At 38.3% G+C, this 72,089-nt stretch overlaps 1 protein-coding gene across 26 annotated transcripts; it reads right to left on the bottom strand.

The window, feature by feature from the left end:
* Positions 1-31,982: 31,982 nt before the first annotated feature.
* On the bottom strand, positions 31,983-42,559 carry LOC114268386 (leucine-rich repeat receptor protein kinase HPCA1). Of its 26 annotated transcripts, XM_082867665.1 has the most exons (14): positions 42,397-42,454; positions 41,425-41,466; positions 39,730-39,784; positions 37,067-37,138; positions 36,689-36,763; positions 36,530-36,601; positions 36,267-36,440; positions 35,801-35,842; positions 35,593-35,664; positions 35,439-35,507; positions 35,271-35,345; positions 34,557-34,637; positions 34,346-34,447; positions 31,983-32,235 (listed from the first exon to the last, which is right to left on the bottom strand). In XM_082867665.1, the coding sequence occupies exons 4-13, from the start codon at positions 37,123-37,125 to the stop codon at positions 34,441-34,443; spliced, it is 726 nt and encodes a 241-aa protein (XP_082723791.1). In that variant the 5' UTR covers positions 37,126-37,138; positions 39,730-39,784; positions 41,425-41,466; positions 42,397-42,454; the 3' UTR covers positions 31,983-32,235; positions 34,346-34,440. The 26 variants fall into 26 exon arrangements, with proteins under 26 accessions (XP_082723791.1, XP_082723786.1, XP_082723779.1 ...); XM_082867660.1 differs by having other exon boundaries at positions 39,730-41,466; positions 42,397-42,506; XM_082867653.1 differs by lacking the exon at positions 41,425-41,466 and having other exon boundaries at positions 42,397-42,484.
* Between the last annotated feature and the right edge of the window lie 29,530 nt (positions 42,560-72,089).

The raw sequence follows: 72,089 nt of genomic DNA, 5'->3' as shown, positions 1-72,089 counted from the left end.
TGTCTTAAGTTGTAAAACATTGGTAATGTTTTGGTTTAATGGAAGTATGTTGTAGAACTTACCCTGATATGGGAGTTGATTATGATATTGCATATGTTGGCTATATTGTAGAATTGGAGCTGTATCATGTATATTGATTATGATATGAACTGTGAACCATGTATGTTGAAAATGGTTGGAAATGGGAGAAAATTGCATGTTGATAATGCACTTGTAATATGGGTTGTGAAATGCCTCTTGAAAAGGGGTGGAATTGACCGGTAGTGGGTCGGAATGCTTAAATTTTGTGTCGTAATGTTGTTGGAAATGGAGAAAACCTTTTTTTTTTTGAAACTGTGTTTAATTTCGGGGACAAAATTCTTTAAGGGGGGGAGGTTATAGCGGTCCTGGTTTCCCCTTTTCTTTAACTGTTGTACCCGGACTTAGGTTCCGTGGAGTTGGTTGTTGTATATGTCTTGTTTACATCATTTATTCCTTGCATTCGAGTCTTGAGTTGTGTTGGGCGAGTTTAAAACAGGTTGGTTAAACTTAGAAACCAAGAGTAGTTGCCCAGATTTTGGCCCTCACGCTCGAGCGGGGATTTTGACGCTCGAGCGGGCCCTTCGTTGTTGTCTGTCCGCTCGAGCAGGGTTTTCGATGCTCGAGCATAGTTTTCCATCTTCCAGTATCTCCTCTGCAGAGTTGTACGCTCGAGCGGGAGTTTTGACGCTCGAGCGGGTTGTTGTGTGTGACGCTCGAGCGGGAGGGTTGACGCTCGAGCGGAGACCTGGTTCTGTAAAAGTTTTGGAAGTGTGTATTCGCCGCTCGAGCGGGATTGTTGACGCTCGAGCGGGAGTCTGTGAGTAACGCTCTAGCGGGGCGTTGGACGCTCGAGCGGGGCGACTGGGTTAAAGCTCCGTGTTTTGACTTTTCAAATCACTTTTTCCATTTCTCTTTTCTCTCTTACTTTTTCAAAAACCCTATTGTTGAGCTTCTCACTCTAGGACTCTACCTTCTCTCTAGGTATTGATCTAGTAGGAGTGATTTGCTCACCTTTGGCCTTTACAAAAGAGTTGTTGATCGTCGAGAGCTACCTTTTGATCCGAAAAGTTTGTGGTTTGGAGCACTTCCGTTTTCTTCGTCTTCTCGGTTGGGAGTTATCTTTGGAGGTAGGGATAACCTACTCCTTACTATGGGTTTTGCCTTTAAATTTTAGTAGTTTGAGATGTTGGAGTTAGTTTGGTAATTTTGTGAAAGTTTGAGACTTTTGTGCAAATTTACAAAGTTGGGGTTTTAACTATATAAAAGCCTAGATGCATGTTTGGCATGAAAAAGTGGAATTAATGTTAAAACATTAATGAAAATGGAACCTAAGGGTTGAAATGTTAATTATGGAAAATGCCCTAATTACATTGGTTAATTAATTTGTAAAATTAATTGTGAGAAATAAGGAATTGAATTGGAAATGTTGAGATTGGGAATACATGGGATCAAAGGGTGTAGTTGGATTTTATGTCACTCACCTAGTTGGAAATGCCGATTTTATATCCATTTGTTGCATTTATTTTCTGTATAGAAATAACTGCTTTGGGCTATCGGTGGAGGATAGTCTTGGTTGTTGTAGACAATGCATGATGATTAGGCAAACTAAAACTAATCATCGGAATGTGTCATTGAGTATGACGGTTGAATGAATACATTAAATGTTATGTATTGGTTGATGATGTGTATAATTATTGTTTATATGCATTGTGTTGTGTTGGAGGAGATAGGGGATGTACTCCGCGGTTTAGGGGAAGAAAAAGGATGGACCTCTAAACCGGATGTTGTTGAGAGGAGATAGGGGATGGACTCCGTAGATAGAGCTCATATGCTTATCTAGTAATGTGTTGACAGAGCTCATATGCTTGTCATTGGAAGTGTGATAGTGCTCATATGCATATCTGTGGAAGTGATGATATAGCTTGTATGCTTATCTGTTAGTATGTGTGTAGACGTGCCCGCGTGGGGGACCCCGCTACAGTTCGGACTCGATTCGTGTCACGGTTCTTAATCTTGAACCAAAGAGTCCAAATCTGGCAAATCGTTTTGAGAAAACAGATTTTAGGAAAGAAGTGCCAAACATGGACTGCTTTGCCAGATACAGAGTTGCCACCTAAATATTTTTTATGGGGGAATTTAGGAAACCCTGACTCGGTGCCGAAGGCCACATGTCCGTCATCACCGGAGTTGTCTCGGCTCGGGAGCTAGGGTACGATCGGGGAAGGTCCGCTATGAGCACCCCCTCTCGCCCGATCCTAAAATCAGCCTCTGCTAACCGTGATATCCGTTTTTGAAAACTTTATATGTTCTTATTCCATTTATTAGCCTAGAATTACTACGTTATGCGCACAGCAAAAAAAAGTATAGACTAGATTGCCTAATTTGGAAACAAGCATTGCATATCCATTTGTTTTGAAAAGCGCTTTGGAATTTGCTACTCGCAAGTAGGCTAAAACACGGATTTCAACGAGTTATTCCAACTCAGGCAACCCAACCTTCACCCACAGGCATTCAAACAGTTTATCACATAAGCATCTAGCCGCATGGCAAAGATACTGTCATGGCAACACTCACACGCATGCGGTATGCTAAAGCATAAATACTTACATCGTACTCCGTGCCAAAACAATAAACTAGTTAGCAAACATGCGTGATCCTAGTTCATGTCAAGTTGACTAATGCAACACATGCAAGATGCAATTAGAGTAGGCTCGGCTAACCTAATCATGGCATGCGAAAATGCGATCAATTTGATGCACGTATTCAATTTGGAATTGGGGTACAAATGCAGTTAGCATGATGTACCGAGCCTAATGCATGCAATACAAATGCATGAATGCACGCATGCATAGCATAAGGTATGCTAATTTCAAAAATGCCCTAATCTACCATCATAAGCAGGTAAATAAAAGGGAAGAAAGACGTGAGGTTGGAAGACATACACACACTCACGCACACTTATTACATAATTGTCCTCACTCGGAGGGGCCAAATGAATATTACAGTCCGAATAATAAACAAATAAATTATTACAGAACTTCTAATTTACTTAATAGGATGAATGCAAAAGGAAGAAAGGTGGCCACAGCCCCCTGCCTCGGGATGCGCGTATGATGCATGCTCGAGACCTGGCTCGCCTGGAAAACCCGTCCCATACCCCTGCCACCTCTGTTTATACTGCCCTGTCTCTCTAAAAATTGCCAATGCCCTAGGAAAGGTTCCTTGCATGCTGCAGAGTACCACCGGCTAAGGGAAATTCCCACCGGCAGTACAGAATTTCCATCGGCTGTTTTTGGGTTTATCGGCCATTCATCAGTGGCCGATCGGCACTGAATTATGCCGGTCAGCATAAGCTTCCTGCAGAAGACAGATTTGACAGCAACAGAGAACAGACAGTATATGGCATGGGATTTCAGGCACATGTGAGCATGGTCATGCTTCCCATCATGCTTTGAACTCAGGGAAGCATGGCCCTTGATCCTCGAGCCATCAATGGTGCATGATAGCCCAAGGGATCAAGTTTGCCACTTGATGTAAAGATGCATGCAACCACACAAATGAGGACCAAGACCCTATCATGCCGAAGTCAAGGGTCCCGGTGACCGAGAATCAAGGCATATTACATCACTCATAGTATGAATGTTCCTTGACTCTCACACTTGGTTTGACACCCCAAACCAAGTAATGCAATGCATGTTATACTCGCATGGCTCAAAATGCAACATGGTACTAATTATACAAGGCATACTAAATGTCATGTAACCAATATGGCAAGAATGTAATGTTAGGCATGCAAGATGCAAATGCAATGCAAACATGGACCATTTAAGGAATATGATCAACATATTACAACACTTAATGAAGCAATCATGCAATGGACATGAGACAAGCATGCAAAAGGGCCTTAAACCGTAAAGGGGCAGACCTTGATCCACCCCAAAACAGTGGCCAAAAGTGTCCAAAAGGTGGACCAAAACTCATGCCAACAAGCAAGCCAATGGCCCTAAGGTTAAGGCACAAAAAGGAGGCACTTCACTCCCACCAACAAGACCACTCATGGCATGACTTGGACAAGCCAAAACAGAATTTTAACATGCAAGAATGGACTCCAAAAACCATTAATATGGCAGCTAAAGTGACTCCAAAGAGGTGTGTGCATCAAGGCTCATATCTAGGCATAAAAGGGGACACCCTCAAGGCATAAAAGAGGTCACACATGCACACATATAAACATGATTTATGGACTGAAATGTGGTCTTAAATGATGCCAAATCATGAGGATGATCATGGTTATGCATGCTAGAGGTCAATATGCTCAAAGCTTACAAGCCAAAACATAAAGAGATGACACCAAACAAGGCAAGTATGACTGAAATGAATGGTCAACAGACCTTAAACATGGTGAAATAATGCCAACATCTTCATGGAATCAAGCCAACACATGCAAGAATCATGGCCTAAACACAAGATACAATCCTAGGCCAAATGGAGGAATGTAAAGCAAGTATATTAAGCATGCAAATGGGTACAAATCCGGCCAAAAACAGAGATCACATATGACCTAAAACACCCAAAAAACTTCTGAAATGAGGCCAAAAATGATTAAGCATGCATGTTACCCTTTTAAGCCAAAATACAAGGAAACAAGACAATGAAGGGAGAGGGGTGTCCCTCCCCTATGCAAGACTTCAAACCACCTTCCTCACCACTGAAAATCCACTGGTTTTAGTGGTGAGAAGACCAAAACATTTAAGCAAACAAAGCCTTACCAAAGAGGCAACAAAAAGGCCAAATAAGGCCTAAGAGGGTGAGTTTGAACTCAAACCATGAAAGACTCTAATGAAAGTTCTTAAGCATGAAAATACAAGCCTTTTTTATGTTATGCACAAAAACTAAATCAGCAAGTAAGATAGGTAAAAAGCTAGTGCAAGTTTGGGGAAACTAAAGTAAAATGCTCACCCTTGAAGCACACTTCAAGAACAGCCAAGGTAGCCTCCTTCTTTTGATCAAAAACAGCCCAAAAATTGAAGAATCAACCCTCAAAGTCCTCAATCTCGGAGCAAGGTGTAATAGTGTGTGTATTGGTGCAAAAGTAAGGTAAAATCACACTTTTAGGCCAAGAAACACACTTTTAGGCCAAGAAACACACACAAAGGAGGAGAGAGAGGGAGATATAGAGATAGGGTGTATCTATATGTAGAAGCTCTGGTTTTGCCTTCAAAATCTCTAATCTAGAGCAAAGAGGAGGCTTCTCCTCTTATAGAACTCCCTCTTGCAAAGCTTATACAACAAGCTTGGTTAGAGGGCAATCCCTCCATACACGTGTATGGAGGGAAGCAAAGTTGGTGCCAGCTATCACAGCTGGCACAAAATATCTACATAAAGTAGATGAACAGTGGTCGGCTGCCCAAAAATGTCATTTTGACAAAAAAGAGTGCCGACCGGCAACAAATAGTGCCGACAGGCAACAAAAAGTGCCGATGGTAGCAAAAATCAGCCGGTGGCCTCTAGCCACTGCCGGTGGTGTGTGGGGATGCCTCACAAGGCATTCCCTGCCCCTCCAAGGAAAAACACAAGTGTTTGGTGCAAGACCAGACACAAAACGGTCAAGTTCGGAGATCCTGAGACAGGGCGCGTAGCCGAGACCTCCGGGAACTCCAAACGAACACAAACATGGATGATCACCGAGTGTTCAAGCGGTGACGTCCAAGTCTTGAGGACGTTCAAAAATGGGGTGTCTACAGTTGCCCCTCTTTGACAGAACTCGAAAGTCATAACAATAACGGGAGTGAATGTCAAAGCCCAGAGACGACCCATTTTTGACAAGGCCGAAGACTCAGACAAACATGCAAGACAAACAAGATATGCGCCCGAAGGCGGGGGCAAAATGCAAGACAATGCACGAAGCCGAGCATAACTTCAGATCATGCAAAGAAAGCTGTAATGAAGCACACATGCGACAATTTTAAGCTAGCATACACCGAACTACACTACAATGCAGCAGGGATGTAAGAGAATCATGTAATTCTCAATACGTCTCACTCGGAGGATATAATACCTGTGCGGCTTGTCTGGTTGCGCGAGCCCCAAATGAACCGTACATACAATATCGTGCCTGCAAAGAAAACAAACTTAACAGGTACAATATCGTTAGCAACATGCATAATAGTGTACTCGAAATGCATGACAGCGCAAAGCGAGTGGGGAGTATAAGAATGCCGCGAAGGTACAGACGTGTAAGTGGAACATGCGGTCTATGCCGGCAATGAATTTGATCATAAGCATGCGGTCTACGCAAGCAATGAAATTGGACATAAGAATGCGGTCTACGCAAGTAGAATATGCGGTCTACGCAAGTAACGAAATTTAACAATCATGCGGTCTACGCAAGTAATGTAATTAACATGCGGTCTACGCAAGCAAAACATGCGGTCTACGCAGGTAATGAATTTGAACAAACATGTGGTCTACGCAAGTAATGAAATTAACATGCGGTCTACGCAAGCAAAACATGCGGTCTACACAGGTAATGAATTGGAACAAACATGCGGTCTACGCAAGTAATGAAATTAACATGCGGTCTACGCAAGCAAGACATGCGGTCTACGCAGGTAATGGAATTGATTAATCATGCGGTCTACGCAAGCAAAACATACGGTCTACGCAGGTAAAGAAATTGATTAATCATGCGGTCTACGCAAGCAAAACATGTGGTCTACGCATGTAATGGGATTGATTGATCATGCGGTCTACGCAAGCAAAACATGCGGTCTACGCAGGTAATGGAATTGATTAATGATGCAGTCTACGCAAGCAAAACATGCGGTCTACGCAGGTAATGGAATTGATTAATCATGCGGTCTACGCAAGCAAAACATGCGGTCTACGCAGGTAATGGAATTGATTAATCATGCGGTCTACGCAAGCAAAACATGCGGTCTACGCAGGTAATGGGAGTGATTACAAACATGCGGTCTACGCAGGTAATGTAATTAGCATGCGGTCTACACAACTAATGGGAGTGATTACAAACATGCGGTCTACGCAGGTAATGTAATTAACATGCGGTCTACGCAAGTAAAGAAAGTGATTACAAACATGCGGTCTACGCAGGTGATGTAATTAACATGCGGTCTACGCAAGTAAAGAAAGTGATTACAAACATGCGGTCTACGCAGGTGATGCAATTAACATGCAGTCTACGCAAGTAAAGAAAGTGATTACAAACATGCGGTCTACGCAGGTGATGTAATTAACATGCGGTCTACGCAAGTAAAGGAAGTGATTACAAACATGCGGTCTACGCAGGTGATGTAATTAACATGCTTGAACATATGTGAGTGAGGACATATCATCCATAATGCAGGGATGTAACACAGCGTAATTGAAGCGATTTGTGGGAACCCTCAAGAAATGAAAAGGATACGGGAAGGAACGTTCTTCCTACATATCGAGCATCATTCGTAGAAATTGTGGCCTGAGGTCAACTCGAAGGTCCACATTTCAAAAGTGCGCTTCCCCGCATGGTCTCAAGTAACGAAGGTGCGAAACCATGTCGTTGACCCGAACAAAGGCATGGAAGGTGCGTTGACCGCAGGGGGAGTTTTGCTGGTATCCATTCCGACACTTGGCTACCCTGTCATTCTATGTTTTACTTTCCTTTTTACTGGTAGTTTAAGCACATTGCACTGCCTCGGGCAGGTTTTATTCTTTCTCAAAATTACGCATTTTGCAAAGCACGTGACGGGAATGAAACAACCATTTTGTTCAAAAGATGTTGTATTTGTAAACTTTCCATGCATCGCATCGCAAGGTATCACACCACAATGTGAACGAAATTGAACTCATTTTGAACACCGAGTATTCGCATCGTAATAATCAGGCAGTGAACCGACTTACAACTCGATAAGCAAATGTACAAAGGCATGATAGGACCAAACAAGCGTGAGTACAACTCGATAAATAAATCAAAAACTCAAAGAGAGTGAAATACAACTCGATAAGCAAATGTTCAAAAACTCGACAAGCAGATAGGCGTGACTTCGCAAGAATCGATCATCGGGAGAGGGATCGGAGGTGGTGGAGTTCCCCAATCCCTAGCATAAACAGCTCAGGGAACCAGGAGGAAGCCCATCGGCCAGGAGGAGAGGCCGCCGGCCACAAGGAATGGCCATCGGCCAAAAATTTGTTCGGTCGGCAAAATATGATGGCCGGTCGGCAGAATGTTTGGCCGGCCGGCTATGAATGAGGGAATCACCAGAATGCTGACACCTGTCCTCCACCCAACCTTATCTCCTACAAAAGACCCCAACTTCTTAGTTTTTCTCAATTCCACACTGATTTGCTCTGATGGAAGAGTTTCTTGCTCAAAATCTCACAGCTTGGATTGCTAGCTTGGATGGCTCGGAAAAGTTGAATTTCCGGGGTTTCGGCATAAATGCACTATTCACTCTGGGTCGTACCCCGTTGCACCTCTCGTTTCTTCAAGCTGCGGCAAGGTTTTGGAATCCGATGACACATGTCTTTAGCTTCACCGGGCAAGAGATATGTCCTACCTTTGAAGATTTTCGAGCCTTAATGGAGTCCGAGCGCGACGAGGAGCCCCTGCCCCAACTTAATTTTGGCCATGCCCAATCCTTGGGGCGAATGTGTGGACTCAGTATGCGTGACGCTCGGTCTCTGATTTGTGACGGGATGCTGGGCATTCCGAGTTTGACCGATCGGTTTTCTGATGCTGGTGATCGCAACAACCATCACTGGCAAGGTTTTCCGGTGACACGCCCTCTGTTTGTGCATGCTATCCCATTTTCTATTCCTCTCCGGCTCTGGGGGGGCTAGTGTCCGGCTGATTGAGGTTGCCCAAGGCTTGAAGGAGGGAAAGAGCTGCATTGCCATGACTTTGGCCGAGACGTTAATGGGCTTAGACGCTTTTTATCGTCATGAGACGACCAGATTAGCAGGGAGCCCACTACTACTACAGGTAATATTTCCCACCCAATCTCGCATTATGCATTGCTCACATCACTCGGCCCTCAAGCTCGGTCTTTTCTCACAAAACCTTATTCTCACTTTTCTCTCCTCGTACATCTCTCTATTCTTTACTCTCTCATTTTTCATCCCTCCCCAGGTATGGTTGATGGACAAACTGCAGGTTGTGGACTCTTGCCCAGCATATTCAGCCCGCGGCTACTTCTTTCGGCACCGTCTAGTCAATGCCTTGGATGAGGGATGGTGGTTCGCTTGGATGTGCTGCTTGTCCGCAGACCGTATTGCTTGGCGGTGCCCTTGGCTGAGCCTTCCGGCAATGAGTTACAATATGCCCCGGCAGACTGGGATTCAATTGGTTGGTCTCACTCACTGTGTATTCTACTTCCCATTTCGGATTCGACGCCAATTTGGCCATGATCAGACCTGCCCGCCGAAGGGGACAGAGTATCCTGCTGCATTCCCAGCCCGAGGCGCACAGCTTGCTTGGCAGGCCACCGCGTGGAGGATGAGAGAACTCCTGGCCCCCGCTTCTACTTTCAGTTGCACTTTGTCTGATGAGTGCGTGGATTGGCTCAACAAAGAAGCACAGATTGGGCCCAGCTTGGCATCAGAGGCTTCGACCAGCTCTGGGAGGGGGCGCAGGAGCACCTGACTTGACTATGCCCTAGATTTATCGCTTTATTAGTACTTTCAAGTTTTTTTTATGAATGTAATAAAAAGCAACTTCGATTGTATGCAAGAGCAGGAGAACTCTGTTTTTTGAAATCAATGAAATTGAAGATTGTGGTACTGAAAATTTTCCGCTTTTAGTCCAAAAATGGTCAAAGTTGTAAAAAGATTATTTGAACAAAGTCGGCTTTTATTAAAACCTCTCAAAAATCATTTTCGATGTGGATCAGAACTGGACACGCCTGAGATCTGTCACTGAGATGTACAACCCCAGATCCCTGCAACTGGAAAGTTGCCCCTAGTCTGAAAAGCACTGCACTGCACAGCAACGGAAAGTTGCCCCTAGTCTGAAAAGCACTGCGTTGGAGATTCCAATGGATGCTGATAGACAAAGATGACTGAGAGGATCAAATGGACGAAGTTTATCGGGGAAGTGTTATGGCTGAACTTCAGGATGAAGCTGCCTACGTATCCCAAAGATGGGAATCAAGCCTTACGTAGTTCAGGCTTAGGTTCACTCGGGTATTTTCACTCTCCTTTTGCGCTCTAACTTTTGCCAAAGCCGCCCTTTTGCGGGTTTTCAGCCTTGCGAGCTCAGTTTTTATATTTTCTAATTTTTTGTGCTCTAACTTTTGCCTAGGTCGCCCTTTCGGGTTTTTGGCCTAGCGAGCCTCTCAAGGGTAATATTTTGTTCAACTTGTCCATGTTGATCGGTTGGGAGAACTCCAGGCCATCTAGGTCCATCAGAACCACAGCTCCACCTGACCAGATAGCTTTGATGATGTAGGGACCGGTCCAGTTGGGTCTGAACTTGCCCCTTGGGTCGTGGATGGGAGCTTGGTTGTCCTTGAGCACCAAATCCCCTTCCTTTAGATTTCTGGACTTAACCTTCTTGTTGAAAGCCCGGGCAATTCTCCGCTGATAACTTTGAACGTGGTACAGTGCTTTCAGTCTTCTCTCGTCAAAAAGCATGAGTTCCTCAAACCTGCTCTGCTGCCAATCTGCCTCAACTATCTGACACTCAGCCAATACCCGTAAGGACGGAACCTCAATTTCGATAGGGAGAACGGCCTCCATTCCATAAACTAATGAATACGGAGTCACTCCGGTGGAAGTTCTAATTGAAGTCCTGTAGCCCCATAGAGCAAACGACAACTTATTTGGCCAATCCCGGTAGGTTTCCACCATCTTCCGTAGTATATGCTTGATGTTCTTGTTGGCGGCCTCAACTGCTCCGTTGGTTTGCGGCCGGTACGTGGATGACTTATGAAAAGCCACGTTATATTTCTCTAACAAGTCAATCACTTCCCTCTTGAAGTGGGAACCATTATCCGAAATAATCTCGTTTGGCACCCCGTAGCGACAGATGATGTTGTTTCTGATGAACTTTGTGACGTGCGACGCCTTCAACACCGCATATGATTGGGCCTCGACCCACTTCGTGAAATAATCTATCGCTACTAGGATAAACTCATGCCCATTCGATCCCTTCGGGGTAACAGCCCCGATCACATCAATTCCCCAAACGGAAAATGACCATGGGGACGTCATGTTGTACAGCTTTGACGGTGGGATGTTCATACGGTTCGCATGGATCTGGCATTTGTGGCATCGCCGAACAAAACTGATACAATCTTCTTCCATAGTGGACCAGTAGTAGCCCTATTTGAGGATCTTTCTGGCTAGTATTACTCCATTCATGTGTGCACCGCACTCTCCTCCATGGATGGCCTCCATCAGGCGCTTCGACTCTTCAGCTTCTGCACAGAGCTTATGCATTCCCAGATGACCTCTCTTATACAGTTTACCCCCGCAGATGATGAACTGAACAACCATTCTTCTGATTGCCCTTTTATCCTTGGCATTTGCCCCTAGTGGATACGCCTCCTTTTCCAAGAAGTTCCAAATGTCGTAATACCAGGGGTTGTCGTCCTCAGCCTCATCTATGGTGGAAATTGACTCGTATGCTGGCGCAAACTTCTGATCAATAATGACTGGATGCATCCGGACTCCGGACGGGATGTCTATCATGGAAGATAGAGTTGCTAGTGAATCTGCGAACCTGTTGTTCTCTCTTACTAGGTGGGTGAAATTTAGCTTCTCAAACCGAGGAATTAACAAATCCAAGGTTTGGTGGTAAATTATCATCCTTTCCTCTTTAACTTTCCAGTCTCCTTTTGCTTGGGATACAACAAGGTTCGAGTCCCCAATGACGTCCAACCGTCTTGCCCCTAGTTCTAGGGCTGCTTCTAAGCCAGCAATACATGCCTCATATTCTGCTTCATTGTTCGAGACTTTGAACCGGAGCTTGAATGCTAAAGGGATACGGGAATCGTCTGGCGCTATCAGCAACACTCCTATCCCATACCCGTATTGGTTTGACGCTCCGTCAAAGTACATCGTCCAAGTTTCATCTTCGATGTGCAGAATGGCTTCATCTGGGAACAGGTACTCAACCGCTTCATCCCCTTCAACCGGGTGGCCGGCAAGGAACTCCGCTACTGCCCTTCCTTTTACTGACTTGCGTGTTACATACTTCAAATCAAATTCAGAAAGCAATAGCAGCCAACGAGCTAGCCTACCCGTAAGTGCTGGTTTCTCGAAAAGATATTTGATGGGATCCAAACGTGAAACCAACATTACAGAGTGAGCTAACAGGTAGTGCCGCAGCTTCCTGGTAGCCCATACTAAGGCCAAGCAAGCCTTCTCCAGCGGAGTGTAGCAGGTCTCGTAATCCAGCATCTTCTTGCTCAGATAGTAGATGGCCCTTTCCACTTTGTCTTCTGACTCTTGTGCTAGCATGCAGCCCATGGTAGTCTCAGTTACTGAAAGGTACAATATCAACGGTCTCCCCGGCTCTGGTGGTGACAACACGGGCGGGTTCTGTAGATATTCTTTGATCTGTTCAAAAGCTGCTTGACATCGGCTGTCCCATTAGAACCTTTTTTCCTTTCTTCAGGAGACCAAAAAGTGGTTCACAAGTCAAGGTTAATTTTGAGATAAACCGTCTTATGAATTGCACTTTACCTAGAAAGCCTCGCACCTCCTTTTCAGTCCTTGGTGGTGGCATTTCTAAGATGGCCTTGATCTTTGAAGGGTCGACCTCGATGCCCCTTTGTGTAATCAGAAACCCAAGCATTTTTCCCGCTGTAACACCGAAAGTACACTTCTGGGGATTCAACTGCAGCCGAAACTCTCTGATCCTTTGAAAAAACTTTTGTAAGGCGGTGTAGTGACCCTCTCTTTCTTTGGACTTGACAATCATGTCGTCCACGTACACCTCGACCTCTTTATGGATCATATCATGCAATATTGTAGTTGCTGCCCGTTGATAAGTAGCTCCAGCGTTCTTCAACCCAAATGGCATCACTCTGTAGCAATATGTACCCCACGGGGTAGTGAATGCAGTCTTCTCCCGGTTTTCGGGTGCCATTACTATCTGATTATAGCCTGAGAAGCCATCCATAAATGAAAGCAAGGCGTGTCTTGCCGTGAAATCCACCAATTCATCAATGTGCGGCAAGGGAAAGTCGTCCTTCGGACTGGCCCTGTTCAAATCTCTGAAGTCTACACATACCCGAATTTTGCCATCCTTCTTCGGCACCGGAACAATGTTGGCCAACCAAGTTGGGTATTCAGATACTAACAGGAAGCCTGCATCGATTTGCTTGGTGACCTCTTCCTTGATCTTAATGGCCCAATCAGGGCGGATCCTTCTGAGCTTCTGCTTGACAGGTCGGGCCTCGGGATCAAGAGGGATCCGGTGCTGTACAATCTCAGGATCGATTCCAGGCATGTCTTCGTAGGACCACGCGAAAACATCTTTGAAATCTTTTAATAAAGCGACTAAGCGCTCGCGTTCCTCCAAAGATAACGTGGACCCGATCTGGACCAGCCGCGGGTCCTTCTCAGTACCAACATTCACGGTAGTGATTTCATCCATTAAAGGTTTAACAAATCTTTCCTGCTCTTGATTAATTAACCGTTGCAAAATCGGAGGAATTTCTTCCTCGTCGTTTTCATCAAAATTTTGAAAATCCTGATTTAAGTAATAAATCAAAGGCACAGAAAAATACTCAGAAACCACATCCACGTCGTTCTCATTAAATACTTCCAAGCCGTCCGATTCTTCTGTTACAACAGACTCAAAAGAGAAAGAAAATGACGACCTAGACAGGACTGTGGCATCTGGGTTATCACCCCCAGGAATACCGGACTCAGACTCAGTCGAGCTGGAACCTGATTCCGACTCACAGGACTCGGTGGAATCAGATTCTGGCTCACTACCTGACCCGGTGCTGCTGGACAAAAATCCTTCTTCGTACTGCCAAATGAGAGAGGGTGCGATGGATGCATCCATAATAGTTGATGGTAGGCCCGCAGCCGCCTCATTCCCGATCACACATACCGAGGAGCTATCCCCCAAGCACTTCTGTTCGATCGGAAGATCTGAAAGTAGACATGCAAGTGCTACCCCCATTTCATTCTCAGCATCCTCAGACTGCTCTTCCTTACTCTGTTCAGTCTCGACCGACAGATCTGCCCGCTCTTCGGCGATGTCATTCTCAGGTAGCTGCAGGTCAAAGAAAATCTCAAAACCCGGCACGCGCTTCTTCTCCGCGTTCAGCCATGGTTCTAGGAAGCCGCAAAACGGAAAGTCCTCCCCCTCCCGGACGAAGCGTCCATTTAGGGTGCCCTGAATGGGCCTATGCATCAACTCGAAAGGCTTCCCAGCCTTCTTTGCTCTGGCTCTTCCAGCCATTTCCTTCCCTTTCCTTATCCAGTCTTCTTTGGTGGGTAGATAACCCAATCCAAAGGTATGAGGGTTGTGTGGCACTTCGGCCAATGCTGCGACGCCTTTCCGGCCGCTCTTGCCCAATCCTATCCCGGGGATGTGTTGGAGCTTGTTCATGAGATAGACTGCCTGAGCACTGACATATACCCCTTCACTAGTAGCCATAATGTTCTGTACAACCCGAGCCTCAGCCAAGGTAAAACCCGATATGAACACATCTTCCATACCGTGCTCAATTTCTAGAACAGGCGTAGATACTTCCGGCGGCGGATGAATCGACGAATTTCCGAAAACGATGGCTACTCCCTTCCCATAGGGGTATTTCACCACTTGATGTAGGGTGGAGGAGACTGCCTTTGCCTGATGCAGCCACGGCCGCCCTAAAAGCAGGTTGAAAGTTGCAGGAACCTCCAGGACATGGAAATCTATCTCATGCTGTCCCGGCCCAACCTTTGTTTGAATCTTAACTGTTCCCATTACTTCCCGGCTTGTGTTGTCATACGCCTGAATCACCTGGGCCGTTGGCACAAAGTCCGCGACTTTCAAACCGATCGCATATGATGTCCTTGCTGGGCAGACGTTGATGGCAGATCCCGTGTCAACAAGCACCACGGGTATCCATTTATCTCTGCATTCCACAGAGATGTAGAGCGGCTTGTTATGGTTCACACCCTCAGGTGGCAGTTCTTTGTCAGAGAAGGTCAATGCCGGGGAACTTCCTCCCGAAAAAACCAGGCCCACCAGCTGTTCGGGCGTGGTGTCTATTGAAAGTTTGGCTTTGTCCATGGCTGTAAGGACAGCTTGTCTATGTACTCGAGAAGCCATAAGCAGCCCCCAGATGGAGATGTCTACTTGTATCTTTTTCAATTGTCTCAATACGGCCTCATCTTCGAGTTGCTTTTCCTTTTGCTTTTCTGCCTCCTTATCTTTTCCAGATGCCTCCGGTTGATCTAAGTGTGGAGGCTTGAAGTACCGTCCACTCCTAGTCATGTGATCGACTTCGCCGATATACCAGGTATCATCTGGTTGGTTACCTTCCCAATCCTCGTCCGTGTGGGCAAGACATAGATCATCGTCTTCCCACCACATGCCATCTGTAGCTGACAGGCACCTGTCCGGTTCTGGCGTGACTGTTCCGATACTTGCAGTACCTTCTATCCCTATGCTCGCAGCATTCTTCATTTCTGTACTTGTGGTAGTCTCAACTCCCACGTGGGCTTTTGCCTTCCTGATCCTCTCAGAATCTTCGAATCTTTCCCGTTCTGACTGTGTCAATGTAGTAGATTGTTCAATGATCCCTGTACTCAAAATGCTCCATTCCCGAGCGAAACTCTCGACACCGGCGCTCTCCGGCGATGTATTCTATTCTTCGACCCTCCCGGCCGTTATTGACATTCCTGCCCCTACCGGGACTTGTTCTGACTGAAACTCTCCTACCACATCTGGCTGATCGTCCAACCATCCCGTGGCCTCTGCCGATTCTTCATAATCGAACCAGTTGATGAATGAGTCTTCTAGATCTTGGTTATCGTAAAACTGGAACTTGGCAAGATCCCTTTCCACAGCTGTCAAATCATCCGTTCCCTGTCCTGAACTGTCTCCTTGGATTGCACACAGCTCTCCTTCTGCTGGAAATTCCACATCTGGTCTATTCTGGCCCATCGGTGAAATGTAGTCACTCGGACTATAAGCATTCCCAACATCACTCCCAGATTCCGCAGACTCTGGCTCGACAACCCCCTTTTCCTTTGGAGTCTTCTCTTTCCTGTTCTCGATGGTCACCACCACTGGCTTGGGTTGGGTTATGAAGACGTCCATCATGCACAAATTGGTGCAATCAGGAAGGAAAACCTCCGGCTTAGGCAGGTAGGAGGGTGTGATGTAGATACTGGGATCGTAGGACACGGCCCCAGTGTGGATGAAATTGATTCTTTTGGGTGGTGGAACTTGGTTATGTGTGGGGAGAGGATTTGTAGTAACATTGGGTTTCTCAGGGGGTAAAATCACCCCGTTATCAATGAGATCTTGAATCTCATGACGCAATCGAAAGCACAGGTCGGTGTCGTAACCGTGCTGCTGGTGGAACGCACAATACTTGGCTGGATTGTGGGCAGCGGGGAGTCTTTCCGGTAAGGGCCGCGGCTCTAGGGTCTTCAGATGCCCTTTTCTGATCAAAACCCCCAAAGCTTTGGACAGAGGCATATAAAGTGGAGCGAAGGTTCTGGTATTTTTGGGAGGGTATTTGGCTGTTTGTGGGTTGCTTCCGGACGCACCGGAGAATGGTGTGGCTGCCATAGTTCTCGGGGAAGGGTTGGTGGTGACCATACTCACTTCGGAAGTCCTGGTAGTTGTAGCACCACTCGGGCCTGCATTCGTATTACGATTGAAATTTTTGCGGGATTGCTCCCGGTCGTTATCAATCAGGCCTTGTTTTAAGGCATCCTCGATCTGCACCCCCATTTCATACAGATCAGCAAAGGTAGGGAAAGGGATTACAATAATCTTTTGCATTAGCTTCGGCTGAAGATTGCGCACAATCATCCGAATCTGGTCTTTGTCCGTGGGTCTTAAGGTCATCATTGAAGCCTTAGCCCGCCATCTGGTTACAAATTCTGAGAAGCTCTCCTTGGTTTCTTGTCTCGTTGTCTCGAGATCCCGGGTCGTGATCTCGATTTGTGTGTTATACGAGTACTGCAGGATGAAGGCCTCAGCCATCTCGTCCCAACTTCTCTTGACGTTATCCTCCAATTTGGCATACCATGCGGCCGCTACACCCGACAGGGTCCGGCCAAATAAAGACAGCTTCTGCAGTCTAGTGAGGCCCATTGGCCTTAGGACGTCTGAAAATAGTCGTAGGTGTACCATGGGATCCTCAGATCCGTCAAAACGATCAATTTGCGGCATCTTAAACCGGTCTGGCAGCGTCACAGCTGCGTCAGTGTATCCGTCTCCAATGTCCGGAATGGACTTCACACCTTGAGATTTCTTGAACAACTTTTCAAGCTTGCGCATTTTTAATGTCACGGGATCTACCTTGGACTCGAAGAGAGAATCCGATTGATTGATAGGAGTGGGTGCCTTGGATTGTTGAGGCAGAATCGGGGGTGGAGCCGGCCCCGTTGGGATGTCTGTATCTTCTTGGACATTCCGGGCATTTGGTGTCTCTTCGGGTATCGGAACCCTTAGTGGGGGAGGGACTTGCTGTGAAGCTGATGCCCCAGTTTGCTGTTGCTATCTCACAATTAACTCCGCTTGCTCATTCATAACTGTGGCTTGTTGTTTGGCGAATTCTGCCTGTCGGATAGCATCTTGCTGCATCACTTTCATGCTTTCTTGGAGTTGGTGCACCATCTCTTCTAAACTAGCCATGCTGCTCTGTTCTGACTGAATTGTCGGTATATGTTCCCTTTCTGCGGGTGAAACAGGATCCTGATCCCTACTGTACACAGGTGGGTGTAACAAGTCCGCGGGGGACCTCGCTACAGCTCGGACTCGACTTTCGTTAGTCACGGTTCTAAGTCTGAACCAAAGAGTCCAAATCCGGCAAATCGTTTTGAGAAAACTGTTTTTTGAAAGAAGTGCCAAACATGGACTGCTTTGCCAGATACAGAGTCGCCACCTAAATATTTTATTTTGGGAAATTTAGGAAACCTTGACTCGGTGCCAAAAGGCCACGTGTCCATCATCACCAAAGTTGCCTCGGCTCGGGAACTTGGGTACGATTGGGGAAGGTCACTTCGTGAGCACCCCCGCTCGCCCGGTCATAGACCGGCCTCTACTAACCATGATATCAATTTTTGAAAACATTGTGAGTTCTTATTCCGGTTTATTAGCCTAGGTTACTATGTGATGCGCACAGTATACAAATATAGACCGGGTCGCCTGAATTGGAACGAAACATTTCATGTTTGTTTTTGGAAATGGTTTGCTACCCGCAAGTAGGCTAAGACGTGGATTTGCCACCCTCGGGTGGGCTTAGAAAACATGATTTTGCCACTATCTAGTGGGCTTAAAACACACATTTAATGAATTATTCCAATTCAAACAACCCGAACTTTACCCACAGGCATTCAGGTAGTTATATCACATAAGCACATAGCCTCATGGTAAGCATGCTATTCATGGCAGTCACTCACACGCATGCAAGGATGCTAAAGCATAAAACTCACCGAGTACTCCAAGCTAAAAAAAAGAAGTTTATTAGAAATCATGCATGATCCTAAATATACAGAAATGCCTAATGCAACACATGCAAAAATGAAACTATAGCAGGCTCGGCTATTCTAAACATGGCATATGAAATGCTACAACTAACATGTATTCAATTTGGAATTGAAAATACGATGCAGTTAGTATGGTGCGCCGAGCCCGGTGCATGCAAAACAGATGAATGAATGCAAACATGCTATCATACTGTATGCTAATTGAAACATGCCCTAATCTAACCATCGTAAGCGGATAAATAAAAGGGAGAAAGACGTGGGGTTGGAAGACATACAACACACACACGCACACTTATTACAGTTGTGCCCTCGCGCAGAGGGTCCGAATAAATAATACAGTCCCAAATAAAAGAATATTACAGTCCGAATATTACAGTCCGAAAAATATACAAATTCCTAATTAATTAATGAATTAACTAAGAAAGCAAATAAAACTGGCATGCAAGCCAGGGACTGCCTTGCTTCTGATGGATGATGCATGTCCGGGTTGTCTTGCGCGGAAATCCACCGGAATGCCCCAATTAGCCTCTGTTTACACCTGTTCTTGAAATGCGTGCCAAGCCCCAAAAAGTTGTTGATTCTTCGTTTTGCAGCAACAGAGAGCAGGAAAGGGGCATAGCAATGTATTTTCACAGATATATGCATGCCTCGATCCTCGTGCCACCAATCACGCATATCGAGGCATGATGGCCGAGGAGTCGAAATGCACAACTCAATATAGGATGAATGCACATGAAACTACAGCTAAAACCTAACTCCATCATGGGTAATCCAGAGTGTCGGTGACTGGGGAATTGAGACACATTCCGTCACTCGGAGTACGAAATGTACCTCGCTTCCCGTGCCCGGGCTAACTCCTATCCCGAACACGATGCAATATGCATGATATGCATGAAATGCAACTAAGATACAACCTAGTATGCACAATGCTATGAAAATGAGATGCCTCGAAGTGCGTGCACACGGGCACGCAAACTGAGGAAATGCATGAATGCGATCTAAGATACAGCCTAGCATGCACAATGCTATGAAAATGAGATGCCTCGAAATGCGTGCACACAGGCACGCAAACTGAGGCGATGATAGAATGCGATGCAATGACATAGAAAACATGATATGGGCTTATACCGACATGAGTGAGCCTCAGCCACACTCACATAGGATGCCGGCAGATAAAAATGAAGTGCCTCGAAATGCGTGCACACGGGCACGCAAACTGAGGCAATGGCAGAATGCGATGAAATGACATGAAAACATGATATGGGCTTATACCAACATGAGTGAGCCTCAGCCACACTCATATAGGATGCCGGCGGATAAAAATGAAGTGCCTCGAAATGCATGCACACGGGCACGCAAACCGAGGCAATGGCAGAATGCGATGAAATGACATGAAAACATGATATGGGCTTATACCAACATGAGTGAGCCTCAGCCACACTCATATAGGATGTCGGCGGATAAAAATGAAGTGCCTCGAAATGCGTGCACACGGGCACGCAAACCGAGGCAATGGCAGAATGCGATGAAATGACATGAAAACATGATATGGGCTTATACCAACATGAGTGAGCCTCAGCCACACTCACATAGGATGCCGATGAATGAAAAATGAAGTGCCTCGAAATGCGTGCACACGGGCACGCAAACCGAGGCGATGGCATACACAATGCGAATGACATGAAAACATGATATGGGCTTATACCAACATGAGTGAGCCTCAGCCACACTCACATAGGATGCCGGTGAATAAAAATGAAGTACCTCGAAATGCGTGCACACGGGCACGCAAATCGAGGCGATGGCAAAATGCGATGCAATGACATGAAAATGTGAAAGCAATCATTCTAATAGAATTTCAGCACTAAAATATGAGGGAAAACAGTCCCGAAATGAGGCGAAATGACACCAAAAGCATCGAATTGTCCCGAAATGCGAATTTAGGCACCCGAAATGGCCTATAGCTATGCCAAACATGCACAATATGGACATGTAATGCAAAGACAGAAGCTAGGCAGTCCCAAAAAAGGCACTTTCACAGTTATAAACATGGCCAAACAGCAAGCATAGGTATGGCAAAAATGGCATGCAAGAATAGGGGCCAAGAGAGGGGTAATGAAGCAAGTGATATAAGAAAAATCCAAACTGAAAAATTTCCTTCTACAACATTGAAGAGGGACAAAAAATATGAATGTTTACAGTATATGGAAAGCCTCGAATCAATATACAAACATGCTAAAAAAAGGCACAAGATTGAGGCTCAAAAGGTGCTATAACATGAAGTATACAAAATAATCACCAAACAGAAAAAAAAATGTTAATGAAACATGGAGTATAGGCCAAAATAAGACTATTTTCAGAACTGTAAAATGGCCAAAAACAAAAGCAAAGGGGGCTACCAATTTTTGCAAAAATGGGGCCAAATAAGGGATATAAAGGGAAGTATAACATGGAGGCATCAAATGGTGAGGGTCCCTTCAACAATGTTGAAGAAGGGCCCAAAATAAGCATATTCACAGATTACATCATGCTCAAAAACAGATTACTCATGGGCCAAAAATAGCATGCAAGATTATGACATATAAGAGGATCAATGAAGCAAGTGCATCATGGAGGGCTCAAACGGGGTTGAGCCCTTAACGAAAAGTGAAAATGAGCTCAAAAGAGGGCCACTTTCAGTTAGGGCCGGAGCTTGAATGTATAAGAAGGAGAGGCTAAGAAATATTGCAAAGAAAAGCTCAAAAAAGAGAAAATGGTAACTCACCCTTGGAGACAAGTCTTTTGTTGCTTCTTGGACCAATTTGTAGCTCCTTTAGCCTTTGAGAAGCCCTCCTTGTTGCTGGAAATGAAGTGGTGGTGGTAGAGCTTGGTGGTGATGAAGAAAATAAGATGTAGGACTTAAGGTTTTTTAGGAAAATGAGAAGGATGGAGGGAGATATGGATCTTGAGGCTTGAAGAATAAATTTTCCAACCCCCAAATGTGATGCCACCAGCTGGTTATATGGACAAAAAGAGGGTGTAAAGGTGGGGCAAAAAGGAGGTAAGCTTTCCCCCACAAAATATCCCCCGGATTGGGATATTTTCTGGGGGAAACAGCTGCACAGCTGTAAAGTGCAAGTTGAGAGGAAGCAGGCCGGCCCCTTACTTTTGCTGCAGGTGGCCGGCCAGCCACCCCCCCTAGTCGGCCAGCTAGGGGTCAAAAGGGTCAAGTGGAATTAATGGCCGGCCATAAACTTTTAGGGTCCTCCCATGTGTGTACATCACAAATATGTGGTTCAAAGTTCAAGAAAATGGCCCCAAGGTGTTCAACATTAGCCCGGAAGGAGGGGTTCAAAAGGGTCAAATTGAATTAATGGCCGGCCACCACATATTGGTGGCCTCCCAAGTGTGTACATCACAAATATGTGGTTTGGGTTTGAAGAAAATGGCTCCAAGGTGTTCAACATTGGCCCGGAAGTGCGAAAAACGGGCGTCGGAGGGCGCCGGAGGAGTAAAAAGCTGGTTGTTGAAACAATTGCTGGCCTCCCACCCTTCCATGACCTTCCTAGTGATGAAACAGAGGTACCTGCCAAAAACGAACGAAAACCGATGCAAAACGAATGTTCGGGGGCCAAAACACGCAGTTCGGGGCCCCGGAAACTGCCTGTTAAGCACCGAAAGTGGCGTTCGGCCACGAAGTAGGTTTCTCGGACCCCAGTGTCCCTCAAAAGGGAGAAAATAAGATGTATGCCAAAAATCAGAGCAAATGGAGATGTTTAAGCGGTCCCGAACCGAGGCACACGGCCAACGGTCCCCAAAAACCGGAAACCGGACTCCGAAATGGGCAAAATGGCGTGCGGCCACAAAATGTAGCCCACGGCCACTGAGAGATGGTCTACGGGACCTCTCCCTCCCCTCGGAAAAAGAAACAGAGAAAATCGAGTCTGGTTCGCAAACCGAGACAAGGCACATAAGAGGGTTCGGAAATCCGGAGGCGGGGCTCGCAGCCAAGACTCTGAAACTTCTGAACGAGCACATATGCAACATCACTAAGCACTCAATCAATGACATCTGAGTCTTAAGGTCGGTCAAAAATGGGGTGTCTACAGTGGGGTAGACAAAGCTCTCTGTACTGACTGTTGAGCTGATGCCCTCTGCCTAGTTGTTCTTCGTTTAGTAACCGGGGGTAGAGAGTGGTACACTGGTTGTCCGTCTATCAGATCCTCAGATCGATAGAGCCGACGACCCCTAATCCAGAGTGCTTGGGGAATATCTACCGGGTTGGAAGCAATGATGCTAAACTACCTAGAAAAAAGATAAATAAAGCAGTAAATAAACTAACAACCGGACAGCACAGCGGTATAAAATAAACATATAATACACAGTTGGGTATCCATAATACACAGTTGGTAAGCCGAGCACACTGTTCCTCGATACTGATCACTGTTCCCCAAAATCTTTGTTCCCAAAACTGAACCTGATACCCGCAGATAACTGATTCTCATAAACTGATACTGATGCCCTCAGGCCTAATACTCAATCTTGCAAACTGATATGCACGTTCCTGTAGAGCAACACTCTAAAAGCACATAGCAAGTAAAGAGAGCCAAAACACCCCTATGTTGGGGTAGGGTTTCCCTGTCCTATTTTGTCAGGAGCTAGGGTTTCACTATGCACGCAGCAGTTTTCAAACAACCTATCATCGGGTAAGCAACCTGTCCTAACTTGGGATGGTCACTATGGATTCGAATTTGCACTAGGTCGAATGGTCGAAAAGGGTGCCCCGGTAAAACCGGGGTTTATGTTCCCATGCTGTCAGAGCCCATAACCGGTCAGCCTTATGGTCATGCCTTGACAAGAAAAGCCTCCGGCAAACCGTTCAGGAATGGCAGATGGCAAACACTGTGTTCCTAGGCGCACCAATGCACATGCAATGCAAAGAAACACATAAGTGTAATCAAAAATAGGATATCACGAGTTCGAGTCAAGCTCTCTAAACTCCCCAGCAGAGTCGCCAGAAACTGTAGACGTGCCCGCGTGAGGGACCCCGCTACAGTTCGGACTCGATTCGTGTCATGGTTCTTAATCTTGAACCAAAGAGTCCAAATCTGGAAAATCGTTTTGAGAAAACAGATTTTAGGAAAGAAGTGCCAAACATGGACTGCTTTGCCAGATACAGAGTTGCCACCTAAATATTTTTTATGGGGGAATTTAGGAAACCCTGACTCGGTGCCGAAGGCCACATGTCCGTCATCACCGGAGTTGTCTCGGCTCGGGAGCTAGGGTACGATCGGGGAAGGTCAGCTATGAGCACCCCCTCTCGCCCGATCCTAAGATCGGCCTCTACTAACCGTGATATCCGTTTTTGAAAACTTTATATGTTCTTATTCCATTTATTAGCCTAGAATTACTACGTTATGCGCACAACAAAAAAAAGTATAGACTAGATTGCCTAATTTGGAAACAAGCATTGCATATCCGTTTGTTTTGAAAAGCGCTTTGGAATTTGCTACTCGCAAGTAGGCTAAAACACGGATTTCAACGAGTTATTCCAACTCAGGCAACCCAACCATCACCCACAGGCATTCAAACAGTTTATCACATAAGCATCTAGCCGCATGGCAAACATACTGTCATGGCAACACTCACACGCATGCGGTATGCTAAAGCATAAATACTTACATCGTACTCCGTGCCAAAACAATAAACTAGTTAGCAAACATGCGTGATCCTAGTCCATGTCAAGTTGACTAATGCAACACATGCAAGATGCAATTAGAGTAGACTCGGCTAACCTAATCATGGCATGCGAAAATGCGATCAATTTGATGCACGTATTCAATTTGGAATTGGGGTACAAATGCAGTTAGCATGATGTACCGGGCCTAATGCATGCAATACAAATGCATGAATGCACGCATGCATAGCATAAGGTATGCTAATTTCAAAAATGCCCTAATCTACCATCATAAGCAGGTAAATAAAAGGGAAGAAAGACGTGAGGTTGGAAGACATACACACACTCACGCACACTTATTACATAATTGTCCTCACTCGGAGGGGCCAAATGAATATTACAGTCCGAATAATAAACAAATAAATTATTACAGAACTTCTAATTTACTTAATAGGATGAATGCAAAAGGAAGAAAGGTGGCCACAGCCCCTGCCTCGGGATGCGCGTATGATGCATGCTCGAGACCCGGCTCGCCTGGAAAACCCGTACCATACCCCTGCCACCTCTGTTTATACTGCCCTGTCTCTCTAAAAATTGCCAAAGCCCTAGGAAAGGTTCCTTGCATGCTGCAGAGTACCACCGGCTAGGGGAAATTCCCACCGGCAGTACAGAATTTCCATCGGCTGTTTTTGGGTTTATCGGCCATTCATCAGTGGCCGGTCGGCACTGAATTATGCCGGTCGGCATAAGCTTCCTGCAGAAGACAGATTTGACAGCAACAGAGAACAGACAGTATATGGCATGGGATTTCAGGCACATGTGACCATGGTCATGCTTCCCATCATGCTTTGAACTCAGGGAAGCATGGCCCTCGATCCTCGAGCCATCAATGGTGCATGATAGCCCAAGGGATCAAGTTTGCCACTTGATGTAAAGATGCATGCAACCACACAAATGAGGACCAAGACCCTATCATGCCAAAGTCAAGGGTCCCGGTGACCGAGAATCAAGGCACATTACATCACTCATAGTATGAATGTTCCTTGACTCTCACACTTGGTTTGACACCCCAAACCAAGTAATGCAATGCATGTTATACTCACATGGCTCAAAATGCAACATGGTACTAATTATACAAGGCATACTAAATGTCATGCAACCAATATGGCAAGAATGTAATGTTAGGCATGCAAGATGCAAATGCAATGCAAACATGGACCATTTAAGGAATGGGATCAACATATTACAACACTTAATGAAGCAATCATGCAATGGACATGAGACAAGCATGCAAGAGGGCCTTAAACCGTAAAGGGGCAGACCTTGATCCACCCCAAAACAGTGGCCAAAAGTGTCCAAAAGGTGGACCAAAACTCATGCCAACAAGCAAGCCAATGGCCCTAAGGTTAAGGCACAAAAAGGAGGCACTACATTGACTCCAACCAACAAGACCACTCATGGCATGACTTGGACAAGCCAAAACAGAATTTTAACATGCAAGAATGGACTCCAAAAACCATTAATATGGCAGCTAAAGTGACTCCAAAGAGGTGTGTGCATCAAGGCTCATATCTAGGCATAAAAGGGGACACCCTCAAGGCATAAAAGAGGTCACACATGCACACATATAAACATGATTTATGGACTGAAATGTGGTCCTAAATGATGCCAAATCATGAGGATGATCATGGTTATGCATGCTAGAGGTCAATATGCTCAAAGCTTACAAGCCAAAACATAAAGAGATGACACCAAACAAGGCAAGTATGACTGAAATGAATGGCCAACAGACCTTAAACATGGTGAAATAATGCCAACATCTTCATGGAATCAAGCCAACACATGCAAGAATCATGGCCTAAACACAAGATACAATCCTAGGCCAAATGGAGGAATGTAAAGCAAGTATATTAAGCATGCAAATGGGTACAAATCCGGCCAAAAACAGAGATCACATATGACCTAAAACACCCAAAAAACTTCTGAAATGTGGCCAAAAATGATCAAGCATGCATGTTACCCTTTTAAGCCAAAATACAAGGAAACAAGACAATGAAGGGAGAGGGGTGTCCCTCCCCTATGCAAGACTTCAAACCACCTTCCTCACCACTGAAAATCCACTGGTTTTTAGTGGTGAGAAGACCAAAACACTTAAGCAAACAAAGCCTTACCAAAGAGGCAACAAAAAGGCCAAATAAGGCCTAAGAGGGTGAGTTTGAACTCAAACCATGAAAGACTCTTAATGAAAGTTCTTAAGCATGAAAATACAAGCCTTTTTTATGTTATGCACAAAAACTAAATCAGCAAGTAAGATAGGTAAAAAGCTAGTGCAAGTTTGGGGAAACTAAAGTAAAATGCTCACCCTTGAAGCACACTTCAAGAACAGCCAAGGTAGCCTCCTTCTTTTGATCAAAAACAGCCCAAAAACTGAAGAATCAACCCTCAAAGTCCTCAATCTCGGAGCAAGGTGTAATAGTGTGTGTATTGGTGCAAAAGTAAGGTAAAATCACACTTTTAGGCCAAGAAACACACACAAAGGGGGAGAGAGTGAGAGATATAGAGATAGGGTGTATCTATATGTAGAAGCTCTGGTTTTGCCTTCAAAATCTCTAACCTAGAGCAAAGAGGAGGTTTCTCCTCTTATAGAACTCCCTCTTGCAAAGCTTATACAACAAGCTTGGTTAGAGGGCAATCCCTCCATACACGTGTATGGAGGGAAGCAGAGTTGGTGCTAGCTATCACAGCTGGCACAAAATATCTACATAAAGTAGATGAACAGTGGTCGGTTGCCCAAAAATGTCATTTTGACAAAAAAGAGTGCCGACCGGCAACAAAAAGTGCCGATGGTAGCAAAAACTAGCCGGTGGCCTCTATCCACTGCCGGTGGTATGTGGGGATGCCTCACAAGGCATTCCCTGCCCCTCCAAGGCAAAACACAAGTGTTTGGTGCAAGACCAGACACAAAACGGTCAAGTTCGGAGATCCTGAGGCAGGGCGCGTAGCCGAGACCTCCGGGAACTCCAAACGAACACAAACATGGATGATCACCGAGTGTTCAAGCGGTGACGTCCAAGTCTTGAGGACGGTCAAAAATGGGGTGTCTACAATTATAGTTAGTATGCTTATCTGTTACGTAATGGGAGGTGCTTAATTTGAGTTACTGTCTCATATGAGTTGTTTGGCCAGGTTCTGAGCCATGGTTATAAATTGAGAATTTGAAAGGAATTGGAAAATGAATGGTAATATGGACTTGTATGTCATAAAAATGTAAAGTGTGATAAAGGAAAGTATCAGTGTTGGCCATCTATCAACTGCTAATCTTTTAGTCATTGTTCATATTTGGTTTAGTATATTTCTACTGGCTGTGGCTCACCCTATATGGGAATATCATTTTCAGGTACAGGTAGCATGCCACCTCCAAGGACGTAGCTTGGAGGCTAAAGGCAGGCGGACTTTTGTTGTTTTATTTCTTGATGTATTACATGTATTCAAGCCAAGGGCTTAATGTGTAAATGAGTTAGCACTCTTTTGTTGTAACCAAGTGTTAACTTGGAAAGCTGTAAGCCCGTAGGGCATTTGCTTTTGTTGATTAACATGTAATAATTTTGTAAAGAACTACTCTGATGAATAGAAGAATGTTTATCTTTATTACCAATGCATGTCTATATTGATAGGTTTAAATGTGTTTTTTTTTAGGGCGTTACATCTCAAGTATCTTATCAACATAATGAGACTGAGAAAGTACAATTCTGCCAGAGATTCTGGTAATCTTAATTCCCAGAATAACATCTGCAATGCCCATATCCTTCATGTCAAATTTAGAGTTTAACAACTTCTTGGTAGTTTTGATCATTTCATCGTTACTACCTATAATGAGCATATCATCAACATATAGACACAAAATGACATAACCTCTGTCAGTGTCTTTGACATAAATACACTTGTCACATTCGTTGATTCGAAACCTATTTGACAACATTACATTGTCAAACTTCTCATGCCATTGTTTAGACGCTTGCTTCAAACCATACAAAGATTTGACAAGTTTACAGACTTTCTTGCTTTGTCCTGGAGCTGAAAACCCTTCGTGTTGCTCCATGTAAATTTCTTCATTCAAATCCCCATTTAAGAAAGCTGTCTTTACATCCATCTGGTGTATCTCAATATTGCGCAAAGCTGCTATCGCAATCACTATGCGAATGGATGTTATCCTAGTTACAGGTGAGTACGTATCAAAGTAATCCAAGCCTTCTCGTTGCTTGTACCCTTTGATAACGAGCCTCGCCTTATACTTGTCAATAGACCCATCGACCTTCATCTTTCGTTTAAAAATCCATTTGCAGCCTAAAGGCTTACAACCTGGAGGTAAATCTACCAACTCCCAGGTGTGGTTCTGTAAGATGGAGTCAATCTCACTTTTGATCGCTTCTTTCCATCAAGGACTCTCAGGAGAAGTCACAGCTTCGTGGAAAGTTTGAGATTCGTTCTCAACCATATAAGTCAAGAAGCCTGGACCAAAAGATTAGGATGTCCTAGCCCTTTTACTCCTTCTGGGCTCATCTAAAACCTCAATTTGATCATCACCTGGATCATCAACATGATCATTCTCACTAGCAAGCTCATCAAATTGCTCCAAAGACCTTGGAACCCCTGCATGGGTTCGGCAAGGAAAAATGTCTTCAAAGAAACATGCATTCCTTGACTCCATGATGGTATTCCTGTGTATGTCTGGAATTTCAGACTTATGAACAAGAAACCGATATGCACTACTATTATGTGCATAACCAATGAATATACAATCCACAGATTTCGGGCCTATCCTAACCCGTTTGGGTGTAGGAATCGCCACTATTACAAGACACCCCCACATTCGTAAGAATTTATAAGAAGGCTTAACGTCTTTCCATAACTCATACGGGATCTTGTCCACTTCGCTTCAACACAAGTTTCACACTTGTGTTTCGTCAGAACAACCTTGTCGGACTCAAAAAACCATGCGAAAAACATGTTTACTTAGAAGAGACCTTGAGACAAGATTCTAACGAATGTCCGGAACATACAGGACTTCGTTCAAGGTTAGCTCTTTTCCTGAGGTTAACATCAGGACCACCTTTCCCTCAACAAATGAGGTAGTAGAGTTTTCCATAAACAACTTCTCACTGTTTGTAACCGGTTTGAAAGTTGTAAACAGCTCCTTTTCGGAGCAGATGTGGCGTGTAGCCCTAGTAAAACTAAAAGCCTCGCTACCACAGTTATAGCACTTTCCAAAGAACCGAGAACCAGGTTCCCGCGGCTTGTATGCCAGCTTCTTTGCAACACCACCCCTTGGCCCCAGCTAAGAGCCCTTGTTCAAGGGAGGGCTTCTTCCTTATCCCAGAAAATTTGCCATGCTTAGTGACATTGGCCTTCACTGAGGAGGTACTCCCTCATTTCTTTCTATTATCCTCCTCATTACGGAGTCAGATAATCAGGTCTTCTTTGTAGAATTTATACAAAGTTTTAAACAAATCCTTGTGTCACAATGATTATGAAACTCTCAAAATCATATCACAGTAAATACATTCCCAGAATGTCATTAACCGAATTAGGCGCCTAAATATATTTGGTCCAACCTATCACTCTGAAGCCAATAGTCTTACTATTAGGAAACACAAATCCAGTGTTCAATAGTCTACTATTCGGAACTTCATAACATGGCCAGTAGTCTTATCACTAGGAATCACTAATTTCTCAGCATGTGGTCAGTAGACTTTCTACTAGTAGGAATCACAATGTCTTAACCTGTGATCAGTAGTCACTTTACTACTAGGAATCACAACGTCTTGACATAGGGTCAATAGACTCTTTCATTACTAGGAATCATCATGTCTTGACATATGACCAGTAGCCTCTTCACTACTAGGAATCATGATGTCTTGACATGTGATCAGTAATCTGCTCACTACTAGGAACCACAATCTCATAACTGTGTAGCCAGTGGTCTAACACCTCCTACGAACCACCAGTTTTCTATCTCTGTGATCAGTGATCTTGTACTCACTAGGAGCCACCAATTTAAGAATATATTTGGAAATTAAAAATCCAAAAAAAAAAATATTCACCCACTATAACAGGTTGTCTTATCTTTTCTTTCAAGCAAAGTCACATAGCAATCACAAGGATACCAAACTAATTGCCTCTGATCAAATCAGAGAAATTTTTAATGCAATCTTATGATTTCCTTTAATCATACTTGTTCTCTCAAGATCTTTCTGTAAGAATCTCGCGAGGCTAAGGTTGTCAGATGGAACAACATTTCTGTTTGTCACCTTTTGAAGCCATTTCTGAAACATCACAACAGAATTTCACTTCTGTGATTCTAGAAAATAAACTTAACCCTTAGAAAATCTTTTAGATGGAAATTTAATTCAAAACTAGTCTCACCATTTAACCTAGAATCGAACATGGTCAGGAATGTTTCCAGGAAGACTGGAGGGGTCACATCGGTCCCACTTAAAACCCAGTTAACCTTTTGACAAAACATTCAAGAGCATGTTGACTCCTAGTCCATATGAAACAATTTCCAGAAGATAAACCAGGTTATAACAAACCGATTCCCAAGCAAATAAAATTTGCTACCAGAATTACACCACTCATAAAAGTTAACCGGTACTCCCGGAACTAAGCCCATTATTTCTGAATAAAATCAAAAATATTTTAGCTAATGCTAAAATTTGGTTTCCTTTCTCAAAACCAAAACACTTTGGACATAATCAGATTATCACTACAACAAGTTGGGTCTTGAATGACGAAATTTTTTTGTCTCCAAAGAGCTAATTTCGTCACTATAGATATTTGTGAGGAAATATTTTCGTCACCGGTTTCGTCATTGAATGTTTGTCACTAAAAACCAACATGACGAAAAATAATTTCGTCACCAATGAAATTACTTCAGTGATGAAATTTTTTGTCACCAATAAAACAACATTTTGTCGCCAAAAATTCTCATTTTCGTCACCAAATAGTTATTCAATACCATATTTATGACTTTAGTTGACGAATAAATTTGTCACGCATGTTGATCATTGATGAGGAAATAATTTCGTCAAAATAAGATGTAAAGATGACGAAATTTTTCGTCTTCAAAAGTCATAATTTTTTGTCACCAATAAAACAAAATTTTGTCGCCAAAAGTTCTCATTTTCGTCACCAAATAGTTGTTCAGTACCATATTTATAACTTTAGTTGATGAATAAATTTGTCACGCATGTTGATCATTGATGAGGAAATAATTGTCACAATAAGATGTAAAGGTGACAAAAGTTTTTGTCTTCAAAAGTCATACATGGGTGACGAAATATATTTCGTCATAAATATATATACACGTGACAAAATTTTTAGTCACCAAACAACAAAATAAATAAAAACTTTCATATATAAACTGCAGTAAATTTTGTCACAAAAAAAAATTTATTAGTGACGAATAATCACTTTGTCATAATAAGAAGTACAAATGACGAAAAAATTCGTCACTAAAGTTGTTCCATATTTTATATTCAATTTAAGTTATTATTTCACAAATATCCCTGCTCAGATCCCAATAGCCTTTTAATTGTACTAAGAAATCCACTAGCTATTATACTCCACTCCACACAAAAATTCACTAAACCATTATATTATAAATCAAAATGTATCCATCAAACAACTTTAATAATAATCCATTATGTATAACAAAAAAATCATCAAAGCAAATCCCAAAATGAACTAATGTGGAGTCCACAAAAAAAATCAACACTCAATCTTGATTTGCAACTACAACTAAGTATCAGTTCAGGAAATAAATAAATAATTCAACACTTGATCTTGATTTGCAAATATGCTTCCAAACGTCATCAAAAACCAATTTGCAAAGAAAATAAATAAGGAAGACATTAATATATTATTAATTACATCTAAAATCATATTTAAATAATTTTATTTTATAAACCAATTTAATAGAAATGCATATAACAATCCAAAACTTCAAAGAGTTAAAGTAATCCTTAATGATAAGCAACACAGATAATAGAAGATGACAAAAGATTGCAAGAATATCATGTATCACTAGCACTAATGCCAACAAGAACCAAAGAGAATCACATGACGTGTTCACAAACTAATCAATCCATTGTTTTTATAGGAGTTACCATTTTCATTTAAATCTAAATATGTTCCTATTTTATTTTGAACTTCAACGAGGTAAAAAGTCAAAACACACATGCAAGCAAACATAAAAACAAAAACAAATACACACGAATAGATATTGAAATAAAAACACAATTAGACCTCCAAACATTTTGGGTTAATTATATTTTACATGGTTTTGTCCAAAAACACTTTACCTCCTTCATGTTTAAAAATATACACATAACCCTCTTGAAATTTGGAGTAAAGTGCAAACGTTGCAAATTCTGGTTAAGTTAACCATGCGTTAACACACTAAATTGAGCGTGTGTTAAGAAATATATATAATGATACTTTTGCCCCTTTTTCAATTTGCCTTTTTCTATTATTTTCTTCTTCATTCCCTCTCCCTCCTCCTTTCTATAGCAGCAGACCCACTCGCCATTCCCCTTCTCACTTCCTCCTATATTTCACATGCCACCACCAACCAATAGCCTCATGGGCCACCATGGCTATCAACCACCTCTAAAACAAAACCCAGTATCCACTTCCCCAAACACCTAGGTTGGGTGACTTAGCAAGACACAGTCCACCAGGACACCACCATGCATGGCCAAACCCAACCCTAACACCTAGTGGACAAGCACATTTCATCCCTCTCATCTTTCTCTCCCTCGTAGGGAAGTAAAATTTAAAACTCATCTCCCTCTAACAACCTAAAAATAGAAAGTTCTAAACACAAGTTCTAAAGGCAACGAATCACCTTTTAAGTTCTGAATTGTGAAAACTCCAAGAAAAGAAAAACAATGAAAATGAAAATGGGGTAGAAAATTTAGGGGAAAATGCTATATAGTTGAGTACGAGACTGAGGAGAGACACTGTCATTTTTTAAGGCATCTAAGCTGAGAACTATTAAGATGTTATTAATGAAATCATTAAACCAATGATGTGTATTAATCAATCACTATAGCCAAACTTTATGTTAGGAACAAAAGCAATTACTAACAATTAACAATAGACTACTTAAATTAGTACTGAGAAAAAAAATCGCTGTAAATAAATTAATCCCTCACGGCAAGAGGAGTTGTGTAGGTGTCATATGAGAGGAGGGAGAGGAATGATATGAGACAGACCATGGGACAAGAAATGGAAGAATGGGAAGAAAAACAAAAGGAAAGAGTCACATCTAACACTTTGTTGTTGACCTTGAACTATGTTTTTTGAATAATTAAACAAAAATCAAGTTAGGTTTTCTTCAGTCAGAGTCTACAAGTCAACAATTAACATTTAACATATGTTGTGATCTAATGTTCCCCATGACAACAAAACAATGTGCAATGAGTATATGCATTTAATAATCCAACACTATTGTCCATTTGGAGGTATTGACATCAACTTAAATAACCAAAATGTCCAGAAGGACCCAATTGACATCAACTTAAAAAACTACAATGTCCAGAAGGACATCAACAGACCAATGTGCAATAAGTATATGCTAAGTGATTTCTATTAATATGAAATAGGACTAGACCATAGTAGGTATACTAAGTGATTTCTATTAATATGATCTATCTTCCACATACACAAAAAAACAATGTTCAATGCTCAGATGCCAATGGGAAGATAAGATCCATGACAATCTAGTTTCTTGTATTTTGCATCCTATAATTTTGGTTTTTTATTTTTTTAAAAGAAAAAGACTAACTAGATTCTTGTGCTTGCTTACTTGCTTTGTTTACCTTGTGATTTGCATGATATCTCTAATTTGAATGGGTTGTATAAAGTCTAATAACCACCCAACATTATAGTAAAGCAGTACTAAAAAAATAAGTTTAATTCAAAAAGTAAAACCTGAAGCACTTGAGCAGCATATCTCTGAGCTGCTGCATCTTGCTCAGCAAATCTGTGAGCATCTTCTGTTACACTTTGTTCTTGCTCTACCCTCATCAAAACCTATCAGATAAGTCATAATCAATATATTGTAAGAAATCTTTATCACATAAGAGAAAACAAGAACCAATTTTTTACATATTTAATTGTCAAACATAAAGCAATGCAAAACCTGAAGCATGACATTTTTTTGTTCTTGCTTATCAGCAAGGGCATGTCGAAGCTCAACAACCTCTCGCTCCAATTGTTCAACCTGAAGCTCATAAGCAAATAGTTAATATGAAAAATATTTTATTTAACATTTTAAACTAGGTAGAAGAATAAATAAGAACTCAACCACTAAACAAGCATCTTGCTTACAAAAATTTTAATAACTACATCAAACAATTTTAGTAGATTTCGAGTAGAAAAAGGTGAAAAACTTAGTAGGAATTCCCCACCTCTCTCTCTTTCCTCTTCGATTCAAAAACCACAAAATATGATCAGGAAAAAGAAATCAAAATACACCACAAAGAAGGTGAGGAATTTTGGCTGAATTCAATGAGTTATGGGAAAATAATTAAACAAATTAAGAAAACTCACAATAGAATGGAAATGCAGAGCCAGGCACAAGCTCACAGAGGAGCCGTGATCAACATGGAATCATTCAGTGGAATGGAAATGCGGGTTTACATTGGAAAACATCCTTATCTAGATGTCTATGGTGGCAAATTGTGGATTAATATCCTACATGAAATTGACACACACAATTCATCAACTGTTGATCTAGTTCTCAAATTGCGTAATGAGCCTGTTTGGTGCAGTATTTTTTATGTTTAATTATTCCAAGATCCCCTAAACTATTAGTGAGAACTAGATCAACAAATGATGAGGATTAAGATGGTACAATGTCGTCAAAGCCTCTAGGCTTGTATGCCATGGATGAACAGCTGATGAATTGAAACTATTGTTGTTCATGTCCCTGCATACCATCATCTTATGGTCAGAAAATGCAAATAGATTTCACATGCATTGCTAACAAAATTGAATATCGAAGGAAATTGCAAGAACTTACAGAGTGTTGAGAAAGTTCATCCCTGTGAGATTGGGCGAAGGTCCATTCAAATTATTGTTCGACAAGTACCTCAAAAGGCGTAACCAAAACACTTTCTTAATGACACAACTAGAATTCTACATGAAGTTGGAAAATTTTCTGTGTGTGTACTTACAGCTCCCTGACACTTGTAAGGTTGTTGAGGTTTGAAGGAACAGGCCCATTTAATGAATTCCAATTGAAGCATCTGTTTGCAAGGCAAAAGTTTCAATCCAAAACAAGAAACCAAATTTGTTACTATAGGAACATGAAAGCCAATCACAGAATGGTTTCTGTAAGAAGCTTAGTAAGAAGTTTCTAGAGTACATGACATAGATACTCACATGGCCTCCAAAGTCTGCGCATATCCTAGTGTGTCAGGGATGCTTCCAGTGAGTTTGTTGACATAAAAAATCTTGCTCAATATAAAATTATAATTATTTATTAGAGACTATAACAAGATAATGTCTAAATTGGCATTAGTTGGAACATAGGATCGCCTAGTGTCACAACAACTGAATCAAATGCTCCACATGAGGTCAAAATATGCTAATTAATGACTAAGTTTTGTCGTTCATAACATCAAAGATTACAATTTGGAAACTTATGCATGTATCAGATTCATGTTCAAGTGGAAAAGTTTAGATGGAATGCTGCCGAATAGTTGATTCATTCCTAGATGACTGTGAATAATGGGCAGAAATTTGCTTAAATTTAAATAACAATAATACTAAAACATGTTATCTTCAAAAGAATTTGAAAAAAATAAAATAAAATTTAAGTTTGATATTTCAAAGAGGTGAGACATACAAGTGCCTTGCTTTAACTAGCATATCCAGACCAGTTGTGCTCCCACCAGAGACTGGAATTGTTCCATTAAGCTGGTTCTCAGTTAAATCTAGCCATGAAAGATTAGACAAATTACCAATGGAAGGCGGGATTGGTCCACTGAAGTTGTTCGCATTCAGAGCTCTGCAGACAATGCTAATAAAAGTTTAATATATTTACTGTACCATAATTAAAAAGACCAAAGACATGAGACTAGACATATACACTGGACTGGAAATTCTTACAAGAAGACCAGTTGCTGCAGAGATCCTATTGAGTCCGGAATTGGACCAAAGAAACTGCAACCAATGAGGATTCTGTATGTAACAAAGAGCAAATGATTCAATGTAAGGAGTGAAATTTCACGAGTTGCTGATACTAAGAAATAGATAGAATTTTCTTACAAGGTTGTAAGCTGATTCAAATTCCCGATCAATGATGGAAGAGTTCCAATCAGACCCTTGTTGTTAGATAGATCCCTGTATGCAAAAGTTAATAATGAGAAATTATCTCTCTTTTTTCTATCAAGAATGAAGAATATAAAAAAATAATGCAGCTAATTAAGCAAGGAACTAAAAATAGTCTTCTGGAAGTAATGTTATTTAAGATATCCAAAATAATAATTCAACAATTATGTCTATGATGAATCAAGCTATTGAAAATGCCAAGGATATCCAATTCCAAGCACTATAGTCTACAAAGATGATGGTAACGAAAATTGAATATGCCATTTATATTACATCTAAATGGATTAAAAGCAAAAGAAAAATTAGAAAACCTACAGATATTGCAATTCAGATAATGATAGGATGTCACTGGAAAGGGAACCCGTCAAATCCATGCCTGCTAGTATCCTGAAATTGAAAGTTAACTGGTTCAAGATCAAAGATTGTCAAGTTTTTTAAAATAGTAGAACATGATTGCATTACATGGAGGTCACTTGGGAATTGGTGCAAGAAATTCCTTAATTAAAAAGTGACAAAAAATAAATACTATCACACTTAATTAAATTAGGTGTGATTAAAATATTAATTTGATTTTTTTAATCACATTTTCATTAAAAGTTTCATGTTTTAGTTTCTTAAGTATGATCTTTAAGCATTTTTGTAGTAGTGCTGTCAAAACAAAGATTCTTATCAAATCGAAGCCACAATATGAGACTTGCAAAATGGCACTCTTAACATTTAAAGACCAAAGATTCATAGCTCGCAAAAAAGGTTTACTCGAGATGATTCGCCATAAATTATTTTCCAATTTCTTAAAAAAGAATGCCATCGTAGAAGACAAAAATCGCTAATAAAGCATTTAGTTGAACCAGACGAAAAATAAACAATATAAATTACAAAAATCTAACCAAGGAAACACTTAGTTTAACAATGTTTGCATTTGATGTGTTATGTACATTAAAAAATGATGAAACATGCATATTTTGCACCATAAAGGATCAAAATCTATGTGAAAGTCCTCCAAACAGAAAAGAAGAAATATATTTCACATAGGTAAGGTGATATATTTCATGGAGGTAAGGTGCACTATTGGTATATTAGTTGTGCTATGTAAGAAATGGCTTATCAACACTACTATAAATGTCAATAAGACATGCAATTGGCACAGATATGTATAGATTTTCAAAACAAAATAAAATTATTTTAAACATGAATTGGTAGGATGATAGCAAGAATTGTCAGTAATTAATTCCAGTTTTAAGCTACAAACCTCCCGGAAGTTCCACAACTGATTATGCAAGCAACTCCAAAATGGGGATGAACAGAAATATGAACGTGTTTAAGTGTTAAACCATCCACAAGCACATTTCAAAATCATAGAACAATCTTTCTTATTACTAGCACAAGCTAATACTCTGTTGCAACTCAATCTAGTGTTAGATCTATTATTTCCAAAGCAAGCAATGCTAATGCTGATCTCTTTGTTGAGCTTGGTGATAAAATATGTTTTGGTGATCTTTTCTTGGAGGTACTGCATTATTAGGTAGGGTAGTTCTGTATAATAACGGTGAAATGTGAACCTGATGTTGTTGAATTCAATCCTCAAGGGATGCAATTACATTTTTTATTTGAACTGAATGATATGTGGTGTGTATTCTTGGAAAGGAAAGAGTGTTTTCATCATCAAAAGGAAGGGTGCCACAAAGAAGCGCATACAAGATAACCCCACAGCTCCATACATCTACCATAGGAGCATACAATTTCCCAGATATAACCTATGAAAATAGATGAATTTATTAAACTTGGAAATTCAACAGTTACTTTAGATACAAATAGCATTCAATTGAAAAATCTCACTGACTTGTTTCACTGTCTTAAATTATTCCATAGATACCATAACTCTGGGAAACATAATTTGGGCTTCCATAACATGTTTTCAGAAAATGACCATCCCACATGATATTGCTCAGACCAAAATCTGCAATCTTCACATTGCACTTGGAATCCAAAAGCAGGTTCTCAGGCTTAAGATCTCTGTGAACCACCATATTGTTTTGGTTTCCTTAAGAATTCGGTATGATTTCCTTAAACAATTTACTTCTTACTTCTTAGCAAAAGAGAAGATAACCACAGAGGTCTTATACAAGTTTTATGGTTAAAAATATTTGATATTTGCACCTGAAAGATCTCAAGAGTCAAATTTTATGATCTAGAGGAGGATTTGTGAAAGTGGAGACAGTTCCAAACCATGTTCTTTCTTTCTCAGGAGAGGAAGAAGGCATTATTCACCCAAAAAGGAAAAAGGCATTGTTGTTTGCTAGTGGCAGACACAATTCAGTTTCTGATTCTTTCTTCCACTTTAAATTTTTTTTTCTTTTCTTATTCTCTCATTACTTCATATATGTCTATGTAAGCCCCCAAAAAAGGTTGAGATAGAAATAATAATTTCCTCAATTGAAATAGTTACAAAGTGGTATTATAGTTTTGTTATGAACGTTAGAAAATTATTATGAATAATTATAATGTAGTTAAAAAAAAATGCATATGTATTTTTTAATAGAGCACAATTTTCCTATAGAAACACAGATAAATGGTGTTGGGGAAAACATTAGACAAGCTTTAAAAAGTGAATTATGGAGTAGGTGCTGACCCATTAATTATCTAACCATATCTACATTTAGTGAAAAAGGCAAAACCTAGATCTAAGTTTTTCATAATATATAGATGATATAGCTAAATCTACACAAATGCAAATAAAAGCTTGATAATATTAAAGTTGGTGCAAGTTATGATTTCTTTTGGAATTCCACTTTCGAAACCAGTATAAAAAGTAACATATATGCAAGAGCAATATTATTTTTCCAAGAAGATCATAATTTCTAGTCCATGAAGTGCAGATAGAAGTGTAAATGTGTCGGCTTTACAAACAATAAAAACACATCAATATTTTATTTATATTTGTTCATATAAACTTTATAACTTGGTCACTGAAATTTAACCTGAAACATGATTTCCTTGCTGGAAGCACTTTCAACTCTTCAAATGAGTCCAAATCTAATATTGAGTGGATGAAGAAAAGGATTGAATGAATTAGTCTTTCAGTTCAACACTTCCATAGAAGACAGAAAAGCGAAAGACAAGAATTTTACATACCTTGTTGTCCGGATTAGCAGCAAATCAATCACCAACATAAAAATACAAAAGTGAATGGAATTACAAATATTAGCAGAACATAGAGAAAAGGGGGTACAAAACACACACAGATGAAGAACAAACAAATAAAAAATCATGTACTAAATAAAAAAGCAAAAAATCCATAAATTTCATATAAACAATACTTAATCACTTCCTTACCAAAACTATACAAATTGCAATCCCTAATAAGTAATTAAATCAATGCACAATAAATCCAGAAATTGCAACACCCAGACTCGTAGATTCAACTAATTCCAACAAAATTAACTCAAATTCCAATGCTAATACCTATATGTACATTCACATATATAAAAAATGAGTATGGTGGGAATCGATTGAATTACCCGTAGCTCTCTAGGGTTTGGTCGTCCTTCAAGATCTGCCATCGCTGGCACTGAGGTGATGGTTCTGCGGCAGAATGAGGTGTTGCACGACGGGCAACAACGGTGGATCGGTGATGGTAGATCTAACACTGATGGTGATTGTTGTTGTTGGGGAAGGGAGTTTCAACGCTAGGGTTTCTATAAGGGGAGAGGAAGATAATAAAACCCTAGCTATTGCTGAGTGATGAGAGGGAGAGGGGGAGACGGCGAGAGAGATGGTTTGATTTGTTTGTGTTTCACTGTGGATACTATACATATATATATATAAATAAATAAAATATAATCACACTTAATTAAAAATATACATATAATCAAAGTGTGATTAAAAAAATATATATAATCACACTTAATTAAAAAATGTGATTAAAAATATATATATAACCACACTTACTTAAAAAGTGTGATTAAAAAAATATATATATAATCGCACTTAATTAAAAAGTGACATAAAAAATAAATATTATCACACTCAATCAAATTAAGTGTGATTAAAATATCAATCTAATTTTTTTTATCACACTTCTAATAAAAGTGAGATATTTTCATTTATCAAAGTGTGATCTTTAATTGTTTTTGTAGTAGTGTTTCGTTCCTAGAAGCAAAATACACAATTTTGCTGAAGAAGTTTTTGGCAACATTCTAACAGATACAAGCAATGGAGGTTATAGGGTAATAAACTATCCTGGTCAATTAGATTTATAGGGTAATAAACTATCCTGGCAACATTCTATTAGAAAGAAAAAAAACATTGAACAATTAGATTTATAGGGTAATAAACTATCCTGGCCATAAAATCTAGAAATAATACATGTATATATACATATGTTTTATATAAGCACATGTTCTTTAGAAAGAATAAAATGAAGGCAACACATCTATAGAAAGAGGTCCAAAAACAAAATAGCTTCAAGCTTCCAGCTATGCAATCGAGGTTATCTTCTGGATGTAAGTAGATGTAAATAATAATTACAAATCTTTATGCCAACAGTTTAAATATAATTGTCATAGCCCTACAGCTCTCCAAACAAGTTCATCTACTTCCAAAAAGAGAAAAAAAAAAATATATATATATATATATAGAGTACAAACCAATAAACCAACTTCAATAAAACATACCAAAATACCCCACACCCTACGAGAAGCAGCAGAGTCCACACCCTGGGGATCATCAATGAATAGTTCCAGAGATTTTCAGCTACAACAAAAATGTATCTCGGAACATTGTTTGTGACAACACAAACACCATAAAACAATAAAAACTACAAAGAATGCTAACAACCAAGGCACTAACTCTCCACCAGGTACAACTAGCAAAATCAATTTCAGTATATAAACAAAAAGATAATTTCTGATCTAAAATTAATCATCTAATTGTCTCAAATCAATTAGGATGTAATAAATAATTTTAGACCCAACCACACTAATTAACTAATTCACTAGGATGTAACAATCATCCTAGGACACAACCACACTGAATAATTAACTAAGTTGTATAAAAAACACACCCACACGGGATAAAATCTGTCTTCTTCTTCAAAGAATAGAATGAAACCAAAGCAAAATTCAATTCTCTCTCTCTCTCACTCTCTCTCGGTTTTCTTCATCAAATCTTCATCATTTTCTTTCATTTTTGTTTCATTGTACTCACAAAATCAATGTCTTTCACTTTCTTAACTCAAAAATAAAGTAAACCCAAATATATTTTAGAAATTTCTGTTCAAATAAAATAGCAAATTTTTTTATTCCAGAATTTCTTTTCCCCCCAAATCTTTGTTCAATATGAGGAAACGAAGCACAAATCACTAGAATTGAATCCCTATTTTATAAATCTAATCCCTAAGCAGAGCATTGATGGCTAACAATCAACTACCAAGAAAAACCCAAAAAATACATATAAACTTGAAAACCCAAATGATAAATCAAAGCTTTTAAATCGCTCAATAAAGAAAACAATTCCAAATTTATTACCAAATCAACAATAAAGCCAGATTATAAGCTAAAAAAAATGTGCAGATTGAAACCCATAAAATTTTTGAAACAACTCAATTAAATCGATGCACTACAAGGAAAAAATAGAGAAAAAAGAACCTGGGTTTGATGCAAAAAGTGGAGCCCTATTCATACAGGAAGGACCGACGGTAGCAAGGGAAAGAGCAATGGTGGAGAGGTATTACGTGTGTGTTTTGAGTGAGAGAGAGAGAGAGAGAGAGAGAGAGAGAGAGAGAGAGAGTTGATAAACAGAGAGAGGGCAACAAAATTAATACCCTATTTTGAGAGAGAGAGAGAGAGAGATGGTAAACAGAAAAGGATAAAAAAAAAATTAACTTTTTGGTTCCAGTTTTTAGAGATGAGTTTTCAGAAAATTCTATTTATTTATTTTTGATCATATTTTAATATTTTTAATTAATTTTTTAATATTTTAAGTTTTTTTTTTAAAAATTTAGACACACCTAATATAAATATACTTAAAAAGTATAATACATGTGAAAAAAATATTTAAAAAATACACTAAATTCCAAAAAATATAAAAAAAATATATGAAAATTCATTACATTTTTCATATTTTTGTGTATTTATTAATTTTTTAAAATATTTTTTCACAATTATTTTACTATTTAGATACATCTAAATAAGGTGCATCTAAAAAAGTAAAAAATTACTTAAAATTTTAAAAATATTAACTAAAAACTAAAAAATACGAAAAACAAAACACACTATTTTTAGAAAACTGAAATCAAACACACTGATATATATATATATATATATATATATATATATATATATATATATATATTGTTGCTCAATACATTCAAATTTTTCTACCAAAATTGGTGACAACATTATTTTCTCACCAAAAGATCTCAAAAATACTTGGTGACGAAACTTATTTTTTTTCTCACCTAAAAGTAAGTATTTATTGACGGAAATAAATTTCGTCACATATTATTTTTATATTTTTATTATACGTGACAAAATTATAATTCCTCATGGATTATTCCTATTTAGTGACGAAATTTGTTTTCTTCACTAATTTTCGCCACCATTACCAATACAGAGAATAAGAGAAAGAGACACCAGAAAAAGAGGAAAGAGAAATCACATACCAAATCACCAAGCAAAGAAGATGTGGCGGTTACCGGCAAGGCTACTAGTGGCGGCGACGATAGGCAAGGCTAATAGAGGCGACGATGGCGATCAGCGTGGTGGAGGAGCAAGAGGTAAGACAAATTAATACCCTATTTTGAGAGAGAGAGAGATAGAGATGATAAACAGAAAAGGGGTAAAAAAAAATTAATACCCTATATTTTTTTTAATTGCCGCTCAATATATCAAAAAAATTTCACCAAAATTGGTGACGATATTATTTCCTCACCAAAAGATATCAAAAATATTAAAACATTTTGGTGACGAAAATATATTCCTCACAAATAATTTTATAATTAGTGACAAATTTTTTTCTCACCAAAAGTCCCAAAATTTTGGCGCCACCAAAAAAAAGTAGCGGGAAAATTTTTGGTGACGAAACTTAATTTTTCCTCACTTAAAATGAAGTATTTATTGACGAAAATAAATTTTATCACCTATCATTTTCATTTTTTTATTATATGTGACAAAATTTATAAATTCCTCACGAATTATTTTTATTTAGTGACGAATCTTATTTTCTTCACTAGTTTTCGTCACCATAGGTTACTTTTGTTGTAGTGACTTGTGAATTCAAGATGGATATATGAAATATTGTTCCTAAACAAACAAGTCTACGGACATATAACCAAGACCAATTCATTATCCATATGTCCATCAAATTTGGAACCAAATCAATCCATAAAAATCTTGAAACCAATTCGAACTGAACCAGTAAAGCACAGTTCAATTCTGTTTAGAATCGCAGATTTTAAAAATATAATCATTATTCACAATATGTTCACAACCTAAGAATTATTTACATGACTGTTTAAAACTAGTTCTATCACTATTAAAAAAATATAGTTATAATAGTAGAGAGTTATAATATATATTTGATACGATTAAAATATTTTAATATTTACATTCGATAACAAATTATATATATAATATAAATAGTCCGGTTCGATTTTAACTAGATTCACAATTATAAAATCACGGTTATAAAGTATGGTTCATCTATTTAAAAAATCAAAATCGAATCATGCATTGAAAAAACTAAATCAAGCCGTGAGATTTAATCTGAACCAGACTAATTTATAATTTTTTCAGCCTAACATGACCAAACACATAAAGCAATCATGACCATGTGTATCAGATGGTGGGACCATAATAAAATATACACTCTTGCTGAAAGTGAAATATTTAATTGCATCTCCTGTTTCCTCTCTTGAAACCGCTGATTGTCCATTAAAAACTCTACAAATTACAAAAAAACCAAAACCGATTTGGTGGCTAAGAAATGAAAAGAGGAAAGGAAAGAAAAGGTAATCCAAAAAATCTGGCATAAAATATGAACCTACAGCATTTGATGATGCCCAGTTAAAATTCACCATGTTCAGTTGTGCTGTCATTTCAATAGGGATTCTAGTATTATTTGCTGTTGTTTTAGTTGTTCTTGATTTTTTTAGCTTTTCTTGTTCTATTATTTCTTTCATAGACGCTGCAAAACCTGAAGCACAACATTTAATGACTGAACACAAAATGGTACAAAAAAACAAAAAACAAAAAACAAAAAACAAACATTGATTGAAAGAAATCGATTTACTCATTGGCGCCGAAGTTGAAGAAATAGGCTATGAAGAGCCAGTGTTTGTGAAATTACCGCTGAGAAACTATTTTCTCACAAAAAAAAAAAAATCAGAATCAGAGTGATGTGACAAAATCAACTGTGTAAATTGATCAAAAACAAATTCAATGTGAAGCAACAACAACCCTTGGCCTTTTTGGAGACGCAGGTACGTTTGGAAGGTTGTTATGGTTTCGGTCAGAAGCCATCGCTGGGTTGAGAAAATCTAGAGAGAGACAGAGACAGAGAGAAAGTGAGTGCAATAGGACTTCGGTGCTTCTGCTTTGTTGAGATTTGAGAGGGAGAGAAAAAGACATATATTTATGGAAAATGCGTAAGAGCTCGAATGCGTAGATTTTGAATGACCCGAATGGTACGGAAAATATTATCTTATTAGTAAGAGATTAAAAAAAAATCTTAAAACGACGTAGCTTTGGGATTTCGAACTGTTGATATTTCGAGCTACGTAGCGGAATTGTATATTTATAGAGGGGAGAGAGAGGGATTGAGTGAACTTTTCCACCAAAGCAACACGGGTCCCTCCCCCTGTTTCTTTTTTTAATTTTTTTTTAATGGCAAATGCTTTCATTCCTCTGTACCAAAAAAGAAGAGCAAATGGCAAATGAATAATAACCTAGGCATGGTTTAATGTTAGAAAGTTTGTAAAAAAATATTTTAAAAATATGTCAAAATATTAAAAAATATATTGATTTAACTAAAAATAAATTGAAATTAAAGAAAAATATATTATATTTTATAAATATTTTGTCTTTTACTTGTATTCTAGAGGCATTTGCTAGCAAGTTCCCTGTCTTAAAATATTAGTCTTTTATTCAATTTTTTATTATACCAAAATATTAATTTCTTGGTTAAATTATAAATACATCCCTTGAGATTTACTTAAATTCGAATTGTCCCCTGTGGTTTGAAAAATTACAAATACCTCCCTGTCAGAATTTTTTATTTAACAGAATTAATTGAAAAATGAAATTTTTAACTATTCACCTATACAATAATAAAATTATCTGAATTATTAATTGAAATAAAATTTTGACATTATTAAAAATTGTTAATTAACTTGATGATTTATTAACAAAATGACCTATTTGTTATGAAATTAGAAACCTTAAGGGGTATAATGTAATTTCGAGAACTATATCGAGTAATTTGTAATTTTGGTAAACCTCAAGGAGTGTGTTTGTAATTTATCCTAGTTTCTTTTCAAAAATTAAGGATTCAAATAACATTAATTTTCTATTTTACTCATCTTTTAAATTTATTAACATTAATATACATAAAAAAATATAATGATAATTGATATTCTCAAAAAAGTCAAAAAGTAATTTTAGAAAGTTATATTTTTGAAATGTAATGATTGTACAACCAAAATAAGTTAGATTTCTCAAAATATTAATATTTAAGACGAATAGAGTATTAAGGGTGTGTTTGTTTGGATGGATTGGATAAGAGGGAATTGTAATTCATCGGATTATTAGTCCTGGGATACATTGTTCCCGGACTATTTGGCTGGACTGGATTTGTATCCTATGTTTGTTTAGTCATGGGATTAGATGTCTGGATTGGACTATTTTTAGTTGTCCAATGTTTGTTTGGGATATTATGGGGAATGATAAATGCTTAAATGACTATTTTATCATTTTCAATTATTTACTAAAGTAATAGCAATATTAAACATAGCTTTAATATTTTAATTATTTTTAACTAGATTAAATAAAAATTTATTTTATTTTATTTTTTGCACAATTAAATAAATTTATTTTTAAAAAATTAAATAAATTAAATATCAATAAAAATATATGCTATTTTTTTAATTAAAATTTTAAATAAATTTATTTTAAATAATAATAATAATTAAATAATGAAATAAAATAAAACATCTATTTAAATTTAAATAATGAAATTAAATAAAATATAAACAAAATTTTAAAATAAAACATCAATAAAATACCTATAAAAAATTATTTTAAAAAATCAAATAAATAAAACAAAAATAAAAATTAAATAAAATTATTTTATTTCTAAATTGAAACATTTAAATTTTATTGAATTTACTAATATAATACATAATTAAATGCCAGAGGGCAAAAATGTAATTTTAGTAGCTAATCCCATGGGATGAGTTATCCCATGGTTTCTATCCCACTGCTCCCATGGGATAGCATAGTTCTACAAATATGAGATTAATAGTTTGGGAGGATTATTAGTCCGGATCAAAAAATTCATACCAAATAACGGACTATTAGTCCATCCGGACTAATAGTCCAACCTATGATGTTATCCTTCAAAACAAACATGCTTTAAGGGTTCGTTTCGGAAGTTAGTTGGCTTTTTGATTTTTTGATTATTTTAGCTTGCGGTTAAAAAGTCTCGTTTATGAAGGATTTTTTAACTTTTTTGTGAGAGAAAATATGTAATAATTATGAATTTAATGTGATATTTTATTTTATTGAGCTAAAAGATTTATTTATTTATTTATTTTTGACTATTTTAACCAAAAAATCCAAACTTCAACTTCCCCCAACGAGCTTTAAATGTCATTTAAGTTTTTGATATTTCTCCTTCTTTTATAAAACATTTCAAAATTTAATTTGATGAAAAAATTTGAAAGCAATGTTCATTATTTTCATATGTATCTCTGGTTTGGTAGGTTAATTTTTTCTGATTAAAACTAATTACTGGACTCCTCAAGTAATTTTCTATTTTTATTTTATTTATTTATTTATTTTTTGTTGCTAGACTTGTCTGACCTGTCATTAATTATTAAATGTCATTTATAATCAATTTTGGACAAGTTTTTGACTTTTTTATAAAATATTTTGAAAATTAATTTGATGAATTTTTTTTTAAAAGAATACTCATTTTTTTCATATGTAGGTCATGTTTGGCAACAACCTTTTTAATTAATAATAGTTATTAGACGTCTCATGTAATTTTTTTGTGTGGTCAGACTTTCCAAATGTGACACGTAATTTTTTTGTGTGGTCAGACTTTCCAAACGTGCCGATATATATATATATATATATATATATATATATATATATATATTTTTTTTTTTTTTTTTGTGACAAAACATACCATAGAATAGTTAATATTAATTATTAAATGTCATTTATAATCAATTTTGGGTAGGGTTTTAATTTTTTCTATAAAACAGTTCAAATATTAATTTGATGAAAAAAATTTAAAAGCAATACTCATTATTTTCATATGTAGTCCTGTTTAGCAGCTTATTTTTTTTTATTAAAAATAGTTGCCAGACGTGTCACGTAATTTTTTTGTGTGTGGCCAGACGTGACATAGAATAGAATAGTTGCCATAATTATTAGGCATGATACATAATGAATAAAGCTTCGTAGCTCGAATCTCCTTCCCCCCGAATCCCCTGACTGCCCAAAACGACGTCGTTTTGGGCGATTTTTTTTTTTTTTTTTTCCTTATGTTTGAAAACAGAGACAGAGAAGAAGAGGGGAAGAGAGAAAGAGAGAGAAAGAGAAGAGAGGGGAAGAGGGAATGGAGAGAGAGAGAGAGGGGGTCGTCGATCGTTGTAGCACAGCTCGGTTCGCCGATCGCCGCCGCCTCCGTCTTCAATCGTCGTAGCCCAGCCCCGTTTTTTTTTTTTTTTTTTTTTTTTTTTTTTTTTTTTCTGGATCTAAAATGAATGTTGGCTGGTGTTGATGATGATGATGGTGATGGTGATGAACATGTTGTTGTTGATGATGAATGGGGTGGGTTTGATTTTTGGTTGTTGATTTTTGGATGATGATGATGATGTGTTGGGGTTTGATTTTTGGTTGATGGTTGATTTTTGGTTGATGGTTGATGATGAAGATGATCTGCATTGCTCCTTTCCTTCATTTCCTTTCTTCTTCTTTCTTTTTTCTTTGCCCTCTTCTTCTTCTTTGCCCTCTTCTTCTGCGTTGTTGATTTCGGGAGATTCGGGGGCTTCAAATTCGAGGGATGTAGCACGGTTGGATACGTAATTATTTTTTGGTGGCAAAATTTTTTTTGAAAATTTGAAATTATTTTTTTGAAATTTATTTTTATCAAATTTGTTTCTATTTTTTTTTAAAAATAAATCAAAACACCTTTCAATAATATATATTAATCTTTTATTTAAAAAATAGTGTAAAATGTTGTCCATTTGGCCTAATGAATGACATGTTATCTTATTAGGTGTAATATTTAAGTTCAAATCATTAATAAAAAATGTATTATATTTTACAAATATTTTATCTTTTTAAGCGCACTTGTTAACAAGAATATTAAATATCATTTAAGTTTTTAATATTTCTCCTTCTTTTATAAAATATTTCCGAAATTAATTTGATGAAAAAATTTGAAAGAAATATTCATTATTTTCAAACGTATGTCTTGTTTGGTAGTTAATTTTTTGATTAAAAATAATTACCAAACTTGCCATGTAAATTTTTTTTTAGCTAGACTTGCCAGACTTGTCACGTAATTTTTTTTTTCTCGGGGACCAAACTTGCTGGACGTGCCACATAGCCTCCGTTTGGGAAGTGGGTTGACTTTTTAGCTTTTTGGCTTTTTTGACTATATGAGCCTGGGCTCAAAAGCTTAGATTGAGAAGGGCTTTTGGCTTTTTAGTTTTTTTGATTTTTTTGTGAGAGAAGAGTGTAATGATTATGGGGTTGGATGTGATGTTTTGTCTGTTGTGGCTCATGAGCCTATTCTGTCTTTTATGGCTCATGAGCCTATTCTGTCTTTTATGGCTCATTGAGCCAAAAAAGCTCAATGAGCCCTTGCCAAACCAACCCATTATTTTTTTGTATGGCCAGACTTATAAGATGTGCCACGTAAAAAAGAAAAAAAAAAAAAAATCGGCCAGACGCCTCATAGAATGGAATAGTTGTCATTAATTATTAAATGTCATTTATAATCAATTTTGACTTTGAATATATAAGTTTTTTTAATCATTTTTATAAAACATTTTAAAAATTAAATTAGTAAAAACAAAAAGAATTTTTTTTAAGTGTGCCTTGCATATGGTATGCAAGGCACGTATACCTTTTTATGTTACCTTTACACCTTTTTAGGTATTGAGTTATACCCAAATATTTGAAAACTAACACATTAGGTAAATGAATAAAAGAATATATTATATGACTAAAAGTGTAATTTTGTCAGAAAATGTGTAAATAATTTCACAAAATGTGTAAATTTTCACAGAAGGCGTAAATTTTAACAAATGGCCTAAGTAATTTCAGAAAAAGGCGTAAGGGATTTTTGAAAATTTACACCGTTTGTGCAAACTTACTGCTTTTGTGAGAACTTACACTTTTTTGTGAAAGTTCTTACACTTTTCTGACAATTTACAACTTTTGTAAAATTGCTCACCAAAGGCGTAACTTTTGACAACTTACACATAATACTTACATCTTTTGTAAAACAAGTTATACCTTTTGTCAAAGTTACACCATATGTGGAACATTTTATTTCATAAAATTTTGACAACTTATGCATAATGCTTACATTTTTTGTAAAACAAGTTATACCTTTTCTGAAAGTTACACCATATGTGAATGACAACTTACACATAACACTTATATCTTTTGTAAAAAAAGTTATACCTTTTCTGAAAGTTACATCATATGTGAAAAATTTTATTTCAAAAAATTTTGACAACTTACACATAATACTTACGGATTTTGTAAAACAAGTTATACTTTTCTAAAAGTTGCACCATACGTGAATGACAACTTACACATAATACTTACATATTTTTTAAAACAAGTTATACCATTTCTGAAAGTTACACTATATAAATTTTAGCAAAAGATATAAATTTTACGAATTTTTTTTCTTCACAAAAGATATAAGTGACTTCAGAAAAAGGTTTAAGTTGGGCTTTCACAAAAGGTGTATGTTTCAAGAAAAGGTATAAATCTTATGACAAAAATTCTTTCACAAAAGGAGTAACTTTTCTGTCACGGTGTAAGTATTTTCACGAAAAGGTGTAAGTTTTAGAAAATGTGTAAATTTGATGAATTTTTTTTTCCACAAAATATATAAGTGACTTGAGAAAAATGTTTAAGTTTGGCTTTCATAAAAGGTGTATGTTTCAAGAAAAGGTATAAATCTTATGACAAAAATTCTTTCACAAAATCAGTAACTTTTCCGCCACGGTGTAAGTATTTTCACGAAAAGGTGTAAGTTTTAGAAAATGTATAAATTTGATGAATTATTTTTTTTTCACAAAATATATAAATGATTTGAGAAAAATGTTTAAGTTTGGCGGTGTATGTTTCAAAGAAAGGTATAAATCTTATGACAAAAATTCTTTCACAAAATGAGTAACTTTTCGGCACAGTGTAAGCATTTTCATGAAAACGTGTAAGTTTTAGCAAAATGTGTAAATTTGATGAATTTTTTTTCCCACAAAATATATAAGTGACTTGAGAAAAATGTTTAAGTATGGCTTTCACAAAAGGTGTAAGTTTCAAGAAAATATATAAATCTTATGACAAAAATTCTTTCACAAAAGGAGTAACTTTACCGCAGCGGTGTAAGTGTTTTCACAAAAAGGTGTAAGTTTTAGCAAAATGTATAAATTTGATGATTTTTTTTTCCACAAAATATATAAATGACTTTAGAAAAATGTTTAAGTTTGGCTTTCACAAAAAGTGTAAGTTTCAAGAAAAGGTATAAATCTTACGACAAAAATTCTTTCACAAAAGGAGTAACTTTGCCGCAACGGTGTAAGTGTTTCACAAAAAAGGTGTAAGTTTTAGCAAAATGTGTAAATTTGATGAATTTTTTTTTTCACAAAATATATAGGTGACTTCAGAAAAATGTTTAAGTTTGGCTTTCACAAAAGGTGTAAATTTAAATAAAAAGTATAAATTTTATGAAAAAAGTAATTTCACAAAAGGAGTAACATTTCAAAGTGTTCATAAACATAAAATAAGTAATATTTCAAAGTGCTTATAACCATAAAAGGAGTAACACTTCAAAGTGTTCATAAACAAATTGGGACAACCACTGAACAAATCAAAGGGTTCGTGACCCCCGCTGACCACCCGAGCGTCGGTGGCCTCCGGTGCTCACTGCCATCGCTACCTCCACGGCCACCGCCGCCTCCACGGCCACGGCCACTTCCACGGCCACCGCCGCCGCAAATCAAAGATTTTTTTCTCTCTGGCTATCAATCTTGGTCTCTTCTGTCGATGTCGGCCTCTCTCGGTCTGTCTCCAGCGATCTTGGTCTGTCTGTGTCCATGTGGTCTCTTTTCTGTCGATCTCTGTCGATTCGGTCCCTCTTTGTCGATCTCGGTCTAGCTGTCTCTGCCGATTCGGTCCCTCTCTGTCGATCTCGGTCTGGCTGTCTCTGTTGATTTGGTCCCTCTCTGTCGATCTCGGTTTGGCTGTCTCTGTCGATTCGGTCCCTCTCTGTTGATCTTGGTCTGGCTGTCTCTGTCGATCATTGTCCATCTAGGTCTCTGTCTGTTGATCTCAGTCTATCTCTCTCTGTCTGTCCGTTGCTCTATATTTAAAACGGTTCTCTTTTACATTGACATTCTTCGTTGGATTTGGACTTGGAGTCGCTATTCCAAGCCCTCCCAAACTCGTCTTCTCTGAAGCGGACTTCTATTGAGAGAAAGACCAAGCCCTCCGAAACGCCCTTCTCTCTCACATCGCCATTATTTGAAGAAGACAAATATAGTTTGATTGGATTTAGGAACTTACAGGTTTTGCGAAGTTACTTATATCTCCCATGAAAACACTTACACTATTTGTGAAAGGTTAAACATTTGTGAAATAATTTATTTTTTAAAATTTACACATTTTCGTTGAAATACTTAAACCTCTTGTGAGAAGTATCTTTTGTGGGAAAAAAAAATTGATGAAATTTACACATTTTGCCTAAACTTATAGTTTTTCATGAAAAAACTTACACCGTTGCTGAAAAGTTATCCTTTTGTGAAAGAATTTTTGTAATAAGATTTATACCTTTTATGAAACTTACATATTTTCTGAAAGCCAACTTAAACCTTTTTCTAAAGTAATTTACATCTTTTGTGGGAAAAAAAATTCGTAAAATTTATATCTTTTGCTAAAATTTACACCTTTTCGTGGAACTGCTTATATCTTTTCTGAAAAGTTACTCATTTTGTGAAATGATTTTGAAATTATTGTAAGTTCAAAAGGCGTAAGTATTATGTGTAAGTTGTAAAAAAATTTACATCTTTTATAAAATAAGTTATACCTTTTCTGGAAGTTACACCATAGGTGAATGACAACTTACACATGATACTGATATCTTTTGTAAAACAAGTTATACCTTTTCTGAAAGTTACACCATATGTGAAAATTTTTATTTCATAAAATTTTGTCACTTACACATAATACTTACATCTTTTGTAAAACAAGTTATATTTTTCTGAAAGTTACATCATACGTGAATGACAACTTACACATAATACTTACATCTTTTGTAAAACAAGTTATAACTTTTTTGAAAGTTACACCATACTGAAATTTTTACAACTTACACATAATAATTACGCCTTTTGAACTTACAATAATTTCAAAATTATTTCACAAAATGAGTAACTTCTCAGAAAAGATATAAGCACTTCCACGAAAAGGTATAAATTTTAGCAAAAGATATAAATTATATGAATGTTTTTTTTTCACAAAAGATGTAAGTGACTTCAAAAAAAGGTTTAAGTTGGGCTTTCAGAAAAGGTGTAAGTTTCATAAAAGGTATAAATCTTATTCCAAAAATTCTTTCACAAAAGGAGTAACTTTTCAGCAACGGTGTAAGTTTTTTCACAAAAAGCTGTAAGTTGAGGCAAAATGTGTAAATTTTATCAATTTTTTTTTTCACAAAAGATATAATTGACTTCAGAAAAAGGTTTAAGTTGGACTTTCAGAAAAGGTGTAAGTTTCAAAAAGGTATAAATCTTATGACAAAAATTCTTTCGCAAAAGGAGTAACTTTTCAGCAATGGTGTAAGTTTTTTCACGACAAAGTGTAAGTTTAGGCAAAATCTATAAATTCCATGAATTTTCTTTTTCACAAAAGATATAACTGACTTCAGAAAAAGGCTTAAGTTTGGCTTTCACAAAAGGTGTATGTTCGGAAAAAAAATATAAATCTGACGAGATAAATAGTTTCACAAAATGAGTAACTTTTTAGAAAAGATATAAGCACTTCCACGAAATAGTGTAAATTTTAGCAAAAGATATAGATTTGATGAAATTTTTTTTTCACAAAAGATGTAAGTGACTTTTGAAAAAGGTTTAAGTTGGGCTTTCAAAAAAAGGTGTAAATTTCAACAAAAAGTATAAATTGTATGGAAAAAAATTATTTTGCAAAAGGAGTAACATTTCAAAGTGTTCATAACCACAAAAGGAGTAACATTTCAAAGTGTTCATAAACACAAAAGGAGTAACACTTCAAAGTGTTCATAAACAAATTGGGACAACCACTGAACAAATCAAAGGGTTCGTGACCCCTGCTGACCACCCAAGCGTCGGTGGTCTCCGATGCTCACTGCCGTCTGACATCGCCACTTCCACGGCCACCGCCGCCTTAAATCAAAGGTTTTTTTTTTGTCTCTGGCTATCGATCTTGGCCTCTCTCTGTCGATGTCGGTTTATTCTCCGTCGATGTCGGTCTCTCTCTGTCTATCTCGGTCTGTCTCCAGCGATCTTGGTCTGTCTGTGTCCATGTGGGTCTCTTCTCTGTCGATCTCTGTCGATTTCGGTCCCTCTCTGTCGATCTCGGTCTGGCTGTCTCTGTCGATCACTATCCATCTAGGTCTCTGTGTCTGTTGATCTCAGTCTATCTCTCTCTCTCTCTCTGTCTGTCCGTTGCTCTATATTACAAACGGTTCTCTTTTACATTGACATACTTGGTTGGATTTGGACTTGGAGTCGCTATTCCAAGCCCTCCCAAACTCGTCTTCTCTGAAACGGACTTCTTATGTGAAAAGTTTATACGTAAGGAAAATATGTTTTCATATAGGTTAAAACCTTTTGTTAGAAGCTTAATTTTTTCTGAAAGTTTACACATTTTGGTTGAAATAATTAAACCTTTTATGAGAAGTTACTCTGTTTGTGAAACATTTTTAGAAACAAAATATACACCTTTCATTAGAACTTACACCTTTTGTGAAATAAGTTACATCTTTTCGGAACATGTTTACACCTTTTATGGAAATCTGAATTATATTTTCCATAAAATTTACACCTTTAATGGGAAGTTACACCATTTGTGACATAACTTCCATCTTTTGTGAAAACCACATACATGTTTTTGAAAATATACACCTTTCATGGAAGGAATATTTGCATAAAATTTATCCCTTTTGTTAAAAACATTAACCTTTTCTGAATGATTACACCTTTTTGTGGGAATACTTACACCGTTTCTGAATGGTTACTGCTTTTGTGAATAACCTTTTCCATATAATTTACACTTTTTATGGGATATTACACATTTTCTGCCAGCAAAACTTACACCTTTTTAAAAACTTTACTCATTATTTTAAAAACTTACACCTCTTCTAAAAAGGTACTCCTTTTGTGAAACAAAATGTTTAAAAAAATTTAGACCTTGTAAATAGGAGTTACATCTTTGGTGAAGTCAATTAAACCTTTTTTGAAAATTTACACGTTTTATGGAAAATATGCTTTTGATAAAGTTTGTTAAAAGAAATTATTTGACAAAAGGTATAATAATTTCAAATATGGTGTATGTTTTTCCAATGAAGGTGTAAATGACCTTACAAAAGATGTAAGTTTTGTTTTTCACTAAAGGTGTAACTTCAAATAATAAGTGTAAATTTTATGAAAGAGGTTTTTCCACAAAATGTGTAATTTTTTAAAAAAGTTGTAAATATTTCCGAGAAAAGGTGTAAAATATAGGAATTGCTGTAAACTTTGTGAGTTTTTATAAAATGTATAAGTTCCCAAAGAAGACCAATCATCGAAGTTGAATGTTTCGTTTTTACAAAAGATATAACTTCTCAAACAAGACCAAAAGCTGAATGTTTCATTTTTACAAAAGATATAAGTTCCCAAAGAAGACCAATCAAGCTGAATGTTTCGTTTTTACAAAAAGATATAAGTTCCAAGGTATAACTTTTATGAAGAAAATTAATTTATAAATGATGTCACTTTTCATAAAAACGTGTAAGTTGTCAGATAAAGTATAAAATTTTAAAAGATGCTGAAGTGTTCAGAAAAGGTGTAAGTTCCCTCGGCCCGTTCGTCTCTCTTCCATCTCGGACCTCTCTCTTTGTTTGTCTTTTTCTCTCCCCGTCTCTCCGTTGTTCCATTTCCTCGTAGCTGTAGGGTTTTACAGAGAAAAATATTTGAGGGCAAAAATCATATTGAAAGAACAAAGCTTAAGTTCTTGGGAAGGCTAGCCAGGGAAGTGGATGCATAAATTCTTTTTTGAAGTTGATTTTTGTCGGTGGAGCACAACTGCAAGGGTTAATCGAGCACCACCGTCGGTTTGTCTGTGCCGATTGGTATTTCCTTTATTTCGTGCTGGTACATTCTCTGTCTCCTTGTTTGTCTTCTTTCATTCGCATATACCTTCACACCCAACCCGAAATCGACCCAATAGGAACAATTGTGTACTCCATTTCCGTATTTTGTGCTATTCAAATAGGAACTTTTCCCTCTGCTAACCGAAATCGACCCAATAGGAACTGTTCTGTACTCGATTTTTGTATTTTCTTCCTTTCGAATAGGAATCTTCCCTCTGCTACCAGTGCTGCAAGTTGAACATAGGTATCATAGTAGTTAGCAACAAGCATAAAAGGTGTTCTGCATTTACATGGCGAACTTGTCAGGTTAGGTTATATATAACGAAAGAGACTTTAAAAAAAATTTGTGTAATGTTGGCACGGGAAAAACAAATTTTTTTTACGAGTAGCCAAGAAAGCAAAAATAAGAAACTCGATAAACAAACAATGACTAATCTTGATCCCACAACGGCTAGCACACTCGGTTGAATTCTGCTTTCAATTTTGTAGTACTCGGTGCTTTTATATTGCCGGAACTTATGTTTAGAAACAATCTGTGTCACACGGAGTATTCAAAATAGATCAAATACCTGTGTCGGACACCTGAGAGTCGGACAAGGGTATGGGATATGTGTCAGATACTTGAAAAACGGACACTTCTTATATAATTGTATATAACACAATTACTATATGTGCAAATTATTGTCAAATTACTATAAATGTTATTTTGACACTGTAAGTTACATATAGTACCATTTTATGTCACATATTAGATTAAAAATATGATATTTTTTCCCCAGACTGCGTACCGTTGAATGTAGGGTTAAGATTTAATGAGTCGGACTTGTACATACATACCCGCACCCGGTACTCGTACCCGAGTCTGTGCAACACAGGAAACAACTGTTTGTTTCAGTGCTGAAGTTCATGCATAGTTGATAGTATTCAACTTAAAACATAGGAAAGCCAATTGAAAGAGCTGAAACGAAGATGACGATTTCCAAATTTTGTAGAGAGCTATTCGTTCCCCACACCCAATTCTGAATCCAGAGTTGAAGCCTTCACTTTCATGGCTAGCCTTTCCAACAACTTAAGCGGGTGGACACGATGGCTGAAAACCAATACCTTCTCCCCACCTGATTCGAACAAGCCTAACAAATTAAGGAAGAAGTTTGCCTTTAGTCCTTCTCTAATATCTAACTTTTCTAAGATGTGGTCCATTCGGGCATCGTCAATGCCCTCTGTTTCTGTGGTTGACGTGTCTGTAGGTGAACTCTTTAGGAGGGATCTCAACTGTGCGTGCACATAGAGTGTGCTCCCATCCCAGGTGATGTTCAACTTCTTAACTAAGTTGTTCAGTTCTTCAACTTCACGAACTGTCGTAGGGCTGACGTAAAGAAATTCAGAAAAGTCAACAAGCCCACGCAATTCACGAAGAAAATCTCATGCGTAGAAATGGACAGCCTTGCCTGTCATTGCATGCAACTCTTGAATGGCGGTAACCTTTCTCTTGAAGTTAACATCTTGCTGTTGAATAGCAGTTACATTTCAAGAGGAAGGTAGCTGCCATTCATGAGTTGCGGGCTGTCTGGACTTTATTGAGCGAGTTCATGAAATGCGTACTTTCATTTGTGGGAGTATGACCTTCGTCCAGAATGAGAATGGATGGGTACGTTAGTAATATTTGTTGGCAGGCAGCGGCAGTCTTGTTTGTTTCATTGTCACATACAATTGAAGAAACTTGCTTGTATGCCCGGAAAAGTATTCTTCTCTGATCTGCCCACTGTTTGAGCACCCGAAGGTAATGGAGCATGGGCCAGGATGCAGCCACCTCGATTCTCTACAACCAAGTTGCTCAGTAGGAAATTGAAGCCCTCAACTTGATGGGGTTTCATCTGGTCTTTGTGCCTGGGATGAGCACCAATTTGACTGACAGCAGAATCGTGTCCAAATTGTTTAACCCCGTCATGAAATAGTTCAGTTGCTTCTTTGTTCTTTGTAGTCGAGCCTTCATAAAAGTATGTGCGTGTACTCCTTCAGCACTAAATGAAAAACAAAATGTAGTCATTCGTCTTTAATTTTTGAGAAATTATGCATTTATCGCTTGTACACATAATTATTTCAATTGTAAGCTGTGTGAACTAAATGCAAAATTTTGATGTGTGTCCTTTCTTTTGTCCGTTTCAAAATCTGTATAAGTGTTGGGAAATTGTGCGTGTTGTTGTTTGTGTTTATGCAAAATTTTTCGGTTAACAGCCACATGTTGCAGCCGTTTGTTTGTGTTCTTGTAAATATTGATTGGAATACTTTGCAGGAATTGTCATCATTGAATTTGATGGATATTGGTCACCTCGCACCAACAATGTTAGTTTTCTCCTTCAAGACTTGCTACCAGTTGGTTTCGTACATATGTTTGTAAACAAACGAAATCCATCACCAAGGAATACGCTGATTTTTTTTTGGGATCAATTCTTACAGCAGCCCATGTACTTTTGTGTTTATGTTATTTGTTTTCACAAATTTTGAATGGCCTCGCTTTGCATCATCAATTGTGAACTTTTGTTTCAATTACGTCCATTTGATTACAACTCTTAACTGTTTTGTATCAGACAATATGCATATACGTGGCAATTGTACTTTTTGTAGTAGTCAACTTATAACTTTACTGAACTTACATAATCTCAATCAATTGACATTACAATATTTGTTTTAAAAATCACAAACGGCATTAACAATTTCACCAAAAATGTCCAGGAAATTTAAAATGGACTGTCAGAATTGAAGGAGTTTAAAGTGCATCGATCCAAATTAGACAACGGACAAAATGTGTACACCACCCCTGTAATTTTCCCTTCAATCTAATTTGTATGATTTTCTCTTTCATGAAGGGAAAGGGAAAGATTAAAGACAATTGTCGAACAACATATCCAAATGTCTGACACTATTGCTGGCTCTTGTCGAAAGCGGCCAGTTGCACCATTCATTTGTTACAGGTACTAGTTGTTCATGTTGACAATCTGGAATTACATTTTTTGTACTGAAATTACGTGCCTTGTCGAAGTTCAATTTGTGATGTTTGAAATTGGTTTCGTTCCGCATGTCTGAAAATGTTTAAATTGGTGTCGATTCAGTCCCGAATGTACGAAAGGTGTCTTATGCTGATTTCGAGGCCAACTTGACATAAAAACTTGCATATATATATATGTATTCATATTTAAGATTTAGTGATGATAAGATTCACCATGCTGGCATGCAGCCAGCAACAATTCAAGGAAATATAAGGGCCAGACAACACTCGACGAAAAATGGTAAGTGTCAAAATCTGTATTCTCTATAATACACTATGATGGAAACACATCGCTGGGTTGCTATCCACACGTTGTATTGAATGGTCGTAGTGGGCTTGTGACTGTTTCACGTTTGAGGATTGTAGCATGTAATAATGTCACCTTCTTATTGTTTTTGTAAATTTCAATTCGTTGTAAAAGTCCAGCTACGTTTTGTCGCTGACTTTTTCTTGCAACTGTTATTTGTATTTGTAATCTTATTTAATTACCAACAATGCACGCGGGTTGCGTTTGGCATAAAGTTGTAGTTACAGTTATTTTGGACTCATACTTCTTACTTGTGTTGTATGTCTATCACTTTCTTGGTTAAAGAGTAGAAAGGAGATTGGGGAAAGGTAGAAATCACTTCCCTCTGATGAGAAAAAGAGGTTTGCGGAAATGGCTAAGGCGAGCGCCGAGGAACACGCCAAAGTAGTACCATGTGCACCCAAGTCTGAAAAGGTCATTACGTATTTCATGTTCTCGTAAATGCATTTGGCTAGGTCCTGCTTTGCTGACATTGTTGGTTGTTTTTTTGTATTAATTTAAGGGTAAAAAATGTGCAGGGTAAAAGGCAACTCCGCATATCATTGAAGTCAATTGTTGAGCTAGTTAACCGGTTCAACGAAGTACAAAAGCAGGCAGTCACAGACATTGGGTTTGCTGGCCTCCTGGGGATGAAGTGTACACGTATAGATCACAACTTCTGCGCATGGTTGGTACAGAACTTCGATCCTGACAGTAGTTCATTGAATGTTCATGGTTGTCAAGTCAGGCTCACCTGTAAGGCAGTTAATGTTTTTTTGGGAATACGGTGTGAAGGCGACGACGTGCAGTTGGCTGGGTCATTAGAAGCATATCCCAATATCTACGATGAGGTTAGAGTTGTTAACGGAGTCATTCCTTTGAACAAGTTGAGACTTTATCTGACCGAGACTGATGGTGCGGAGGACGAGTTTCGGAGGAAATTTGCGTTGTACGTGTTGGGGGCCATGTTGTGTCCTACCACAATGACCAGCTTGAAGCCATCGTTCGTTCATGCCGTGAAGGACGTGAATCGTATGCGAGCTTGTAATTAGGCAAAGTTGACACTGCAATTCCTTCACAACGGTGTTCGCAAGTATAAAGGTCATCGCGGTGCAACTGGATGTGTTTTCCTACTAATGGTATGCCAATAACTCGATCTTTTGTTTCCATTCCCCCGTTCATATGATTCATGCATTGTTCTGTCATGGTTCAACAAATTGGCCTTGATTGGGACATATAATGTTACCTGCTTTGTGAGTACGACAAACAACACTCTTCCTGACCAAGTATGGTAGTCGCAGAAATATATGTCCTGACCAAGTACGACAAACAACACTCTTCCTGACCAAGTATGAATTTAAGAACAAAGAGTACAGGGCAAAAAGTATGCCGGACCTCAATGGAGGAACCAATTAAAACTACGTTGCGAAGAGGGGAACACAATTGATTGACCTTCATCAGTTTGGAATAATCAATCAGACACAGAATTCATGACACAGGAAATATTATACACATTTGTATGCAAAGTTGAAGAATAATATATAGAAGAAACCTTGATACGACCATTACCAAACCAAACGTATTGATTATGGGAAAGGTCTTTTGGGTTGCAGCCATTCATATATACAAACATGTGCATAACAAATTTTCTTAGTTTCATCAATAAAGTCCTTGGTGTGCTGTATATTTTTTTTCCCAAAAAACATTGCAAGATATGTGACTATAAAGTTGACAGCATCCTAAACAAAGTGGTATTCTATGTACGTTCCGCTGCAAAATTGAGAAGAATGAATGTCATTGTTACTGAATATAGTTTATTTTTGTGAGAAGAATAACTTAATTATGGTGTGCCCCTTAATGTCCACAGCTATTGTACCTTGATTGTGTTTGTCTGAGCTCGACTACGACGCGGTCCACACCTCGGCTACATGATTGGGGTGATACCCAAATACGGGAGACGCTGTAACGTATCAGAAGGAAGCAAAATTTCCCAACAATTGCGGTAAGCACTCCAACCACTGTGCACATTTCACACCATCGACCCACTTGTCTTCAACATACAATGTCAGACTTCATTTATGCGTTTCTATGATTAGGTGGAGTTTGATTACAGTAACAACGAAAGCGACGCCGATGATGCTGACATGGATGCATCCCATGTCGAGAACCAACAAAAAGGATAGTACAATGAAATCCGTATGAGCAATTTGGAGTCCGATATTCGCGAACTGAAGGAAATGATGAAGCAAGTTATCCACAACCAAACAGATTTAATGGAGATGTAGTGACATTTCTAAGGCAAGCAAGTTGTTGACAATGACAAGGTAATCTATCCAAGCATTACGCAATTTTGGCACAGTTGAGCCATATCATTTTACCGATGATTTATAAGACTAAGTTCACGAATGTGTATGTATGATTAGGTGGAAGGCAATGATGTGTGTATCATTAACCTCTCCTCCAATGTTACCGAACTGAAGGAAATGCTGAAGTAACTGCTTCAATGTTTCAGTTTGGGCTGCAACGAACCATTCACTGAACAAACCAATTTAGGTGAACTGAAGTGAATGCTACACCACCTCATTGAAGGTATATTCTCTACACCACAACCGACAGGCGTGGACAAACAGGGTATGGACCCTGCTGTTGGAGTCGAGGCGCATGACGATGGCGTGGTAAAACCATCTGACGAAGTTAATCCAATGGAGTGTAATATTTCAGATGTACAAGAGTGGATCAGCAACAACAGAATTTGAAGGGAACCTTGGCAAGGGACAAAAGTCATTTCCATGATGGACACAAGCTGAACATCGAAGAAGGTGGGGACAACCAGAAGAAGGGAGGCTTTCAGTCAGGGGAAACATACGAAACTGAAGATAAATACACTCCTGACTTTCAGTCAGTGGCCGTGAAGAACGTGTCGTGCGATGTGCATACTTCTCCTACTAAGCTTGGCAAACCATTGGGAGCAACTAGAATCGTTAGAGGAAGTGCAAAGGGAAGAGGAAAAGGGAAAATGCGCGGAAGTGGAGTTCAAGCCACTGAGGTCGAGGATATGGTTCGGTGCATCGATAGCAAAACAAATAGTGGAGTTGACGACATCAGTTCACCTGTGGATATTGATGGTGTAGATAAGGTGAACAAGGTACAAATACTGCCTTTAATGCCTCATAAGTTCTGAATACCTAATTCATGCCCACATCAATAATGTGAATCAGTAATTTTACAATCATCTGTGTTGTATTGTACTACTCGTCAAACAATTGCATGTTTGCAGTTATGACTGCTGGCATATGTTTGTACACATTTCTAACAAACTCCGCACCAAACATCACAAGTTTGGAAAACTCTGAGGCTCACAGTTTATACATCATTTCATGTTCTTTTTTATGACTACCGACCTTGTAATGTAAGCTTAAATTTTTTTAATGAAATGTGTAGTGTTAGTTGGCTGTTTATTTTTGTAGGACTCGTTCAGGATGTTGGACAGCGAAGGGTTGTTATCGGCGGAGGAACAAAAACTTCTTGACTATGTATTTGACGATAGCAAAAATGAAATGTATTGTTTCGTTTACTACTTGCAAATTTTAAATGACAGTCCACTGTGAAATAACTATCGTTCTAAGGATCATTTTTTCTTGTAGGGACATTATTGTTTCCATGAATCTTCATGGACGGTTATGTGAAGTTGGTACCCGGCGTGACATGCGCACGCTCAAACCGGGGTCGTGGTTATCCGACACTGTAAGTGTTGGCTGCGCAAATATGAAGCTGCGTTTTTCAGTACCCCTGAACTCAGAAACCTTTCTAATCAACTTGCCTTGTGTCTTACATACAATGTTCCAGCCAATCAACTTGGTGGTGGTGCAATTGACTAATTGACAGAGGGATTTACACAATGACGGGAGGCACACTGATTGGTTCTTTCCCGTATATCTGTTGGTAAGTAAGTGTTTAAAGCTACGTTGTGTTTTGTGTATGACATATTTTGACAAATGTTTCTGTCAATGACCTTTATGCATTACACATGCAGACTTTGATTCTAAATAAAGATACGCAACCTCTGCACCATGAACATACCGTGACATCATTTTTCGGACATGACAGATACACTAGTGCGATTGATACATGCTAGAGGGTAATATCAATGTTCATCCCGTTATATTAAAACGAAAATATGTAAGCCATTACATGTTTACATGGCCTCTAAACAAGGTCTATCCTTGTGTTTACGTGTAGATTTACATGCCTTTCAATTACAGAGGAGTGCATTGGTTGTGCGTTAAAATTGGTATGGTAGACCGTGTAGCCTACCTATTTGACTCGGTCCCATCCAACCGACCGAACAAAAGGAAGCTAAATGCGGCTAAAATTTTGGTATGTCCTTCTGGTGCATTTCTGAACACTACAACAAACTTGAACATCCTTTACATAAACCAACTTCAACCTTGTGGAACAGGTTCAAACTATGCACGACTTGCTGCAACTACACTTTCGAAATGATTATGTTACAGACATGCGTAGCTTCCGCCTCTACATGTTAGATGAGAGGCCAGTACAACAACTGGACCAGTAATCCACAATCCCTCCCTCACATTAATGTGTATGCTGCATGACTGATTTAATGAACCTACTGACATTGACGACAACTTTAATGTGAAATTGTTTTTGTAGCACGTTTGACTGTGGGATGTTCGTCATCAAATTCATGCAGCAACTTGATTTAAGCCCCGGTCCACACAAGGTACATTGTACCGCTTCATTTCCATTTGTTAATCAAATCCTTCCTTGTATGTCCTGTAATTTTAACTGATTTGTCTTATGATTTTTCTGTACAAAGTTTGCTCCCTCTGTGCGTCAGAAGTTGTTGGTTGACATCGTTATGGATGTCAATAATGCAAAGATCGCAAAGTACCGGGAGTGCCTTCATATGAGCAATGCCACAAGCTAGGCCAGTGATGGGAATGGGCTGCCAGTACGCCAGTAATTTGGGTGCCAACAGGACTTCACCAATTTTTTATTCTTTGATTTCAATGTGGATGTTAATTATGGCTCCCCAGTATTGTTTTTGGTGGACGATGTAAAGATGGACTAACTGCAAAGTGCAAGTCAAATGTAAACATGGATTGAACATGCCGATGTGGCTGCTGTCTTAGTTCGGATTTTGTTTACGCATGTTTCTTGTTCGGATGAATGCGACTAAAACAAATATAATTTACGGCTGCTTTTTTTACTCATATTTGGAATGTACTTGCTGCACAATTTGTCAGCATCACTTCGATGTCGCAACTGTAATAAAAAAACAATTTGAACTTTTTAAAAATAAATAAAAACTAATATAATTACAAAATGAATTTATAATGAAATTGTTTTTACTGGCTGCTGTCGTAGTTGTATTTTTTGTTTGTTACCGAAATGAATTTATAATTTAATTACAAAAAAGGGGAAATTAATTTTCAGAAATAAAACCAACCACATTCTGAATCAAAACTCAATACTCTTTGCAGGTAAGTTATATATCAGCCCATTAGCACAAATGACTCCAACCAAAACAAAACTTTCATGACTTACAGGGAAGGTTAAAAAAAAAAAAAACAAATCTACATATCTGCTACATCATCAGCAGCATCTTCTGAGGAGTTGTCCATACTGTCTGATTGATTGTCCTCATCCATTGTCTTATCAGACTTCGCTTCATCCCCCGCCAATTTGTCATCGGTCAGAAAATCAACGTTCTGCTTCATAGCGCTGACTTGCCGCTCCAAACTTGACAACCGTGTGTCCACTTCATTCAGCCTTTCGTAGATATCTTGCAACTGCTGCAATACAGGAGCAATATGAGCTTCAACAATAGCTTCAATGTTGTTCGAATCAGACATTTTGTAGGAATATGTGTATGGTTTCTTTTACTGACTACTTTTTAAAAGGAATGTACAGATTCATAATATTACACAACACTATGTTGTAAGTATTTGTAAGATATGGTACATGACTTGTATGTTTTCAGAAGACCTCATGCATTGTGACATACATTGTATTAATATCTCAATCTAGCCAAATTCATCTTGCAAAAATTTGTTCCTTCTTACATGCACCAAGTCATCCGTTAAGTACCCCTGATCGTCCATTATTTGGCATTTCCAACACACATGCATTGTACCTTCCATGAGTACTATCCCACTGTCATTAATTTCCACACCCACAGTTTAGCATACATTCACATCCGTCATTTGTATTTGTGCCCCAACCCAATTACATGTCTACTCATCCATAAAGCTTAGCAAAATTCCCCTTATCAGATACATATGCCTTTCCAACTGCACCAAACCTATTAAATGAAATACCCGTAGTCATTAATTTGCTTTTACTCAGTTTGGGTAGGTGTTGCCACCAAACAACAATAAGTGTGTTCACATCTTTAAACCTACCACCAACGTATTAATGACTACGGGTTTAAGGTAATTTAACATTTACAACCAACCACAAAAAATTTTGCAACCAGTGTTGTTTCCTTTGCATTTGGGTTTGTTTTTGTGTCCATGTATTGTTCGTGAACCTGTGAAAACAAAGTTGGGCTCAATCAAGAACCTTCACACCTATGGATGCACACCACGGTAATCGCGGTCGTGGACAATCAGTTGCAAGGGCTGACAGCTCCCGACCGAAGTCACCAGAATTGGATTATGCAGGTGGGTGTATCGATTCCTTCGGTGATCGACGTTTCTTTGAAACAGGGTTCCCACTGTGGAGTTTTCAACCTCTACGGGATTACAATTGCACCCCAATACAAGATGCAAGCCTGGGAAAGTGTTTTGGAATTCCAGTTTCACTGTTTGCCAAACGAGTTCAATGTGAACACCACTGTCGATGTGTTTTTGTCAAGGTTACTAAAGCCCGATCGGTTGAAATACAGCGGCAATTCCCTCATGTCAGCGAGTCCCAAGTTAGGCGTCGTTTGCAAAGTGAGATTGATCAAATGACTCGTCGACTCATTAGGCACTTACGCATAGAGGACGCAAAGGCAGAGTCGAAGATACATGGATCGAACCCGGCATCTGCGATCAAGGCTATAATGGAGGATCCTGCACTGGTGTCGGACCCTGACCTTTCAGATTACTCAGACTCCAAGGTTGTTGATTTGAGCGAGGATTAGGAGACCTGGACATGTGTATGACATAGTAAGCGTAGTGTTGTAAGACGCCATCGTGGTGCGAAAAAATACAACTTAGAAACTAACAAACCGTCATACTCTGCTAACCATTTCAACGGTGTATGCGTTAATGTCTTCATCATTTCGACTTTGTTGAAGGTATTTTTTTGGGTCACTGTCATCGACTGAAAGCTGTCTTATGATTTAGAATCAAAGTACGATGACAAGGTCATTTTTCTGTAATGTCAATGACCGATATCAGAAACTATCATTAACCTATGTTTTGTTGATTACTTTATGTTTTGTGAATCATTGAATATGGACATTAAGGTTTAAGTGTCAGAATCATTCAATGGAATCACAAGCTGTAATTGCAAAAAAAAAAAATTGTGCACGACCGGCCAACGGTCTCATACACTCTAACATCAATATGGGCACAAATGTTTTGTTTTTTCAAACACAACGGTTATGTGGAAGCATACGCCGTGGGGTCAACCTGTGCAGTAACAATTTGTCTCCCATTGCACATTGTTATGAACTAATCAACTCCCATTGAAACAACAAAATATACAATAGACCATTCAGAAACAGAGTATTTATATTCATTAATGAAGAAGTCAGCACGATGGTGAAGAAATGTACTACGCATTCTATATCTACTTTCAACTTGCTAACAGATAATAGTTAAAGTGACAGATAAGTGACAAACAGATACTAGTTGACAGATAACAGATCTGCCAAATCTGTTCATTACAAACAAACCTGCAACAGATAACAGAAGTTGTTCATTACAACCAAAATTCATGCACCCAGATAACAGAACCTGCAACAGATAACAGGTCACAGATAAGTGATAAAGCACCCACAAAATTCAGTCATCCACAAAGCATCCACAAAATTCATCCACATAGCATCCACAAAAATGAATCGACATAACATCCACAAAATTCATCCACAGATCTGCCAAATAGCATCCACAAAGCTCTTACAATGACACCAACGTTTCCCAAAATTCATCACATAATAAAATTACAAGTTACATCATAATAACTTATAAAATTCATTCCGTACATTCATTCCATACTAAAATTCATTCCACAAAGCTATTAAGTAAGTTACATAAGTTACATCATAATAAAATTCATTCCATAAACATTAGTTACATCATGAAGTACAATACAACCAAAACCGTTCCATTCAATTTCCCAAAATACAATAAAGTACACAAGTTACATGATCAAGTACAAAATGATAGAAAATATAATGAAATACACCATCGCTTTGATAATATTTTCTATCTTTTCAAGCCTTTGACCATGGACATTTTCCAAGTCATCAAGCCTCGTCCTTACATCGTTCAAGTGTTCTACTGTTAAAGCATCACAAGCTCTAGTGTTGGAAGGGATTCTGGACGTAACGTCTTCATCATCGTCATCCACGAACTTGAAGTAATTGCAATGGGGAGTAGGAGTGGTACTCTACAATGCATGACAATCAGTTAGTTAAATACGACAAATATTAATGTGACTACTAAAGGATTAAAATTTGCAACACATACTTACATATTTTGATGGGCAAACAAAGAACAAACGCCCTTCATTTCCATTTTCATTGGTTCTTACAATACGTATGGCAGCGGTTCTTCCATAATTGCACAGCCTCGTTTGTAATCTTATGTTGCTAATGTTAGACGAAGAAGCCATTTTTTAAATCTGCAAACATGAGAAATTTGTAATGCTCTACTATGCTTCTGTTTGATGGGGTTAATAGCAGTTCTATTTGAATTTAAGGGAGAGAGTGTGTGTTTACTGAAAACATCTATTTGTTTAAACTGCCATGTTTAATAGCATTTGAACAGAGGTTACACAGACTAAACTGTTAATAGCATTTGAACAAACATCGCAGCTCAATGTACACACATAGCATTTTCAAACTGAACAAATACAGCAGTTTCAAACATCGCAGTTTCAATCATAGCATTTGTAATTAATTACACACATGTTACACACATAGCATTTTCAATCTGAACAAACATGGCAGTTTTACAAACATATGAGTTCAATGTCAATTTAATTATCAATCACACATGTTAAACAACTATTATCAACAAATCATACTGAAGTGAAATGATTATGGCCAGATTGTTGAGGGTGTGATTCAGTAGTTATCAAACTGAAATAGTTATCAACAAATCACACATGTGAATTTCAACAAAGCACACTGAAATACTTATGAACAAATCAGTAATAGTTATGAACATTTAAGTTCAGTTTGATAATAGTTATCAATGTTCATAATAGTTAATTTAATTCACGCAGCTAACATATTAGTTGATAGCAGTTCATTACAACAAATCATGCGTGATTGACAACAAATACACCAAAACCACATTATCAATCACACATTGAAAATTACACAACTATATGCATTTGTTCAACTAATTATCAATTTGCATAATCATACCATGTTCTGCAAAGATGTGATCCTTTCATTTTATGTTCGATCACTTTCTGCATAATCATACTACGTTCTGCAAAATTTATACTTTAACTCTACAAGGTAAATGCATATATGTTCCGGACAATATGTGCCACATTTTTCAATCATACCATTTATCGATCTGCATAACAGTAATTTTCAAAGCCCTAATTTTCGAAGCCGTAATATTCAAAGCCCTAATTTTGAAAGCCCTAATTTTGGAAGCCCTAACTTCTAAATTTCAAATCTACTTTGTCAAGCACAACCCTAACTTTTTGATTTCAGTGTTTGGAGGACGAACCTGGTTCATCTATGGCCTGAAAGCCCACGTTCTCGTCAACAAATTCCTTCACTACAGCCGATGGTGGTCGCTGTGGAGCTATGGTTCACGAAGCAGAGAAAATGAGGGCTACAGCGGTGGGTTGGGTTTATAAGTGGGTCGCCATCTGGAGTGGTCGTCGGTCAGGCTGGGTTCGGTGGAGGAGGAGTGAGTGTGAGAGTGAGGGGGAGTGAGAGTGGGAAAACGAAAATTTTTATTTATTTATTTTAATTTTTAGTGAAAAAGCCAAAAATTCACTGAAAAAATGAAAAAGGCAACAACACATCGAAAAATTAAAAAATTTTATTTTGTCTCTACTTTTTGCACATCTTTTTGTAAAAAACTAAAAATTTGTCTCAAATGTACTGGGTATGTTTGGTTTGAATTTTACAGATGAGTTTTAGGGGAAAAAAATCCACAAATTGTTTGGTTTAACATTTTTCTCAAAAAATTTCGAAAATCAGTTTCTCTGTTACACATCAATCAAGCACTTTTTCTCTCTCCTCTGTCTTTCTCAATCACTTTTTCTCTCACACACATCTACTCAATTCTCCCAAAATATCAAATCATCTCAAACTCCCAAAAAAAATTTATCACTCAAAATATACAACCAAACTAACCAAAAACATTTGTAAACTCTGTCCCCAAAATTTTTTTCAAAAAGAACTCTCCCCAAAACAAACCAAACAACCCACTAGTTTTTTCTAGCTCATATGTTACCCAAATAGCCAAAAATTGCAAGAATCAGGCTATTCCCAAACAAGGCCAGTCTCCACTTTAGTTATGACGCAGGCAGCGAGAGAACATTGAACCGACAACAAATGTAGTTGTGAGATGGCAATAATAGTACTGGTAACTATAAGGGGTGTGATTGTTACTGAGGGAATTAGTAGTCAGGGGACTAACAGTGATGGGACTACAAGTAATATTGTCATGGTTTAGTGTTGGTTTGACATGTCTTCAAGAAGACAAAAAGTAAAAAAACTTACTGAACAAGCTAAAAAGTTACCGCTATACACAAATTAAAAAATTTTAAAACATAAATTGCTTGATGCAAATTACAAGTAATAATGGAAGACACAGTGATTGGTCTGTCCCGGTACAAATTACACTTGGGTGCACAACAAAATTACACAGGACAGTGTTGTTCGGTCCGTGGGAGCTTATCACAGGTCCCGTTTTCACAATCTGAACCGTTCAATGTGTACAACTCATCCAGTACTATATGTCTATTAAAAATCATGCTCATCAGATATCGCTAACTATATGATCAAATAAGTTTTGTATAAAAATAAGGGATGGTGTTATAGTTAACGGTTGAAAGAAAACTACTCCGATCAGATACCTATCGATATTCGATTAACGTGATTTTCCATAGGCATGTAGTACTCAATGAACTGTATACATATAATAATTCAGATTATCAAAATAGGTCTCCTGATGGCCTCCACGGGCCGAACAGCACTGTCCAATGCAATGCCAAATATTTGTGTATTCAGAATACATTGGGATTATGATACCCTCGATATATACGTAAATTTGCTGGTTTGGCCCCTGTTATCCTATGTAATGTACTTACTGTGCTTCCTTAGAGCATCTCCAACGGTGAATTTCTTTTTTCATCAAATCTGATGAAAAAATGATGATTTCCTCAATTTGATACCACTAGCTCCAACGCTTCACCTTTTATCAAATCTGCTCCGGGGACAACCGGTTGGTTGACCGGTAAGAGGTTTTTTTTTTTTTTTTTTTTTTAACTGTTTGAACCAATTTTTTTCAACAGTTTGAACCTTTTAGTGGTCGACCGGTTGGTTGACTGACCGGTAAGTTAATTTTTTTTTTAACTGTTTGAACCCTTTTTTGGGAACTGTTTGAACCATTTGGTGGTCGACCAGTTGGTCAACGGGCCAGTCAACTAGCTGGTCGACCGGTTGGTCTCCCCCAACGGTCATGCACAGTGTTTTGGTTAAATGCGGAGCCTGTCCTCGATGTGGTGAAACGTTTGGTGAATTCTCGATTTGATATCAATTTGGTGAAACCGTTGGAGCTCCAAACAGTGTTTTTTTCACCAAATTTCAAATTTGATGCTAGGTTTGATGAAGCGTTGGAGATGGTCTTAGTAATTAAGTTGCTGTCTCAGTTTGTTTGTACTTATGCGTTCGATATGTCCAGTCCTGAACGAAAATAATTTACGCCTCATTTTGC

The sequence above is a fragment of the Camellia sinensis genome, chromosome 4 (assembly GCF_055761805.1).
Source record: "Camellia sinensis isolate YWXY chromosome 4, ASM5576180v1, whole genome shotgun sequence".
In the NCBI taxonomy this organism is placed as follows: domain Eukaryota; kingdom Viridiplantae; phylum Streptophyta; class Magnoliopsida; order Ericales; family Theaceae; genus Camellia; species Camellia sinensis.
This window is presented reverse-complemented; position numbering and strand designations above follow the sequence as displayed.

Bases quoted from the DNA above. Each gene is read 5' to 3' on its own strand.
- LOC114268386 (XM_082867653.1), bottom strand. From the start codon at position 42,430: ATGAATAGGGCTCCACTTTTTGCATCAAACCCAG. The intron at 37,139-39,729 runs GTTAAATTTCAG...TTTCAATTTCAG, and splicing joins GCAAGGAAATCATGTTTCAG to GATACTAGCAGGCATGGATT. The intron at 34,638-35,270 runs GTACCATCTTAA...TATGAGCTTCAG, and splicing joins CTAGAGGCTTTGACGACATT to GTTGAACAATTGGAGCGAGA.